This window comes from Plecotus auritus (genome assembly GCF_963455305.1).
Source record: "Plecotus auritus genome assembly, chromosome: X".
NCBI lineage: Eukaryota > Metazoa > Chordata > Mammalia > Chiroptera > Vespertilionidae > Plecotus > Plecotus auritus.
In genome coordinates this window covers 108,244,173-108,316,261 of record NC_137784.1, presented here as the reverse complement: position 1 = coordinate 108,316,261, position 72,089 = coordinate 108,244,173, and the positions used below count along the sequence as shown (strand labels likewise).

At 43.2% G+C, this 72,089-nt stretch overlaps 1 protein-coding gene across 1 annotated transcript; it reads right to left on the bottom strand.

The window, feature by feature from the left end:
• Positions 1 to 34,246: 34,246 nt before the first annotated feature.
• OCRL (OCRL inositol polyphosphate-5-phosphatase) lies at positions 34,247 to 70,799 on the bottom strand. Its single transcript, XM_080653641.1, has 19 exons — positions 70,764 to 70,799; positions 70,211 to 70,300; positions 69,480 to 69,600; positions 69,232 to 69,393; positions 67,590 to 67,691; positions 66,928 to 67,042; positions 65,722 to 65,838; positions 65,432 to 65,619; positions 63,097 to 63,208; positions 60,511 to 60,620; positions 58,930 to 59,065; positions 55,576 to 55,686; positions 54,790 to 54,955; positions 54,288 to 54,523; positions 40,040 to 40,156; positions 38,612 to 38,696; positions 37,610 to 37,737; positions 36,749 to 36,860; positions 34,247 to 36,567 (listed from the first exon to the last, which is right to left on the bottom strand). Exons 3-19 carry the CDS (start codon positions 69,566 to 69,568, stop codon positions 36,440 to 36,442), a joined length of 2,214 nt encoding a protein of 737 aa, XP_080509767.1. The 5' UTR covers positions 69,569 to 69,600; positions 70,211 to 70,300; positions 70,764 to 70,799; the 3' UTR covers positions 34,247 to 36,439.
• Positions 70,800 to 72,089: the final 1,290 nt, after the last annotated feature.

The following is a 72,089-nucleotide window of genomic DNA, read 5'->3' as shown; positions in this document are numbered from 1 at the left end:
AGTTGGGACTGTCAGGGAGGACTGGGGCAGAAAGAGGGCTCAGGCAAGTTGGCATGGGAGAAAATGGAGTTGGGGCACCATTTAGGTAAGGAGCATCTCTTGGTGTTGCTCCCAGGCTGCGGGGTTCATGCACTCAGGCTGAGGAAGCGGCCAAGGCAACATCTTTCCGTAGCAAAGCCAGGAGCATGGGCCAGAGTTTTCAAACAACTTTCAAAGTTGTGGCACTTATGAAGTCCATCAAAACATGATTTGGGGGAGGAGGGGCCCAGAGCCTCACCCATTCAGTCTTATCCCTCTTCCTACCACAAGTGTACCTCCAAAGCACCTAGGCTTCTGTGAAACATAATTTGAAAAACCTCTGGCCTAGGCCAGCCCCTCATAGTCCATATGGAGAGGCTAACTGGGAACCAGAGAGGGTAGGTATCTTGCTCAAGGTCAGCCATTAATATAGCCAGGACTAAAATCCAGGACTCTCATGCTTGTAGGGTCACTCCCAATAAACGAGGAACTTCTGGGTGACTTCTAACTTGGGCTCTTTGAACTTCCAAGGACTCACTGGGGCTTCTGTTAAAATAAGGATGTGGAGAAGAGAGGAGTTTCCATTGTGGGGGTGGGCAAAAATGTTTAGAATGAAGCTCCCAAGATTGACATTTTGAGCACCTACTATGTGCTAGACATTTTGCTAGAATATGTTTTCTGTGCTAGATGTCACCTTATTTCTTTACTAGTGACCCGGTGCACAAAATTCATGCACATTAAAAGGGGATTAATTAGAGGAAATAATTTAATATTGCTATTTGCCCTTTCTCTATAATAGAAGTGTCAGAGATGAAAGAAAATTAGTAAAATGTATATTAAAACCTTCCTCCTTGACACGGGACCCAGAGTCAAGTCTCTGCCCACCCATATGCACCTCAAAATCGCATGAGACCCAGACCTGGCCGCCACCCCCGAATTGGGCTAGATCCAGACCCGGCCAGTCCCACCCTTGTCAAGCCCTGCTGGGCAGGGGGTGTAGCCTCAAGTCCCCTGGCCCAGCGCCAGGACAGGGGGTGTGGCCTGAGGTCCCCCAGCCCAGACTGGGGTGGGGGGCGTGCCTTGAGGTCCTCCATCAAGCCCCACCAGGCGGGGGGGAGCAGCCTCAGGTTCCCCGTCAAGCCCCACTGGGTGGGGGCACAGCCTGAGTTCTCCCAACCCAGCACTAGGGGTGCACCTTGAGGTTCCCCCATCAAGCCCCTCTGGGTGGGGGGCAAGGCCTGAGGTCCCCTGTCAAGCCCAGCTAGGCAGGGGGATGCAGCCTCAGGTCCTCTGGCCTGGTGCCGGGGTGGGGGGCGCAGCCTGAAGTCCCCTGTCAAGCCCCACCTGGAGGGAGGCATGGCCCGAGGTTCCCTGGCCTGGCACTGGGGTAGGGGGAGCAGCCTGGGGTCCCCTAGCCCAGCACCAGGATGGAAAGTGTACCTTAAGGTCCCCTGTCAAGCCCTGCCGGGTGGGGGGTGCAGCCTGAAGTCCCCCGTCAAGTCCTGCTGGGTGGGGGAGGGCATAGCCTCAGGTCCCTGCTGATTGCTTGTTAAGGTTCCTTATGGGAACTTGGCCTCAGCTGTGGGTGCAGCCATCTTTATGACGGAGTGATGGTCAATTAGCATATACCCTCTTTATTAGATGGGATAACAATCTGTTTAGACAAGCTATTTAGAATGATCTTTCTTTAGCATATGAGAAACTGAAAGCTTCAGGGGCTGATTGAAACCTAGGGCTATTAAACATTGAGCATCTCTTCAACAGGGATGCCTCTGGATTGGCTCCAGAGGGGATTCTGGGATGAATGCTGACCCATGGCCTATCTCTGTTGAGCTTAGGCAGATAGATGCATTCAAAACATTGTAGACCTCTTTCACCTGCACCCCAACAACTAATAACCACTTCTAACTCTGCCCCACCTGAAATGAGTGGAGGGTACATTCAGTCTTGAAGGCTCAGTGCACGCTATTTCTTCACAGCTCCACAGAGACCACAATAGGCAGAACATCTTGTGAGTTGGGATTTGGTGGGGTGGTAGTGATAGTGATTCCTAGTTGCCATGGACTCTCAAGGGCAGGTGTCATGAACACCAAGTCTGTCAAGTGGAAGGTCTGGGGCAGCAGCAAGCAGATTTGCCTTCCTAGTTGGTAAGCCTGGTGGTAAGCCCCAGGAACTGCCAAGTGTAGGAGCTGCTGCTAGAGGCTTTCCTGGAACTTCACTGAGGCCCAAAGGGCACTGAATTCTCTCAGGTTATACTGCTCCCCCTGGACACCCGTCCCCTCCTTTGGATTCCATGTCCTGTAGGATCACTTTTCCTCCAACCCTGTCTGCCTCACACCTCTCCTCCATTGCAAAATTCCCTCCATCATTAGAGCTTGTTTCCATTTGCTCTTGCTGAAGTGGGGAGCACATTGGACCAGGAGTCTGAGCGTGGACTCTGGGTCCCCACTCTGTGACTCACTGAGTTCCTGAGAAAATCATTTGGCTTTTTGGGCTTCAGTTTCCCTCTCTGGAAACTGGACTGTGGTGAAAATCAAACAAGATTTCAGTTGAAAGTGAAAAGTTCTCAGGGAGTCTCTCCCTGGCACAGTAGACCGGGGTTGGACTAGACCTAGGTTTGGTCCCTCTTCAGTGCCCCCACAACCCTCTCACTGACCCCCTACAGACATCGTCACACTTCAGTGTGACTGCTAATTGCTCTCCCTCTCTAGATTGTGAGCTCTGGGTCTGCAGGGACAGGCTTTTCTGGCTCATTGCTGTAGCCCCAGGCCCCTGCATAGCCACATAGTAGGTGCTTAATAAGTATTAAGTGAACAGAGAGAAAGACAGACTGCCCTGTACATTCTTCCTCCTTTATTTTTCAAACATTACCACCATGGTGCAGTCTCCTTAAGTCCCTGCTGTCCTTACAGAGCTCTGAGACTTATGTCAAAACCTTCACTGTGGCCAATGGCTTACTAGGCTGTTTATTGGAGCACCTCAGGCCCCATGACATGTAGATGTTGTGTGCAAGTGTGCAGGACTTTGGCAACCCCAAATCATGTCCTGTTATGTCACCAGCAGTGTCAGCAGCTCCATTACAAGCTGCCCTTCTCAGCCAAAAGGCAGTGTAGTCTACTGGTTAGGTGCATGGGCATTAAAACCAGATGGCCACTTACTAGCTGTTTCCTGAACTGTAAATGGAGGTGTTGATAATGCCTGCCTCAGAGGGGATCGTGTGTGTGTGTGTGTGTGTGTGTGTGTGTGTGTGTGTGTGTGTGTTCTAATACTGCTTGGTACCAAGTCCACACTCAAGAAAATTGAAAGGGAAAACAAGGGGGCAGAGTTCTTCATCCCAAGTAAGAGTGGGGCTTCCCTTCCTCCAACTCACCCCCTTTACCACCACCCCACTTTCTGATCAGAGTTGGGTCACCTGGGAAGAAAGCTCCAACTGGCTATTCAAATCTCACTGATTTTGGACCAGGCAGGACCCAGAGAGGGTAGAGTTTTCTAGCTCTGTGGCCTGGTCCCTCCCCCTACTCCTGCAGTAACAATTGTTTTTAATATTTATGATGCATTTGTCAAATATCTACTGCATGCCACTTCCAAGCCTTTTCACATTGCTTTGATCAACTTCTTTACACTTTGCTCAGAACTCCTGCCTTAGCTCCACAGCAGTCTTTTCTTCCTTAGCATCGAGTCTCCTTCAAACTATGCACCCCCCCCCCCCCCGCCCCGCACCTTGGCCGTTCAGTAGCTTTGTGATCTTGGACCAACCCCCTCCATCTTCTGTACCTCAATTTTCTTATCTAAAAAAAAAAAGAGGCTCCAGAAGGTCTCCAAGCATCCTGTAGCTCAGGTGGTTCCAGGTGACCCGTCAGTTGTCATTGCCTCCTTGTCTCAATGTCAGGGTAAGTTGTGCGTGTCCTGTGGATCACAAAGGGCAGGGCTTGGGTCCCCTGCTTGTCAGGAGAGACACCACCCCTAGTCTCAAGGTGCTCTAGGTTTCATGGGGAAGGGCTAAGGTCATGGTAGGGGGTAGGCGGGGCCCAAGGCAAGGAGTCTCAGAAGGGACACCGCCATCTCTCCAGCGAGTTTACGAATGTTGCCCAAAAGGGGTCAGGCTCCCTCTGAAAGGGGAAGACAGGCTGTGGCGAGGTTGGATAAAAGCAGCTGCCCAGATCTCACTGGCGCCTTCTAGGTCTGGATGGAAACTCCTTCATTGATCTTGTCAGCTGCCTGCAGAGCCAGTGATGCTGAGTGGCTGGGAGAGGAAATCACAGGGACAACTCCTCTGTAGTGAGAGTCAGCCTCCCAGGCTGTATACTTCCCCTTCGAGGCCTTGCTTGGTGCACATGGACTTGGCAGCAACCCTGCACACATACCCTCACTGGGTCCAAATAGAGTTCCATGGACTCTGAGGCATATATCTCACCAGACCACTCTGTAGGGTCTTCCCTACACCTCCTCATACCCCAAAGCCACCTTATTTGAGTTAGCCCCTTGACCTTCAAGGAATTCTTACTCCTTTCCAGCTGTGTCCGCCCTACCTTAAACTGAAACTATAGTCCTTTATTCAGTCCCATTGAGGTGAGGAGAGGTCCTCAATTTCATAAGCACAAAGGAGCCAGGTTGGTTCTTGAGCAGCGGAATAGCATGCTGAAAATGTTGGGGCCTAGTGAGGAACCAGCACTGAACTTGAAACACCGGGAGACAGAATACCTGAATTCTAATCTTGGTTCAGATATTGGCTATCTGATTGTGGGAAAGCCACTTCCCTACTCTGCACCTGTTTCCTCATCTATAAATGGGGATGATGTTATAACCTGCGTTAACAGCCTCACCGGGTTGACATGAGAATCAAATAGGAATGTATATGTAAAAGTAATTGTAATCTAGAGTGCGCTCAGCGGTAGATGACAGGATGCCCTTCCTCCTGTCCTAGGATTCTGGCTCCACACTGGCTCCTTCCCCTTGGCCTTAAAATGTGCTCCGAGATTCCCTGTCCTTCCACTGACATGTCCCTCCACTGACATACACTTTACTTGCACCGCCAAAGTTCTGAGACAAATGCTCTCTGTCAGATGCCTTCATTTTCTCAGCCCATAGTCCATCCATCCTCCTATTCCTGCTCTCTGGCTTTTACCTCCTCACCCTCCACCCTCCTTGATGTATCTGCAGGCATTTGATTCCCTTGATATTGTCCCCACCTAAGCCCTCTGGTTTCTGTGGTAGGCAGCCTCTATGAGGATCTCCATGATCCCAGCCTCCTGGTATTCCCTTGTCTAATCCCTCTCCCAGTATGTGGACTGCACCTAGTGACTGGCTTCTCAAGAACAGAATATGGCAAAGGTGATAGGCTGTTGTTTCCAAGATTAGATTGTAGACTGTGACTCTTGTCTTTCTCACACTCTCACCATCTCTCACTTGTGCTGTGGAAGCCGGCTGCCTTGTTGCGAGCTGCTCTATGGAGAGTTCCACATGGCAAGGAACTGAGGGTGGCTAACAGCTGGCAAGAAATGAAGCTTTCAGTCCAACAGCCTGTTAGCACCTGAAGGTTCCCGCCAACAGTCTTGTGAGTGAGCTGGAAGCGATCCCAGCTCTTGAGTCTTGAGGTGCTTGCAGCCCTCGGCAATACCTTGACTACAGCCTGTGAGAGACCCCAAGACAGACAGTCCACACCCCATTTCTGATCCACACAACCATGAGATAAAAACTCATGGTTTTAAGCCATTAAGTTTTGGGGTAACTTCAAAAAGTGCAAATCATGGCTGTTACTTTCCAGCAGTCTGAGCTATGTGGCTAACCAAATAAATACCACCAGGGAGAAAAGTGGTTGGGTCCAGCTTAGTGAATAAGGCACAATGAAATCAACAGATATGGTTTATTCCCTATTGTCTGGGAATTGATAATCCCAGACACACAGGTGGAGATGAACAGAAATAATCATTTAGTACTGGTGGGCCTAGCACCAGAAAGCATTGCATCACACTCTATGGAAGAATAAAAATACCCAGAAATCCACACAACCTAAATCTATTATTAATAAGGGGAATGGCAACATAAATTAGGACATAATTATACAGTGAAATACTTATAGAGTTGAGTAGAAAGAACTATATGTTTCAACATGATAAATCTCAAAAACATAATGTTGAGCAAAAAGAGCAATTTGCAAAAAGATATGTACATGGTATTATTTATATAAAATTTAAACACTCATAAAACAATCCTAGAAATTGTTTATAGATACAATGCACCATAAAAGCATAAAAACATGCATGGGAAAGGTATAGGTCTCTCTCCTCATTTCCAGACTCATGTACCCAGCTGCCCACTCACGGCTCCATTTGGATGTCAGATAATTTTTTCAAACCTAATATGGCCATAACTGAGTGCCTGGTTCTCTACCCTAGTCCAGTAAAAACCTGATTCTATACCTCCCTGCAGTAAATGGCAACTCCAAATTGGCTCACTTGTGAACCTTTTAAATCTTCCTCAATTCTTTTATTTCTTTCACTCCCTCCCATCTAATCTATGGACAAATCCTGTCAACTCTACCTTTAAAATATATCTAGATTCTTCCTACATCTCACCACCTCCACTATTATCACTGTGGCTTAAGACACCATCACCTTTCACCTGGATTATTTCAAGAAGCGCCTAATTGGTGTCCCTGGGTCTCCCCTTATTTTCCCTATAGTCTGTTGTCAAAACAGCAGCTGGAATAATCCTTTACCATCTAAGATCATGTCAGGCCTCTTCTCAGAATCCTCCGGGAGCTCCCATCTCCCTCATTATAGTAGCAAATAAGGTCCTGCAGGATCTGGCCTGCATTACGTCTTCATTCTCACCTACTACTGCTTCTCCTTCGAGTCCTCCACTCCAAATACACTGGCCTCCTTGTTACTCCTTGCTCATTCCAGGCACATTCCTACCACAGGGCCTTTGCACTTGTTCCGAAATGTTCTTCTCCTGGATATCAGCATGGCCTACTCCCTCATATTCTTTAGTATTTGCTTAAATGTCAATTTCCCAATAAAGCTTTCCCTACCCACCATATTTAAAATTGCAAACTCTCAGCCCTGGCCCGTGTGGCTTATTTGGTTGAGCATCGTTCCATGCACCTAGAGGTCCCTGGTTTGATTCCCAGTCAGGCCACATTCCTGGGTTGTGGGCTCGATTCCCCAGTAGGGAGGAAGCAGATGGATATTTCTCTCTGTCCCTCTCCTTTCCTCTTTCTCTAAATAAAAATAAATAAATAAATAAATATCAAGAAAAACATATTTTTAAAAAATAAAGTAAAATTGCAAACCCTCTCCTTACTCAGTCTTCCCATTTTGTCCTTTATTTTTTCTCCATAGCACTCATGACAATGCGTCATAGTATTATAGATTTTACTTGTTCATTTACTTGTTCTCCTCTCTGCACACTGGAATATAAACTCCAAGAGGTCAGGGCTTTTGAGCCTGGCACTTAGTAATTGGGGAGTAAGGGTAGGGACAGCTTCCACTCAGTAAGGTTTGCCACTCCAGATGTACTCGGGTTGTGACAACTCCCACCTCATATGTGTAGTTATCACAGCCACACCTATTAGTGATCCTTAATGGCTGTTCAAAGGTTCCACATAGGGTTGCCAGGGAAGGCTTTCTGGAAGAGTCTCGGTCCATGCCCACAGCAAAAGTAGCTTCTGCCACTGCCACACCTGACAGCTTCCCTAGAAGAATGGGAGTGTGCATATGAGGGCATGTGTGGAACAGTGTGGAAATGAGTAGGATGGGGAATAGGGAGTGTGGCTGTGTGTGTAACTGTGGGGTAACTGCTTATGATCAGGAGGGAGAAGGGAAAGCTGCCCTTCTGGAGCCTTTAGGATGAGTCCGTGAAACAGAGGCCTAATTAACCTCTCAGATTTGATCTTCGGCCTCCAGCAGGTGTACCAGCCTAGCCAGATCCACCCAGGCAGTGTCCCTTGAGGGGGCAAGCATCTCTGAGAAGGTGAGGGGAAGCTTCAGACATTTCCTTTCAGGAGCCAAAGGAATGCCGGAGAAGCCCTGAGAACAATGGGGAGCTGACAGCCCCTCAGTGGACTCGTGACGTGGGACCTGAGCGGGTGCACAGCTGCCTGCCAGAACTTGGGGCAGGAGAGAGGTTGGCGTGGATACAGAGGAGCTGCGGGATCCTTGAAGGAGGAAGCCGGAAGCAGCTGGGGATGACACTGATAGGCATTTCCCGCCTCAGGATGCCCTCCCGCTTTCTTCACTGCCGCTGCAGCTGCAAAAGCAAAAGATGCAGCTTCCCTCTGGCCCCACATGGCTGTCCTAGAGGTTGGGAGCTGTAGGGCCCCAGTCAGCCCCCACTCCCAGCCTCTCTCCCTGTCCCTGAAGAAGTCAGGCAGCTCCCTCAACCCACAGTAGGGCACCCCTTGGGCCTGAAGGAAAACTGGGCTAGTCTAAGGCGATTGTCTATAGCTCTTTTGCTGCCTGACCCCAGGCTTATGCTTCCTTTGCCCAAAGAGGGACCAGTTCTGAGGTTGTTAGCGTCTGGAAGATTTTCCTGCTCTCTTGCCTTTTCACTGGGGCCCACCCAGCACAGTCCTGCTGGCCATCACTCAGTTTCCATGTCTTGCATCTGTGCCTCAGTGAATGGTACCGGGCTCCAGAGGCCCCTCACTCTGGACAGCCTATCCCACCCTAGTGCCCTGTTCCAGGACTTCTCAATCTTTTTTGCATGCAGCATACTCCAGGCGTGTTGCCACTGACATACTCGGGTTGTGACAACTCCCACCCCACTTTTGTAGTTATCACAGCCACACCTATTAGTGATCCTTAATGGCTGCTCAAGGGTTCCACGTAGGAAAGACAGGTGAGGAGTCATGTGCGATTCCCAGCACAGAAGTTATCACCTGCCCTTCCTCTCCCATCTAAGAAGGCCTCCTGGAATGAAAGCGACCTTGTTTAGGGGGAAGTCTGGCTCCATTCTTATTGATAATAGGGATAATCCTGAATCCAACATTGTTTGTAATAAAAAGTCACTTGCCTGGCCGGTGTGGCTCAGTGGTTGAGCACTGACCTATGAACCAGGAGGCCATGGTTTGATTCCTGGTCGGGGCTCATACCTGGGTTGCTGGCTCAATCCCCAGTGTGGGGCGTGCAGGAGGCAGCCGATCAATGATTCTCTCATCATTGATGTCTCTATCTCTCATTGATGTCTCTCTCTCCCTCTCCCTTCCTCTCTGAAATCAATAAAAAGTATTTTTTAAAAAGTCACTCATTTATGTACTTCCGTACTTGATTAGTAACACCTCACAACCAAGCTGCCTAATTCTGTTGTTGACAGAATGGCCCCATACAGAGCATGCTCTGGAATTCGATTGCCTAAGAGGGGTCCCAATGAGTGGCCCTCCCCTGGATGTCTCAGCTGGGGTGGGGTGATTGTGGGTCCAGATGGCAGGTTGCACAGGAGCGAGCACCAGGGCTGTGCACACAGCAGCATCAGCTTGGTTCAAGCCACCTCGAATGCAGGAAAGCAGCCTGCTCACTACCCCCTAGGTACATAATGCAAACCTGGAGACCATTCAGACAGGAGCGCTGTAGAGTCTGAAGATGAAAGATGATGACACACTTCAGAAGATGTGTGAAAGAGGTACAGATATGGGAGCCCTTCAGTGAGAGAATGTGAAGGGTGCTCAGAGATCGTGCAGATCTATGTGGTCCAAAACAGTCACCAGCAGCCACATGTCACTATGAAACACTTGAAATGTGGCTAATGTGAAACAAGACCAACCATCAGTGTAAAACACACTGAAATTTGAAAACTTAGTATAAAAATGTTGAATAACTGCCCAGCTGCTGTGGTTCAGTGTCAACCTATGAACCAGGAGGTCATGGTTCAATTCCTGGTCAGGGTACATGGCTGGGTTGCTGACTCGATCCCTAGTAGAGAGAGTGCAGGAGGTAGCCAATCAATGATTGTCTCCCATCATTGATGTTACTATCTCTCTCCCTCTCCCTTCCCCTATGAAATCAATAAAAATATTTTTTAAATGTTAAATAACTGATTAATCATTTTCAAATTGAATACATGTAGAAATGACAATAGTATTTTTATATATTGAGTTAAATAAAATATACTATTAAACATATAATTTCAAAGGGACACAAGGACAGATATGTTCACTATCTCAATTGTGAGTATGGTTTCACAGGTGTATACATGTCAAACCTTAAACTGTACACCTTAAATATGTGGAGTTCATTATGTCAATCATACCTCAATAATGTTAAAAAATTCATTAGTACCTCCCCCATTGCTACCTGAGAGGGTAAATGTGAACTAATTATACCTGTTTATTTTTTCCATGTGGCTATTAGAAAATTTAAAATTACGTATATGGCTTGCATTATATTTCTTTTTTTTATTTTAGAGGATGTTTATTAAAGTTGGGGACAGTGAAACAATAAAGGGCTGGGGAAATGAGCCTAGGCTGCTCTGCTTTGGCTCATTAAGAAGTCAGAGAAAAGGGGCTTTGGGGACAGGGTCAGGGGGTTTGTAACTGCTCCTGCCCATTGCTCCCTGGTTGCAAGCCTCGTGGGGTCCCTTAGAGTTTAGGAGATGCATGCCTGTAGCAGAAGAAGGGAGTGGTGGAGGCAAGAGCATGGTCCTTGGCAGGAGAGCACACTGGCTTGCACTATATTTCTATTGGACAGGGCTGATCTAGTGATTCTAGTCCAATATACAGATCATAAAACGGAGACCCGGAGAGGGGAAGGAACTTATGTAATGAGGTGGATAAAAATGTATTGCTAATGACAAGAATCCACAGGGCAAGAACTATGTTGGTAAAAATACTTAGCTAAGTTCTTGAGAGTAGATTTTGGGGAGGGGTGAACATTTGCAGCAACCTCAGAAACCCTGGAGGAAAATGGTAAGGAGCAGAGGGAAAGAGGCACAGAGGAGCTGAAGAGATGGAGGAAGTCTGTGAGCTGTGTGTGATGTGACCCCCTCCCTACCCAGGACTCCACCCACCACAGACCTTCAGTAGACTCTACTCTCAGGGAACCGAGGCAGGCTCTAGGTGTCATGCTGTGGTTAATGTGATGAAAGCAAAGATCATGCCTAAAGCTGCAGGAACCTGAGATCACAGGAGGTCATGAGAATATAAGTCTTCCCAATTCCTCCACCCCAAGAAATTCACAAAAACCTTGGACAGGGCTCTTGACTTACATGAGTTAGGGCACAGAGGTGGAGAGGAGCTCAAAGCAATGTCATGTAGATCTCAAGGGGCATGTAGGACCCTAGTAACTCTGGCATACACTAATATGATCAGAATTTTAAAAGTTAAGAATATGATCAGAGTTACTGTAGCTTTATTTCCCTCCTTCCATCCCTTAATTCAGCAATTGAACAAAAAAGAATTAAGGAAGCCTTTACTATGTGCAAGGTCAACCTCCACTCCCACAATACTATATGCTGTGAAGTATACAAAAAATCCCACAGAGAAATCATTTCAGCAAGAGATGGCACAGGCAAAGAACAAAAATAGGAATATAGTAGTTAAAGGTATATGGGAGAGCTTGGGGTCACCCTAGAATATAGCTCAGCACCCTGGTAAGGCTCAAATCCAGCCTCAATAGACGATGGGCCTGACTCAAAAAGGTGCTGGATGTGTCCATAATCCCTGACCAAGAGGGAAAGGAGGGAAGGAAAGTGGGCAGCATCTAGAGGCCCAGGGTCAGCAGGAACTGGTCAATTGTATGGGAAGGGGACCAGTAGGTTGCATTTCAAGGAAAAGAAATGTGTAGGGTTTGGCTCTGAGTTCCTGATTGATCTGGCCAGTAGATTGAGAATCCTAGGGTTAGAGTGGGCATAGAGCAGCCCATATGTGGTCCAGGGTGTCAACATGGTGGAGGCTACTTGGTGCATCCTTCCACACTATTCCCTGTGGACTTGTGCCATAGGCTTGCCCATGCTCACAAGGAAGGCTTGATCATAATTTGCTGGTGATGGGTCCCTCACCTTCTAGTGGGGAGGCCAGCCATGGCTGACGAGCAGCTGTGCTCTCCCCCTGGGTCCTGTTATCCCCCCTTCTCAACTCCATTCAATCATTCACCAAGGATCTATTGAGCACTTACTGGGTGTAAGGTCCTGTGGAAGTTACAGAAGTGGTCCCAGCCCTCAGGTAGCTGATGCCTGTGCATACATTGTTATGACATCAAGTAGTTAGTTTCCCAGGACAAATCCAGCTGAAAGACCATGGGAAGTTAGGGAGAAAGCACTTGGGTGGATCAGGAAGACTTCATGGAGGAGGTAGCATTTGAGCAGAAGTTTGAAAAGGGGCAGGATTTGAATATTAATTCTTAACACTTTATATAGTGTTTACTATGTACCAGATACTCTCCTAGGTGCACTACAAATAGTAATTTATTTAGGGCTAACCCTGATCCTGTGAAGTAAGAGCCTTTATCTCCCCCAAGTTAACAGATATGGAAATGGAGGCACAGAGAGGTTAACTGACTTGTCCAGATGGCAAGCAATAGAATCTAGAATCAAACATAGACAGTCTATACTCATAACCACTATACTATACTGCCTCTTGGATGGGCAAAAATGGTGGGGGGTGAGGGAGTCAGAGTGGTCCAAGGAATAGAATAAGCAGAAAGGATGCAAGAAAGCATGACCCCCTCATGAAAAACAGAGACTAGTCTGTTATGGCTGGAGTGTTTGGTGCATGAAGAGGAGTTGACCAAGATGGGGTACAGAAGAAAGGTGGTTTCAAACTAAGTTTTCAGGAACCTGGGGGCAATGCGTCTCATGGCACTTGAGGAGTGCAATAGCAGCACTCACCCCAGGCCTGACTCAAGAAGGGAAGTGTGCCCCTCAGACCCAGCTGAGACAGTGCTGCCCATTTCCAGGGAAGCTTGTCCAGCCCCACTGTCATCCACTAAGCTCTAAAGCCAGTGTTCACTCAGGGACAAGAATGGAAAATCCATCATGTTCAAGGCAGGAAATTCCACAGTGAAGGCCCCTTGAGCTGCATCATTGCAACGAGAGCCATCACCCATGTAAGGCAGGTTCTGTTCCTGTTTTGTTTGTTTGGGGACTGAATGTTGTTATTCCTTACTATGCCTGTGTTTATATTAGGGAACATTTGTCATAAAAAACAACAACAAAACAAGTCCAGGCAGCACTCCCGCCAACAAGCTACCACTGATGGAGCCATTCACTCTGGCATTTCCAACCTCGATCCCACCTGATGGATTTATCAATTGAACAACATCAAAGATCTCTTTTGGCTTCCATCTCACCTTAAACAATCTGGTTCTGAGAGGAAGCCATTTGATTCTGGAAGAAAAGCAACTCCTAGTCTTGGCATTCTCGCCCACCTCCAGCCTGGGTGAGAAGTGAAACAATCCACAACAAATAAGATCAGGACACCCAAGGCCTGGCCCCTCATGCTTCCACTCTGGAACAAACATCTGCAGTGCTGACAGGGCCATGGGGAGCAGCCCGTAGGCAGCAGTTCTTACTGAATCTGATTTCAGAACTGGAATGGAAAGCAGGAGAGGTAACACTACCAGCCTCCAGTATGAGCACCCTTAGTTTGCAGATGAAATAACTGAGACTTGAAAGAAAGGGAAGAGGACCACAATGAGACCCAAAGAAGGGAGAAGGTAGAGGGAGTGGTGCCAAAAACTGTAGATTAAAAGAGAACAAAATAAGGCTTGGAGAAAAAGGCCTACCCACATGGCTTCTGCAACTGTCTAGCCAAAGGCCCTTCTGTACCTTTCTTCTGCTGCCACCTCTGACCCCCACCTGCGTGGTTTATCTCTTGCCCTCCTTCACTCCTCATTGCTTACTGGTCCCTGATACCAGCTCTCAGACAGCTGATTGCATCCCACCTGGTGGGAATTGAATCTGCCCACCACATCCCAATCCTTCCTCTCATTCAAAGTCCAGCCCCAGTCCCACTTCCTCCACCCTGGTTCTCACTGTTGTTCTCCTTTTCTTCCACAACATAAAGTATAGGCTGCATAGTTTCACACTGGGTTTCCTTCTCTCCTGCAGGAGATGACATTCTCCATCAGCCAGGGCAGAAGCAAAATCCTCTTTTTTCTTATTCTCTTTCCCCTCTCTCCTCTTCCCAACAATACCTAACAATGGGCAGATTATGCCCTGTGAGCCGGTAAGACAACCAGTGAGCCTCCAATTGACATGAGGGATCCACTGACCACTGAGGCTAGTAGTGACTGAGACCAGGAGTTGCAGACTGTAAAATCAGGGAGTGGGCAGGTGGCAAAAAAGAAGAGGGCACGAAGATAATAGGAAGTCTCTGATGAGGAGAGCAAGCCACTTCCCAAGAAAAGGTAGATAGTGATGACAAATTGCCAGTGGCTGAGAAGCTGAGGAGGGGAAACTAAAACAGTGGCCCAGTTAAAATCTACACAGCATTGGCACCCCAACCCCTGTCTCATGTACACCTGGAAATGCATGCCCTGCTCTGCCTGTGGCCTTGCACTCACATTCAGTTGTGGCTGTAGCAGTGGTGGGAGTGGGGAGGATGAGGGCATGGGTGGTACACCAAGCCAATGACACTCTCCGCCTGGACTATGCGGGACCCACACCAGGCGCTTGCACACCCAACTGTAAGGTCTCATGGATGAGGTGGCTGGACGGGGGGCTGGGTGGGGAATGGAGCCAAGTTGGCCTTTGACTCATCTCTGAATTCTTCCTCCTAACTCTCCCACACCTAGCACAGTGCCCAGCATATAGTGCTTGCTCAGTAAGTCATTGCTAATTAATAGGAATGACAGCTGCCATTTGTGGAACCCCTGCTATGTGTCAGGCTCTGTGCTAGGCACCTTGTAAGGACTATCTCGTTTAATCTTGACAACCCTATGAGGAAAGTGTTGCATTTTGTCTCATTTTACAGAAAATGTCTACTCAGAGAGATTAATCATGACCTGTCTCAGATCATAGAACAAGTATATGGATGGACTAGTACAGTAGTCCCCCTTGTCTGCGGTTTTGCTTTCCAGTTTAAGTTACCCACGATCAACCACAGTCTGAACATATTAAAGGGAAAATTCCATAAAGAAACAATTCATAAATTCTAAATTTCATGCAGTTGTACCATGATGAAATCTTGCCCTGTCCTGCTCCACCCCACCTGGGACATGAATCATCCCTTGCCCAGCAGATCCATGTTGCAAGATACCCACCCATTAGTCACTTAGTAGTTGGCTCAGTTATTAGATGGGTTACCACACAGAGAGACCGCATTCACATAATTTTATTATAGTATATTTTTACAATTGTCCTATTTTATTGTTATTGTTGTTAATCTGTTACTGTGCCAATTTATAAATTAAACTTTATTATAGGTATGTATGTACAAGAAAAAACATAGTACACATAAGGTTCAGTACTATCTGTGGTTTCAGGCATTCACTGGGGTCTTGGAACATGTCCCCTGTAGATAAGGGGGGACGACTGTACTCAAGTTCAAGTCAACCTGATGCCAGAGTAAGACTCGTAGCCCTATCTAATAGTGTTGAATGAATAAAAGAAACTGGAACCCATAACTATGACCTCATTAATCCCGTGCTCAAAGCAAAAGACATGAATTGATGAAATGTGAAGGTCTGAGATACAGCTCCCTTTCCAATGCACAAACGTATGCTCTTGTGCACGCACACATACATCCAGGACTTTGGAAACCACTTTAGTGTAAATGTTGTAAACCCCAGCAGGAGGGTGACTCTACAGAGCACAGGCTGCTGGGGGTTGGAGGAGGAAGGAGGGTCTATGTCAGGACTGCCTTCACACTAAAAATACAGAGCCAGAAGGACAAACATCAGCTGAGGGTCTCAGCAGGGAACTGATAATGTTCTGGGGAGGGGGTTGCCTATTTGAAACTCTTGCAGTTGCCCACCTGCTCCTTTGGTTGCAGGGGCGGGGGGGGCATGGGGTGGTATCATTTCAGCAAAGCAGTTTCCCAAGCCCTGGCAGAGTGAGTGGGTATCTGGGGAGTGGGTGTCGTTGGTCAGAACTGTTTGTGCTAAGCCCCAGCCAACAGTTGCTGAACACACAAAGTCAAAGAGAGGAGATCCACTTCCTAGGCACTGGCAAGCCAGGCCAATGCCCAAGGACTTGTGTATATAAGGGCCTTCAGCCAAGCTGTAGGAACACCCTCACCTCCTTCAGATCTTTGCTCATGAGTCATTTTCTCAGTGAGGTCTACTCCGTCCACCCTACTTAAAGTTGCACCCATCCCCAGCTCTCCCTATTCTCCTTCAATGCTTTCTTTCTCTCCAGGAGCATTTTATCATCAAATGTCATTTTTTATCTATTAATTTTCTTTATTGTCTGTCTCTACCACATTGTATGGACCATGAAAGCAGGTTCTTTTGCTCACTGCAGTAGTCCCAATTCCAAAAATAGTACCTTAAACATAGTTGGCACTCAGGAAGAATTTGTTGTGTGAATGAATTCACTGATTTCAATTCTTTTGAGCACTATACAGAATGTAATATTTACATTGTTATGCCCTCAGCCATTCCTGAGGGAGAGGCTTGGCATTTGGGAACATAGCCATTAAACTGGCCAGTGTGAGAGCTTAACTTAGAACAAAGAAAAATTCTTATAACCATGACTTCCCTGCCAAGATCAGTTACTGCAAGCCCCACTCTTCAGGAAGGACCTCACTGACTCAGGTTCAAAGCTATTCAATCACATACAAAATCAATGAGAAAATTCAGCAATGCTCTGGGCAAACACAGGTCTCCTACAGCATTGTTTGTTTATCAGCACTATCAGCAGACAGGATCTAAACTGCAGTAGGAGTTGATGTAGCACTTCCTAAGCAACCCGAGGTCAACAACAGCCACAACAAAAACAGGGGAATTCCCTGGTTAGTGGCTAATATTAGCTTATTTCACACTGGCTGTGTTACCTTAAGCAGCTTACTTGGCCATTCTGAGTCTCAGTATCCTTGTTTGTAAAAATGGGAACGAAAATGGTACCTACCCATAGGGTTGCTGTGAGGCTTAAATGATTTAATAGATGTAAGGTGCTTGGAACAATGCATGGTACAGAACAAGCACTATATAAGTGTCACTTATTATTTGTATTGTTATTTCTAGATATTAAGTGTCTCCATAGGAGAGGACCCATATTCCCGGTACCCTATGCCCAGAACAAAATATGTAAGCACAACATGAATTAACTATTACTACTGCTATCAGTATAATGATGATGATGACGATGATGAGTAGGAGTATGTAATTATTTGAGTTATGTGTCTTCCACAGGAACTTCAAGCTCCATGAAGGCAAAGCAAGGACCAAGGCTGCCTAGAGCCCTAGAACATAGTGAGTGTTCAATGTATACACAGTAGGTGCTCAATTGTATGTCACCTGTGATTTCCACCCAAGGCTTTAGTAACTCTCCTGCAACTTTAGGACTCAAATATTCCTAAACACCAGTTGGCAATGTCCCTCCCTCTTGTAGGGCAGATCAAGGATATAGGAACCTTACTCCCTATTTCCTCCAGGGAAAATCACAGTCTAGTAAATACAGCCCTGAGAAATCACTTCCAAGCCATTCAGAAGTAAATGTCATAGAAACAGGTAGGTGCAGACTGTGATCATTGTTACCAAAGAAATAAATTGGGTGATGATAATGAGTATATGTGTAGGTGGATGGCTGGGAGACTTTATGACTTTATAGGGGTAATCAGGCCTGTATTAGATGGTGGCATTTGGGCTGAGATCTGAAAGATGAAGAGGAAGCAGGCTGCAAGGTTTGGAAGAAGAACATTCTAGATAGAGGAACAGCAAGTGCAGGGCATCAAAGGGCTTGGGGTCTCTTGGAACACAGTGGAAGCTAGTGTGCCTGAGTTATTAGGCAGAGAGGTGAGGTCAGAACGGTAGGCAGGGCCTGTAAGCCACAGTAAGATAGGTCATTAAAGAGCAATCTCAGATGACCAAGATCTTTCCCTAAAACAACCTGTCTAAACATATTGCTCAATTACCTACATGCTATGGAAATGGAGGGAAGATGTGGCATCCAGTCATGCATGCTCCCATCATGGTTATAGACAGTTCAGAACAGCAAAGCCTCTCTATTTTCGACCTCACCAATTCAAACTTTGAATTTTTCCACATGGAGGCTGGGCTGAGTTGGTGGTGTTTCCCTCCCAAATGAACCAGAAATCATCTGTTTAAAAGAACAGACTCTCCAACAAGTTAGAAATCAACCATGGCTGTGCAGCCCACTGGGAAGGATTATCTTGCCATTAGAGTAGGTTCCTGAAGAATCCAATTTGACAGCACTTTGTTAGCCTTGTTCATGTTGATATGTAGTGGAAAAGATTAAAAAAGAAAAAAAGAATCAGGGCTTTTTGGGGGGGAATGGGAGAAGAGAACAAGTTTCCTACCTTCCCACCCCCACTGCCACCCCCAAGAATCCTATTCAGAATAGGTTCCAGGTCTTGACTCCTTGAACCCGCCTGACAGACAGTCCCAGTCATGTGTGTTTCCTACGTATTTCTCAGAGCTGTTGTTCTGACCTTCACTTTCCTTCTTCAGCAAGACTCAGCCAAGAAGACAGTGTGTGGCAAAGATTGGCTATACAGAAATCCATTTGTTCCCCTACATTTCCCAGCCTCTCTTGCGGTTAAGTTTGGGCCATGTGATAAATTCTGAACAAAGGTGAGTTGTCAGAAGTAATGTGCACCATTATTGAGCTGAGGCAGTTAAGAGCTGGTGAATTGTATGCCCTCCCCTGTCCAGCCCTCCAAATTCATCTGTTGAGACCCTAACTTTCAGTGTGGCTACATTTGGATTAAGGAAGTAGTTAAGGTTAAACAAGGTCATGAGAGTAGGACCCTGATCTGATAGGATTGGTGACCTTATAAGAGGAGACATTAGAGAGCTCACTCTGCCATTTGAGGACTCAGTGAGAAGACGACTGTTTGAAAGCCAGGAAGAGAGCTCTCACCAGGAACTGAATTGGCTGGCACCTTGATCTTGGCCTTCCCTACCTCCAGAACTGTGAGATTAAAAAAAATGCATTTCTGTTGTTTAAGCCACCATGGCTGTGATAATTTGTCATGGCAGCTCCAGCTGATTAAGGCAAAGCTTTCCCATTTCTCTCTTCCCTGCTGTGGAGATCTTGGGGACCACACATTCCCATAGCCCAGCTCTCTGATGTCCACCTTGCATTAGACTTTGTGTGAAAGGCAGTAAGCTTTCCTGGTGTTCAACAACTGAGATTTCTGGCTTTCTGTGTTATTACAGCATAACCTAGTCAATCCTGACCAATGCACAGTAGCAGAGAAAGGACATGTATACCATGTTTGTCCAAACAAGAGCAAAAGCAGATGGGCACCACCAGCTGTTCTCCCTCTGGTCCTGCGAGATTGAGTGGGGACCCAGGGAGCTCTGTGTATTCAGACAGAAGTGCTTCCTGGGTCCTGGGATTCAGCCAACAATGAAGATATAAACTGCTCAAGTAATCCATTCAAGTTTCAAGAAAACAAGAGCTCGTGCTGCTCAAAAGTTGGGAAGCTTTGGGAGGTAAGGCATTGTCTCCACAAAGCTCCCATTGAAATGCAGACTAATTCCCTGGAATGGGTCACACTCATTTATCCACTGGACAACCAGGAAGCACATTCTTAAGGACCAATTCTCAGGGTAGGGTGGGGAGTTAGACCCAGGGCTTCTGGGGGCCACCCCGAGTCACATATTGGAGGCAGACCACACAGCTTGGTCCAGGATTAGCCCTCCCCTGCTGTGAGGAGGTTTGAATTTCATAGAGGACAGGAGGGCCATCTCAACACTTCAGTTTCCCTGTGACTTCTCACTGGTATGCCCTTCTGGGGCCAGGCAACCCACACGACCTTCTGTTTGGACCATCCATGAGGGAGGATGGAAGTGAACTTTGGGGCCTTTGTGTTTGTTTGTTTTTTTAATGCTTGGCAAGACTTACCTACAAGAATATTCTTCTATCTGACCTTCCAAATTCTTCTCCTCTTTCAAAGTCAAGATCAAGTTTAATCTCTCCCCGCCCCGAGAAACCTTCCTGACTCCCCCTTCCCTTTGTAATGCCTGCTGATCTAATAACAGTAGCCATAACCAATATTAATTGTATACCTCTACCTAGGAAGTCCTCTGCTAGCTCACATTTCTTATATTCTATCTCATCTGATCCACTCGACCCCAAAGGAGGTGTTATCATCTCTACTTAATATCTGAAGAAACTGAGGTTCAGAGACAGGATGTGGCTTATCCAAGGCCACACAGCCTACTATATAATTCAGTTGCTGAGTAACTTGGAGCAAATCTCCTAACTTTTCTGTGATTGATCTGTAACAAACCAAAGAATGTTTTTACTACCTGAAAGCAAGTATTAAATGTAAATGGAAAGAATTTTTTAACTTCCTCAAAGCAGAGGGCTGATTTGTATGGTCTCCTAAGGTCCCTTCCTGTCTTGTGTTTCCATGATTTAAAAACAAAACAAAACAAAACACCAACAAAAACTCTCCTTGGAGCTTAAGAGAGGAAACAAGTGCCAGAGAGGCATGTTTCTGTACCACTCCCTCAATGAGCCACACAAAACTAAGGTTATTCTGCCCCCTGGTGTCCTCTTCTATCACTGCAGTCACTGTTGGTGGCCTTTCTAGGTTTTTAGGAAATTTAGAATCACTTATGTTCACTCATTCATTCACTGATTCATTCATGCCTCACACATTTATTGAGTACCCTATTGTGGGCCAGGTGCTGTGCTGTACACTGTGGGTACAAATATGTATAACAGTAGGGCTCTTCCTTGAAGGGGGCTGCAGTTTAGTGGGGCACATACACACTGATAATTTTGATGCAGTTAAATGTGCTCTTTTAAAGATCATTATGTGATGCAAGGAGGGCGAGCTTGGCTTGAGGGAAATGGAGACATGTTAGGAAGAGCTTGGGAAGAAGAGCTGGTGGTTGTTTGATGACTGACTGATTTCTTTAGGGAAAAAAGCCTTCATAATAGAGGTGTGTGTGTGTGTGAAGGCATGGGTATACATGTAAGGGACCCATCTCCCACTGTTCTACCACAGTCATAGTGGCTTAAACAACCCACACTATGCTGGGGCCATAGGGTGGGTTTGGTAGGACAGTGGGAAATGAAGTTGAGAGCTGGCTGGTGGTCAGGGCATGGAGGGACTTGTGTGCTGCGTGGAGGGCTTGGACCTGATCCCTGGGTGGCAGGCAATCCTTGAAGGGCTTTGAGGAGGGTAGTGACACGGTTAAACATGAATTTCTGTTATTTCATTCTGGTTGTTTTGTAGAGAATAGTTTTGTTGTAGAAGTGTAAGACTGGAGAGACTCTTGGGAGAGTTGCCAGATTTAGAAACAAAACAAAACAGGATGCCTATGAAATAGGCATTTCAAATAGAGAAAAATCTTTTAGAATAAGTGTACCCAAAATATTGTATAGGATGTACTAAAAATATTTATTGTGTATCTAAAATTGAAATTTAACCTGGCCAGAGTGTCTCAGTGGTTGAGCATTGACCTATGAACCAGAAGGTAATGGTTTGATTCCTGGTCAGAACGCATGCCTGGATTGTGGGTTCCATCCCCAGTGGGGGACATGCATGAGGCAGCCGATCAATGATTCTCTTAACATTGATGTTTCTATCTCTCTCTTCCTTCCTCTCTGAAATCAATAAAAATATATTTTAAAATTTTTAAATTGAAATTTAATTAGGCATCCAGCATCTGGCAATAGAGTCATCAAGGAGAGAGATGATGGAGGCTTGGACTAGGGTGGAGGTAGAAGTGGGTTTGATAGAAGTGGATTAACTCAAAAGGTATGCAGGAGATAGAAATGGAAGAACTTGGGGGGTGATGTGGATGAGGGAAGGTGAGAGAGAGGTGTCAAACATAATGCCCAATCTCTAGTTTGGGCTGCTTACTCTGTGTTGGGTCCTCCAATTGCACCCAAGCCTAACCACCCCACACACTGAGGTAACAAGCCCTTCCTAAAACAGAAAACCCCTGGACCCAGGAGCAAAGATATCATCCAGATTTCCCTCTGCCTCCTGTCTGATTCCTCTCCTCACCTGCTTGGTATTGCATTTTTGGTCTCACCTCTTGTTTGGTGCAGCTAATCAGCCAGGGTCTCGTGCCTGGAATTAAACTAGGGCTCCTTCAGTCTGCTGTTCTTGCCTCTCTGCACTACTCTTTGCAACAGCTAGCATGAGGCGCCCAGCCCATGCCTCCACAACTGACTAGGACAGTTCCTTCATACCATGAGGAAAATCCCCAAAATGGAAAAGCCACAGGTTTCCCTAGCGGCTTTCTCACCACCCAGAAAGCTGGGATTGGAATGGTGGCCTGGCTTCTTGGAGTGTCTTGTGACCCAACAGTGCCCCCCTCAATGGTCACATATATACACTGCAGGCTGAGGTGAAATGGGAGATGGTTTGTAGACCATTGGGAAAGCTTTACTTTCTTGATCTCTCCTTTGGCAGGGCACAGAGATCCTCCCCATACTGGTGACCATCCATCAGGAGTGGTAATGGCACTCCTCAGCTCTTTGGGATCTGAACAACACATCTATTCAGTGGGCCTGCTGGTAGAGAGGTAGCCCAAGATGACATCAGAAGAATTGAACAACTAGGCCCTGAGATCTCCGTTCTTGGCAGGACTCAGGAAAAAGCTCCAGGTGTATATGGACTCCAAAATCCCCAGCCTTTGGTATTTGGTAGATACCACCCTACAGATAAAGGTAGTTGTGTTTGAGTAACCCCTCACTCACCTGATTGTGGACATCCCCACCCAGAAAATTGGAGGTGGGTCTCACAATTGGGTTCCCCACAGTGTGCATGTTGCCAGCCAGACACTGGGCCTGGCCACCATAGAGGATGGCTGCCATCTCTCTAGCAGGCCACCACCCTTTCTGGGATTACAGCCAGTTAGAAAGAACCTATCAAATGCCCACCCTCTTTCCCCTTAACATCAGAGCCTGTGAATGTGTGACCAGAACCAAGGTTCTATGCCCCAAGTAGGGGAGCTGGGAGACATCAGGGCCTCAGATGACCTTGTGGGCTCGAGTGCAAGGCTGGTTTGGAGTAACTGAAAAAGTATTCTAAGGATCCTGGCTCAGGAAAAACAGCCCCCTGACTGTAGGCACTTGCTGTGGGGGCTTGGGGACACCCCAGGCTGTGGTGGGAAGGCTGAATGATCACTGTGATCACTGACTCACTGCTGGCGTCTCCAGCACCATCTGGGTAGAGATGATGAGCCATTTCCTAGATATGTCATGTGCTCTGCTTTCTAGCAGGCTTTGGCCATCAGCCTTTGCCATGACCCCTGGGGGTCCTGGCCTCCATTTTCCTGGATCCAGGACTTTGAAGAAATATACAACTTATCATGTGCCTCATCTGTAAAATGGGAATAATAACAATACTCACCTCATAGGGTGGTCACTCAGGCTACCAGAGTTAATACGTGTAAAGCGCTTTGTTGTTGTTGTTATAATAAATACTTGTCAGAGTCTGAGATTGAGCCTCTGCAATGATCTAAACACCAGCTTGGGTCTTAAGTGCCTCAAACTCTCTCCCTTTCTCTCAGGGTCTCCAGTTGTCTACTTGTCATACAGTCCTGGGGACAAGTGAAGGAAGTCTGTCCATTTTCTTCCATCATCTCATTTGTCCCAGAGAGCTTTGGCTGTTGTAACTAAGTACCATAGACATTTATGGTACTTAGTTACAACAGCCAAAGCTCTCTGGGACAAATGAGATGATGGGTAGCTTAAACAACAGAAATGGATTCTCTCACAGTTCTTTTTCTAAAATTTTTTATTTATTGATTTGAGAGAGAGAAACATCAATTTGTTGTTCCACTTATTTATGCATTAGTTGGTTTATTTTTATTTTATTGATTCCAGAGAGGGAAGAAGGGGAGAGAGAGAGAGAGAAGAGAGAGAGAGACATAAATTGGTTGCCTCCTGCACTCATCCTGATTGGGGATCGAACCCGAAACCTAGGTATGTGCCCTGACCTGGAATTGAACCCACAATCTTCTGGTGCAGGGGTCAATGCTCCAGCCAACTGAGCCACACCAGTCAGGGCCATTGGTTGATTCTTGTTTGTGCCCTGACTGGAAATTGAACCCTCAACCTTGGCATATCAGGATGATGCTCTAACCAACTCAGTTACCCATCCAGGGTGGTTCTCTCACAGTTCTGAAGGTTAGAACTTCAAGATCAAAGTGATGGCAGGGCCCTGTCCGGGTGGCTCAGTTGGTTGGAGCATTGTCAGGTACACCAAAGGATTATAGGTTTGATTCCCAGTCAGGACACATATCTAGGTAGCAGGTTTGATTCCCAGTCAGGGCACATATGGGAGGCAACTGATAAATGTTTCTCTCTTACATAGATGTTTCTCTGTCTGTCTCTCTCCCTTCCTCTCTCTCTCTCTAAATCAATAAACATATCATTGGGTGAGAATTTAAAAAAAAAAAAAAAAAGATTTTGGCAGGGTTGTTTTTTTCCAAGGGCTGGGAAGCAGACTCCGTTCTAGGCCTCTCCTATTGCTTCTGGTGGTTTGCTGGACAGCTTTGGTGTTTGTTTCTTGCTTATAGATGCGTCAATCCCAACCTCTACTTTCATTGTTATTCTGTTGTTGTTAATATTCACCCAAGGATGTTTTTTCCATTTATTTTTATTTTTTGATATATTTTATTGATATTCTACAGAGAGGAAGGGAGAGGGGTAGAGAGTTAGAAACATCGATGAGAGAGAAACATTGATCAGCTGCCTCCTGCACACCCCCTACTGGGGATGTGCCTGCAACCAAGGTACATGCCCTTGACCGGAATCGAACCTGGGACCCTTCAGTCCACAGGCTGACGCTCTATCCCCTGAGCCAAACCAGCTACAGCCCATTTATTTTTAGAGAGAGTGGAAGGGAGGGGGAGAGATAGAGAGAAACATTGACGTGAGAGAGACATATCGACTAGTTGCCTCCAGCATGCGCCCCTACCGCGGCCAGGAATCCAGCCTGCAACTGAAATACTGCTCTTGACCAGAATTAAACCCAGGATCCTTCAGTCCAGGGCCGGTGCTTTATCCACTGAGCCAAACCACTTAGGGCTCTACCTTCATCTTCACATGGCCTTCTCCCTATCTGTGTGTCTATGTCCAAACTTCCCCTTTTTATAAGGACAGCAGTCATATGGGATTAGTGCCCACCCTACTCCAATATGACCTCATCTTACTTGACTACATGTGCAATGACTCTATTTCCAAATGTCACATTCATAGGTACTGAAGTTTAGGACACTAACATATGAAATTTAGGGGGGGAGAAAAACGGGGGGGGGGGGCACAATTCAATCCATAACAAGCCTTTTGGGCTCCTTTCTTTCAACCTCCTCTCCAATCCTCTGTCCAGGGATCATTCTGTTTCCTCCCATTCACATCTGAACCTCCCCCTCCTCCAGCTGTTTCATCACCTCCATCCCTCCTTTCAGTTCACCTCTCCCTAGAGAAGATCTAACTCATCAGCTTTCAGCAGAAAAATTACCTCCCCACCCTCGCTGAAAGTTTCTAAGTAACGTGGAACATTGAGGACAGTGAAGGAAGCAAGAGAGGAAAATGTTATTTAGTTCCTAATGGTTTTCAGTGGAAGATAGGGCTGAAACTTCCATGGTCTTTAGACAATTTCAATCTAGTCCTGAAAAAATGTTTTGTGGCTGTTCTTGTTGACTTTTTAGGCTACAAGTAGATTTTAAGGAGAATAGTCAGTCAAATTCCTCAAAATAGAGGGAAATCACCAAACGAGAAAAAGAAGGGCAACTTTAAATACCAGTCTCACAACTGGGAACGTTGTTCTCCTCTGCCATCTGCTGGTCACAGCTACAAACGGCAAATGATTTGTGCTTTTCAGAGTCAGGGCCACTGTTCTATGCCTTGTGAATGGAGGTGGCTCAGAATGCCAGGCCCTATGGAGTCCCGAGGCCCATGGTCAAGATGGGACCTTGACCAGCCAGGGAACCCCGAGGACCTTGACCTGCCAGAAGCTAGATGAGAGAAGCCTGTAGATGCAAAGAACAGAGCAGGCCTGAGATTCGAGGCAGTGGGGTGGAGTAGGCCCCACTCTGTGCCCTTGAGGCCTTCTCAGCTGCATACATGCCTGAGCAAGACACTGTGTCCATTCATTACAACACAGAGATGTTTCTTTCTTTTATGAAATAATATTTTCTTTAATTTTTTCTGGTATAAAAATTAATGCATGCTCATCTATAATAATAAAAGCGTAATATGCTAATTAGACTGGACGTCCTTCCGAACGACCCTCCAGACGAAGCCAGGGCTGCAAGGGAAGCCCGGGTCCCGGGTGCCAGAGGGAAGCCAGTGCCAGCAGCTGGGGGAAGGAAGGCCTACTCTTGCATGAATTTCATGCATCGGGCCTCTAGTCTATATAATAAAAGCCTAGTGACCATTATGGAGGAACGCCTGGAATGACCCGTTGCTATGATGTGCCGGCTGCCACCAGTGCTGCTGCTGAGCCCAAGGGCCCCAGGGCCAGTTGCACTGCTGCTGCCAAGGCGCCAGTAAAGAAGAATTTGAAGGTGGCCAGCGTGAGTGTGCAGCTTGAGATGAAGGCTCTGTGGGACGAATTCAATCAGCTGGGAATCGAGATGATTGTCACCAAGGCTGGCATGTCAGGGCGCCCCTCTCCCCACAGCGATTCTCCCCATGTGGTGCCAGTCTCGGGCAGTGGGCTTTGGCCTGATCCACACGAGAGAGACTGAGAAGCGGGGTGGGAGGGGGTGCAGACTGGCCACCTGCAAGTCCCTCTCAGCACAGGGCTAGCTCCTTTGCTCTCCGAGTCCCAGCTCTAATGATTGCCGCCTGGTGCGCCGGGCCGGAGGTTACTGCTCGGGAGGCCAGGAAGGCAGTGGAGAGAAATCCTGTGTACCTGCTGCCCAACCAGCAGCCCAGGACCCGGCACCATCAGAAATGGACTGGCTCAGAGCACACCAAACTTGGGGGGGAAGGCAGCCGCCTGTGAGGGGCCTTGCCACCAGCCGACTCCCAGTGGACCCCACCTCAAAGAAAACTGGGTCTTTGGTTCCTTAGTTCAGTCTATCCCAGCTAAAGAGGAGCAGCTGGGCACATTTTAGGGGAGAATTAAGACTCTAAAACAGTGTGCTCTGTTCCGTGGAGATTGCTACCCAGTTGTCTTAGGCCTAAATTCTGGGTGATTGTGGAGCCTGGCTCTGCCACTGGGGCCCACGTCTTCCAATTGGCCTGTATTTGTTCTAAGGGCCCAAAGAGAAGAAGGGGAACAGTTTTTTGATGCAATGGATTTGACCAACTGACAAAGGTGAGTGCCAGGCTGTGTCTAATGTACACACAGAGACACCAGCTCTGAGTCCGCCTGGCCAAAGGGAGCTCAGGGCCTGTTTGCAGAGCCTTCTGGTAGCATCTGTTTCCTTGCTGAGGCCGTCCTCCCTGGGAAGCCTGGGGCCCATGCTCAGCTCCAGCTCAGTAGGTCTTCTCCAGGCCCCTCCCCCTGGCTGGCCCAGCCCCCGGCCGGCCCACCCAACCCTGATTGGGGGCAGGGCTGGCCGGCCAACCTCCTGCGCCCCCTCCCCCTGGCCAGCCCAGACCCTACCCGTGTATGAAGTCATGCACCAGGTCTCTAGTTGTAAAATATTTAAAAAACCACACAAATATAAAAGTTAAAAAAATAATTTAGGTTGGCAGCAGAGGGTAGCTTGGGGGCTTTACCATAATCTCCACCAGCACCCCCAAAGTCACTCCAAATACACATGCAATTTAAGGATAAATTCTGCTTGCTATGTGAAGGCAACTTGCAATTTCAAGACAGAGCCCCTAGCCTCCCTTTGAATGACATTCTGGAGCCACCACAATGCTACTAGCTAGAGGGGACTATTCTTTACAGAATGGAGCATCAACTTCCACCATTTTTGTGCCTATGTATTATAACTTTAAAAATATTTTTAATTGAGATATAATTGATTTATAATTGACAAATTAGTTTTAGGTGTATAATATACTGATAGATGTTTGTATATAGTTTGAAATGATCACCACAAAAAGTCTCGTTAACATCCATCACCACACATACACATGATCCATAAAAATCTACAGTGTGTTTTCCCACCTTTCATTTCTGAAGGCTATACAGATTGTTTCCGGTTTTTAAAAAATATTTTTTTATTGATTTCAGAGAGGAAGGGAGAAGGAGACAGATAGAAACATCAATGATGAGAATCATTGACCGGCTGCTTCCTGCATGCCCCCCAATGGGGATCGAGTCTGCAACCTGGGCATGTGCCCCCACCTATGGGATTCAAACCATGACCTCTTGGTTCATAGGTCGATGCTCAACCACTAAACCACGATGGTTGGGCCTCCAGTTTTTTGCTCTAATGAATAATGCTGGGATTAACCTCTATGGATTTATGCCTTTGTGCTCCTCTAGGGTAATTTCTTAGAAGCAAATTACTACTTTCCAGGCTCTTGTTTGTTACATACTGCTATATTGCTTCTTGGAAGGTGACACTTGTTTACTGTTTGACAAGCAGCAGACATGCACATTTTTGCTTGCCTTCACTGACACTAGAGTTGTAGATGACACAGATTATTTTAGTCCCACACATTAGGCTATGTGCTGGGGTACCATAATAAGGAAGTGGGGGGAAAAAAAGAAAAAGGAAAGAAAGTGGTCTATGACTCCGTTGAATTCCTGACCTGGTGGGAGAGAGTGACCTTGATCAAATAATGAATGTATAATTACAAACTTTGATGCATGCTCTGGAGGAGGTGTGAGGAGAATGTAGCAAGAGGGAGAAGAGAGTGGTTAGGGACACACGTCCCTCATGGTTTAAGCCAAGAGAAAGGGGGAGGCAGGATGTGGGAAGAAGATGGAGTAGTGATACTCAGAACTGCTGGGCCTTGTGGGTCCTATAAGAATTTCGGGAAGTCCAGCTGGTGTGGCTCAGTGATTGAGCATTGACCAATGAACTAGGAGGTCACTGGTTCAATTTCCAGTCAGGGCACATGCCTGGGTTGCAGACTCAATGCCCAGTAGGGGGCACATGGAAGGCAGCCGATCAATGTCTCTCTCTCATAAATGTTTCTTTTTTTAAAAAATATATTTTTATTAATTTCAAAGAGGAAGAGAGAGGGAGAGAGAGATAGAAATATCAATGATGAGAGAATCATTGATTGGCTGCCTCCTGCATGCCCCACACTGGGGATTGAGCCCGCAACCTAGGCATATGCCCTTGACTGGAATCGAACGCAGGACCCTTCAGTCCACAAGCTGACACTCTATCTGCTGAGTCAAACTGGCTAGGGCTCTCTCATCAATATTTCTCTCTCCTCTTCCTCTCTGAAATCAATAAAAATGAATTGCAGGAAGCTACTGAATGTTTTTATTTGCCTTTTGAGAATCATTTTTTAAAAATTAAAAAATTTTAATTGTGGTCTAAAAAAATAACAAAATTTACTACTGTAACCATTTAAAAGTATATGACTCAGTAGTGTGACATATATTCACATTATTGTGCAACCTTTCCCCAAAACGTTTCATCTTGCAAAACTGAAACTACCCATTAAATGACAACTTCCCATTTCCCCCTCTTCCCAGCCCATAGCTACCACCAATCTACTTTCTACGTCTATGAATTCCACCAGTTTTTGGGTACTTCATCTAAGTGGAATCATACAGTATTAGTCTTTTGAAGACTGGTTGACTTATTTCAATTAGCATGTCCTCACGGTTCATTCATATTGCAGCATGTGGCAGAATTTCCTTCATTTTTAAGGCTGAATCTGAATAATATTCCATAGTATGCATATTGCCACATTTTGTTTCTCTATTCATCCATTGATTGACATCTGGGTTGCTTCCAGGTTTTGGCTATTGTAATATTCTTATGAATATGGGTGTTCAAATATCTGTTCAAGTCCCTGTTTTCAATTCTTTTGGGTATATTCCCAGAAGTTGGATTGCTGATCATATGGTAGTTCTATTTTTAATTTTTTGAGGAACCTTGAGAATCACTTTTAAAAAGCAAATTCAGCAAGGCTGATTTTGTTGCCTACAAGACAATAGAAAATAGTGTTGTCTGCTAAAAGCTGTTCTCTTCTTGGACTACATTAATATACCTTACTAAGTACTATGAATACAGTACTCTAAAGTTAAAGGAGCTCAGTGTGAATAATTAAATGTATACACATTTCAGGAACACCAACTGCATATGACTTGCGTCTTTAAGTGCTTTGAGGGACAATCTTTATTTTTAACCAAATATTGTTGAGCACTTGCTCTGTGCAAGGCAACACGTGGAAACCCAAAATATACTCAGCTTGGTTTCTACTTTCACAAATCCTCTAGTCCCAGAGTGGGCAGCAATACCCTTTGGTGTGTGGTGTGTTAAAATTGTGGTGCAAAGGGAAGGTTCTAGCTGTTCAGGGTAGAGAGGAGTCCTGGGGAAAGACTTCCTGGAGAAGGTAACATTTGGGTGTGATAGGGTTTGGGCAGGTAGAGTGATAGAGTTTACAGGGTTCCAGGTGGCTGGCACACACTGAGCCAAAGCAGAAAGTGTCTGTGAGTTTAGGGAAGGTGAGGGCATGAGAAGTCGAGTGGGAGATTCAGAGAGTTGAGTCGAAGAGGTCAAGGAGAGCTTTAATACCAGGATGAAGAATTCAAACTTCTGTGGTAAGTGGGGTTAAGGGGCTTGGAGGTGATTTTTTTTAGATATATTTTTATTGATTTCAGAGCGGCAGGGAGAAGGAGAGAGAGAGAGAGAGAGAGAGAGAGAGAGAGAGAGAGAGAGAGAGAGAGAGAGAGAGACATCAATGATGAGAGAGAGAATCATTGGTTGGCTGCCTCCTGCATGCCCTCTACTGGGGATCGAGCCCGCAACCCGGATATGTGCCTTTGACTGGAATCGAACCTGCAACCCTTCAGTCCACAGGCCAATGCTCTATCCACTGAGCCAAACCAGCTAGGGCCTCAGAGGCATTTTGATTAGGGGAGTGATGTCAAAGCAATGCATTGGGAAGGTTAGTCTGGCAGTGATGTGTGTGGGATAGACTAAAAGGGAGAGTTACTGGCAGCTGAGAAATTGGTGAGAAAGGGTTAAAAGGGATAACCCAGTATGATGTGAAGTAAGTTAGAGAATGACAAATGCCATATGATTTCACTTACATGTGGAATCTAAAGAACCAAGTGAACTACCAAAATAGAAACAGACTCATAGATACAGAGACCAGACTGATGGTTACCAGAGGGTAGGGGGGTTAGGAAGCTGGGTGAAACAGGTGAAGGGATTGAGAAGTACAGATTGGTAGTTACAAAATAGTCACGGGGATGTAAAGTATAGCATAGGGAGTATAGACAATAATATTGCAATAACAATGTACGGGGCCATAGTACTTGAAGTATTGGGGGATCACTTTGTAAAGTATGACTGTCTAACCCAGTGGTCGGCAAACTCATTAGTCAACAGAGCGGCAAACCGTGGCTTGCGAGCCACAGTTTGCCGACCACCGGTCTAACCACTATGTAGCACACCTGAAACTAATACAGAATAACATTAAATGTAAACTGTAGTTGAGAAATTTTTAAAGGAAGGGGACTACACTAGGCCTGAGGTAATGAGGGTTTGAATTTGGTGGTGGACTGTGGGAAGTAAGCAATGGAAAGGAAGGACCAGATAAAGGACCTGACCTTGGCCCCTTTTTTGTGGATGCCCCATCACACCTTTTCTCCCCTCACCTTCCTCTTCCTTCCTTCTTTAAGAAAATATCATATGTCTTATTTTATGACCAGTCTTATTCACTTAGGTTTCCTTCAGAACCTTGCATAGTGGCCTATACTTAGCAGGTGCTTGATAACTATTTGTTGAATTGCAATTGGTGACTGATTAGAAGTGGGGCAGGGGCCAAAAATAACCAAGGGTTCAAGCCTGGGTGATAGGAGGAAAGAGGATGCCAGGAGAAGCTGATCAGGTTCAAAGTCAGGTTGAATTTGAGCTCCTGGAAGGTTATCCAGCTGACTTGAAATCTTGGGATATAGCTAGAAGAGAGAGGACTTTTTTAAAAAAATATTTTTTAAAATTGATTTCAGAGAGGAAGAGAGAGATACAAACATCAATGATGAGAGAATCATTGATTGGCTGCTCCCTGCATACCCCACACTGGGGATGGAGCCTGCAACCCTGGCCATGTGCCCTGAGCGGGAATTGAACTGGGACCTTCTGGTTTATAGATTGATGCTCAACCACTAAGCCACACTGGCCGTCCAGGTGAGAGGAATTTTAAGGTGCATCCCCACCTTCACCTCCACTCAAGCTGGGGAGATAGTGGCTGTGTTTAAGGGTCAAATTTTGGTCTGGGGTCATATTCTGGTCTGCCACTAGCTGAGTACCAAGTTAGTTAGTCTCTCTGAGACTCACCTATGAAAGTGGGATACAGTAGTACTCTATAAGGTGGTTGTCAAGGCCAAAGGTGAGGTAAAATGTATTAATACACCACCTGGGATAAGTGATAGTTCTAGTTATTAGTTATTATTACTATTATTAAGGTTAGGGGAAGGAGCCTAAATCATGTCATTCCTGAGTAGGGCCATCTATGGCTTCCTGTTGCACGTTGAATGAAAGGCAGCCTCCTGCCCTGGGCCCCACAGGCCCGAGTTATCAAGCCCCTGCCCACCTCTCATCCAGCACCCCCTTACCCACACCGTGTTCTGCCTGGCTGTCCCCTAAAAATGGCAAGATGCTTTGCTGCCTCAGGACCTTTGCATTCGCTCTTTGCTTTGCTTGAAAGGTTCTTTGCAAGGTCTTGTATGGCTGGCTTTACTGGGGGGTGGGGGAGCGGGGAGTATGTATATACTGTGCAATCATTCACATGAAACCTAAGTGATCTTAAGTTTTTCATTGTCCCCTCTGAGCTTGACTTTGCCCATCAGAACAATGAGACTGGATTAGATCATCACTAAGGTTTTCTCTGTAACACTTTGTGAACTTAAGGAGGTAGAGTGTGGCTTTAGATTATTAGATTACACCAGTGGTTGGCAAACTGCGGCTCGCGAGCCACATGCGGCTCGCGAGCTGCGGTTTGCCGCTCTGTTGACTGAGTTTGCCGACCACTGACCTAGACTCTCGATTCCAATAATTACAGGCTGTTGTTGTTCCTTGTGATTAAGCCCCTACACCAAGAATCAGGTCTTTAATTTGCCCTGCAGTCAAAGGCCCTAATGGTTCTCCTGGAACAGCAGCCGGGGATGCAGTTTCTAAGATCTGGAAAGGCGGTCACTGAGGCTGTTCCACCACATTGCCTGCTGCTGTGTAAAAAACTGCTGGGTGTCAGTCTCCATCCACTGGGGGGAAACCCCCACCCCAAAACAAACAGAAAAACTCCTTCTTCTGCCAAGGCTTTGGGTGGAGCTAGAAACACTGTTCGTGACAACACTGAGTCAGCACATTCATCAGGGTCAAGCTCACAGTGAAAAGGAACTGGAAGAGGGTGCTGGTTGAGAAGAAACCTCCAGCAGAGGCCTCTTTAGTCTCAAAGGAAATGGAATCAGAATGTGCAAGTTCATAATGCAGATAGCAGGGGAATGAGATATAATGCTCAAGTTAGGGGTTTCCTCCTAAAATGCTAGAGCTCATATTAGAGTCTCTCCCAAGTATTGAATTTATGGACTTCGTCACCCCAAGAGATAAAGCTCAAAACTGGTTTTCAAAAGTTGCAAAATGAATCATGTGAAAACAGGCTCTTTTGGAGATATGTTGACACTACTGAGGCTATGTTGGCAAGGACAGCTGGGTTCTCACAAAATGTGTACGTTGGGATTTGTCAGATTTCTGGGCCTGGAGTTCTCATGACCTGACCTGATGTGACACTTATGTGCGTTAAGTATCAACATTCCTTCTCCTAACAGATTATTCTGTTGCCTGAATCCCCAGGATTAAAATAAGGATCCTTGGCTGGCCTCTGAAAGCACTGACTTCTTTATTAGCCTCTGAAAACATGCAGCTGCTTCTCCTGTCCAAGGGCAAATATACTGAGAACTCTTGATATTTCCCTGTAAGACAGGAAATGACAGTACAGGCATAGCTGTGGGGACTGCAACAATCAGCTGGGCCCAGGGACATAAGGCTCCCTCCTCAGTTCTTCCTCACCAAGATCACACTTAAGATTTTTCACACAACATATATTTATTCAGAAAAAAATTTGCAATAAATTATAATAAAAAAGATGACACAAAATACAGAATCCCACTAGCAGCTTTGCTTAGTGACCAAAACATGTTTGAGAAATGTAACAAACAATTACAGAATAAGAATCAGAAAACAGTGAAAGGGAGACTAATGCAACATTACCACATAAGTTTGAACTGTTTCTTCCCTAAAACCAAAGATGAGGTCCTTCCCTAACAGTTAGATCTGAACTCCTTACTTCAGAGGTGTTATGGACTAGTACATTGGAGGTACTTAGGAATCAGAGGTTGGGGTGCTAGAGGCACTGTAGGGAGGCAGATCTCTTATGTCTGCTCTATTTCTTGTCTCCCCTACCTAGAGATTGTCTAAAACTCTCAACCATGTATACATCTCAGGACCAGAGCTGGAAAAAAAAGGCTGAGGCAATGAACTAAGTGCATTTGCCTTATGAGGAAAGAGTGAGGATGCTGCACACAGTTCCCAGGACAGGCACTGCTCTATCTTTGTGTTATGACCTTGCCCATCTTCTATAATATGCCTCACCTATAATCGCTTTCTGACCTAGTAGAGATGACAGAAGTGTTCTGTTCACTATTTTCCATTGACTACATCAACACCTAGCCTTTAATCTATAAGATCCGAAGCTATTTGGCACCAGTAATTTGATTCCTAGTACCGTAAGTTCCAGACAGGAAAGGGTTTAACCAGTCTATCACAAGATATGTATGTCTTCTTTCCCCAAAAAAACTCAAGTTAGATGGTGGAACTGGAGAACCATTCAGCTGTGCTGTTTCTCTTGGTTCTCTCCTTTGATGTGCCAGAGTTAGGAGTCAACGCCTAACTCTGGACACAATGCCCGTCCATTAGGCTCCTTGGATTTAATAGTAACAGGCAAGAATAAGTTAACTCAGGGTGGTTTTAATGAAAGAAAACCAAGAGGAAGCCAATTGTATCAGGTAGTTTTGCAGTCAGTGGCTGGTTTGCCAACCGACATAGATAAAATTTTTTTAAAGGCTGCCCTACAGAGCTTGAGTAAATGAAGAGTGCAGAGGGTTGTTTTGAGTGGCAGAGAAAGGTGCTTAGCTGGCCCCACTGCACAATCTCTCTTAAACAGCACTGGACAAAGTGGCTGGGAGCCAAAGGGAGCTGGCTGTACAGTGCAGTCAGCCTTGATGAGGGATGGGGCGACACTGGCCCCTTGTACGTCAGGAGACTAGAGAGGGAGTTCCCAGAATTATCCTCAATCCTCAGTACTCTTGCTGGGGGGGGGGGAGGAGAAATATCTCTAAAAAGGCCTGTTTGCGGGTGCAGACTAGCTTTTTTAATGTGGTGTAAGGGTTTCTAAGTGGATACTATGGGGATGGGTCCCATAGTTCTCATGTAAAATTTGAAAAAAAGAAGGGATGGTAGGAAGCAGGACCTGTCAAACATGAATGTTTTCACTTGTGAATACTCTAAGTGTTTCCACTCTGATTCTCTCACATCAATGGAATGTTATTTCTAATAGTCTCTAAAGTTCTGCTACAAAATGAGGTCTGAGACAAGAGAATATGGTTCCACCCAGTGCAGATCCATGAAAAGGCCAATGTTACAGATACATATGGATACCACTGTAGTAGAAATGCACAAATGCATGTAACAAAAACATGTAGAACGTTAACTCACTGTTGGGGACACCCAAGGAGTCACTAGCCTCACTCTGACTTCCTTTGATGTGATAGCACTAGTAGAGTGCAAAGAGGCGAAGTGGGGATGGTAGGGCAAAAGTGCTTTAGAGGAAGGACTACACACAAGTCTGAGCTATACCAAGTAGTGCTTGTAGGCCTAGAACAGGAACATCACAGAATCTAGGCCTAGGGTGCTAAGGACAATCATGACAGCTGGGCAGGGGACAATAAACACATCCCCAGGTAAAGGAGTGTAAATACAGAACTCTTTGTCTTATAAAGAGAGAACACAAAAACACCAAAATATGGTAACTTTGGCTTGGCAATATAAGTCTAATAGTATGTTACTGTGTAGGATATGTCAAGGAAGGGATTAGGAAACTCTTCCTTTTTCATGCCTCAAAATTCTGCAATAGACCCTTCCTGTTACATGACTTTGCAAATCACTCTGAAATACTTGGTGTCCAAAATCTTCCACCTCTAGAATCTTGGAGAGTAGTTAAGAGAAAGGGCTTATTGGTCTTCATCGCCTCCCAACAGGAAACCCAAAAGGAACTGGATAGCACGCTGGCGGTCACTTGCAGTCTGTCTTGCCAACAAGTTAGGTGGAGGCCTTAGGAGAAGACTTGTGAAGAGAGTAGCTAGAGGGCATGAGAAAGAAAAGGGAAAAACTCCTGTCAGACACAACCTAAGCAAAGCCTCAGGGATGGGGGTGGGGGTCAGGGGATAGGGGCAGTGGGAAGGAAGTGACTGTCTTGTGCCTGGACATTAAGGACATTCTGATCAACATCCACTGTGGCCACTCTTATTAGGTAGTCTTACCGATCATGTTGGCACTGACATTGTTGTATTCAGAGAATTTTAAGAGTTCTCGAAGGAATGCCATCAAGTAACGGAAAACATTTCTATGGCATCTTGGAAGCTGGGAAATCACCTGTTTTTTAAAAAGGGGGTAGGTAGTGAGAACAGTTGGAAGAAGGTAGTAAGAAGAGCCCATGGCTGCAATAAAAGTAGTTTATAATCCAATCTTTATAGGACCCCATTCATCTGTCACAACCCTCCTTGATTTTCTCATGACCAACACAGTACCTGCCCATTAATAATTTCCAAGTCATAATGGTCATGCTATTTGGCCCCTGTCCACTCAATGACCAGGCCATGCCATCATCACACATTCACATGGATACCTCACATCACAAGCAGGTCGGTATTAATCTTGTCTTTTCTCATTTCCTCATGATGGGAAAATGGCAGGTACCCATGGCATCTGTCAAGCTGAATAGTTTTCTCAGCCATGTAATTTAGCATGGATGGGAGCTCCTCCCAATACTCACTAATCTGATTCAGAGGTATTCTCAGCTATTGCTACACCAAGCAGATAAAAAGAAGGCTCACAAGTAGTGTCAGCCAGAATCCCATGTGTGATCAGCTTCCATAAGCTTATGCCACAGTAGAGGTATCTACCCTACTCAATGGGCCAACTGGAAGAGGGTGCAAAATATAATAGGAGATAACACAACCTAAAATTTAAGGGTCCCAACTCTCAATGCTGGTGTCAAGCCATGAAAAACAGATCCAGACCTGTCCTACCATGTACCTGGCTGCCCATCTGGTTTTGTAAACTCAATGGTTTCTTTATGGGGGAGCCTGCCCCAAACACATCCTCAGAGCAATAAAACTTACCTGTCTGCAAACCCGGGGATCCTGAGCAGAGTCAAGGCATCGCTGATACAGCTCATAACAGATGACAGGCTCTGGCAGGGCTTCCAGGAAAATGAGCAGAGCTTCAGCCACAGAGTGATTACTGCCAGCTGGATAGACTTAAGTCAAGGGAAAGGAACTCCAGGAAAAAGGACACACCTGATTTGCTCCCCTCAACAACTGCTCTCTTCCTCTTATTCAGGGCATACTGATCCTAATAGGAGATTGATTATTTTATTGGTCCATGTACACTGCAGTTGAGTTGTGACAAAATTGATCAGACCCTTGAGAGGTTTGGGCCATCTTTAGAGTCAGGGGAAGATAGCCTGCAGAATGACAGTCCACACTGTATCAGTCCCAGAAACTAGCTCCATCCTCCTCCCTGTCATAGTGACAGGACATGTGGTGGCAGGAATGATAAATTGATTGAAGCAGAACAGTACCAGTGCTGTGGGTCCTATTTTCTGTACTTATTAAAAGTTATTATTGCCCAGCTGGCGTGGCTCGGTGGTTGAGTGTTAACCTATGAACCAAGAGGTCACAGGTTGATTCCTGGTGAGGACATATGCCCGGTGTGGGGCGTGCAGGAGGCAGCTGATCTGTGATTCTAGCTCATCATTGATGTTTCTATCTCTCCCTCTCTCTTCCTCTCTGAAATCAATAAAAATATATTTTTAAAAAGGTCATTGTTATTTACCCTTGATTCTTTTTAATAAGAGTATGATACAAAGAAAGGTCAAAATTTCTTAAAAGAAACTGAGAAACAATTGTATAGTCAATGATTACCTTATAATAAAAGAGACTGGAGGTCAATAGGGGAAAAAGGAGACATATGTACTACTATTTGTAATACTTTAAACAATAAAAAATAAAACAAAAGACAGGTATAAAGAAAAGATGGAAGCACAAACATCAAATGTAGGTGGGAAGAAGAGCTTGGCCAAGTACTCATCCAGCTTCCTAAGCCTTTGTCAAAAAGGATACGGATTTTCTCGGGAAGGCTGGTATCCAGGCAGTCTATGATCTGCTGTAACTCTTCCTGCATTCCAGGGGTTTGGAACAGGTCCTCCTACCAAAGAAGTCACAAGGGATGGAACAAGGCAAGATAATCCTAAGTTTCTGAAGACTACCCAGGGATCAGGAGAGCAGCAGGAAGTAAAGGGAAGGATGGTGTGCATATTCATGATTAGGAATGGAGGTGTGACAACGGTGCCTGCTCTCTTTGTCATCTCTATAATTTGTGTAAAATCTTATTTCAAACCAGAAAATTATCTTCAAAAGTTTTAGCCTGTACCAGATACGGCAGAGGACTAGATGGCTAGATCAGGAAACCAGGTGTTCCCACTTCTACCATGTTGACAAGTAGAAGACAGAGTCTAACCAGTAGAACCACATTCAAACACTGATACAGGTACCCTCATTTTCTGAAAGCTCACGTTATGCCACTTTACTTTTACAAAAGAACCATGCTAGTACTTGTTTTTGCTAACTGAAAGCAATCCAAAAACAATTTTTTGCTTTTCTGAAAACAAAAATAGCATTCAGTGTTTGTTTTGCAGCAAGCTATTATACAGGCATCCCACACCCAAGCAATGAGAGTGGCCTGGACAAGCTCCTTCCCCACGAACCACACCCAGCATCAGCATCTCAGCATTAAGCCACCATAGCTTTGAACTGTCTTTGAGCATCTGTGCTTCATCTCCATTTATTTATGCATTCCTGATTTTACTGTATGTTAGTGTTATTTTAGGTTTTATGTGTTATTTGGTATGCTTTGGTAGGTCATTTTTTAGGTCTGGGAACATTAAAAAATATTTTCATATAAATTAATGGTAATTCTTCACTTTACACCATTTTGGCTTATGAAAGTTTTCATAGGAATGCTCCAGATAGCGGGCAAGACCTGTATTATGGAATGCTGGGACAGGAGTAAATGGCATGTCAATAGCAAACCTTGCCGCTCAATTTGGTTCCAAGAGATTTCTCTTTTTGGGGGAAATAGGTTGGGGGTGACTAGCATATTAGATAGGATTTAAAAGAAAAATGAAGACCAAATTTTAAAAATGGGCTTGAAGTTTGCTTTAAACTTTAAAATCTGCAATGCCTACATGAAAGCAAAAGCAGGCATAACAGACTCAGGTACACAGTGGTCCAGGGAAAAGCATGTGCAGCCGGGAGACCCAGCTCTGCCACTATGCTTATGCTCTGATCTTAGGTAAATCACTTAACCTGCAAGCTTTAGCTCTCACATCTGTCAATAGGGATACTTCCATGTGCCCAGACGATCTGACAGTGTTGCTGTGTGGAGGTATCTTGGGACAATTAAAAGCTCTAGACTGCTGTGAGGTCTGATCATTTCCCACTGGACTCACATACTTTCCAAAGTTGTAGAGAAGGCCCACTCTCACTTACCTGGTGACAGGCATATCTGAATAAGTGATCTACCAGAAGCCAGATCTCCTTGGGGACCTGAAGGGGTCTCTCACTTGTGCCTTCATCCAAGGGAACCATCTGCAGAAGGGATTTCTCCTAAGAAATTAAAAAGGATGAGAATCAAAAGGGCCTCAATAAAAATTTTTGTCTGTTACTCTCCAAATTCTGCTTATATGGGAACAACTTGATCTTCATCTGTTAATATTTTTGTGTTTTTCCTCCGCTCACTGGAAACACCCCTGGTCAGAAGGTACTTGATACTGATTCCCACAGTTAAAGGATCTCCTTTTCTAGATGCTTCACTTAACCATTAAGCATTCCATTTGGGTTTATTAGGTTTATCACTTGGATGCACTGTGTGCTATAAATCCTTTCAAGGGTGACACTGAGAACCAGCACTCCAGCGATTCGGTCACGGTAGAGTCCACACACCACAGAGACTTGTGGACCATTAAATTGCAGTTGTCAACACAGTACTCTGAGAGAGCAGCATCTACTTAGGTTTTTGTTGACTTTTAACTTATTCTTCTTTCAGGTTTTATCACAAATATTAGAGTTTTCATTGCTGATTTAAATGAGGTTCGCTGGTCCTCAGGAATTCCATACAATTCTTCACATTAGACCTACGTGCATGAATTATTTCAGGCTTGACAAAAGGTCTAATCTTAAGGCACTAAAAGTCGTAAGCCTTAAGATCCAAACATAGTAAACTGAATACAGCATACCAAGAGCCAGAAATACAATGAAAAGTCTACGGTCTGAGTCCAGAAGTTATTTTTTATATTAATAGCTCAGCAAACATTTCTTGGGGCTTTGACTCCTTTTACCTATCTTTCTACTTACTATCTGTTAAATTCTCCTAAAAGAATCTAAAAGGAAAAACACAGAAGTGACATAAATTGGATCAATAACTAAATCTGAACTTGAAAATGGTGTGTGAATAAACTCAATTTTCTTATGTTTATATAGTCAAATATAAATTATATCAAAAGATGTCTGAAATGGGTTAAAAGGGATCTGAAGGCAGCCTTCAGAAAAATCCTAGTGGAGAAAACTGTGACCAACTTTTTTTGTATCTTTTCCCTATCCTCCTCCTCCAGCTTATGGTCATATATTATGTATATTCAACTTTAGGAAATTCTGTAAATTCCATGTACAACCCTCAAGCCATGTAGCTTTAAGGGAAAGAAAAGAAACATTTTACTACTTCAGAGACTGTGTACACCAGAGCAGAGCTAAGGGCTCTTCTTAACATTTTGTTCTTCAATAAGCACTGGTGACCTTTTAAAGCCCCCGTGTCTTTCTGGGGGGGATGAGAAAGAGAAGGGAGCATGACAGCTGGTTACCATTTAAAATCTATTTTGTTCACATTTATTTTGCTTCCTTTCTTTCTTTTTTCCCCCCAGGCTTCTATTACTTTATATTCACGTTCCCTAGAGCTGCCAGAACTTGTAACAGTGGCTCATCCTCTAACTTCTGGTTGCGAGTATTGAATCCAGGCATCCACATGGTACTTGAGCCAAAACACTGTCCATAATGCACTCTGCTCACTTTTTGGACCAAATACAACACAAGTACAGATTCTGTAGAAGATGCCACCAAACTTACCATATACAAATTATTCAGCACTGATTCATATACTCATAAAAAAAAATCTGACAGCCAATCGGCACTTTTCCCCGCACTAAGGCATCAAGGCAACACAGGCACTGTCCAAGATGAAAAGACAGAGCCTGGCCTGCTATTAACAGGAAAAGGCTGGGAGCAGAACCGTCACAATCCTTAGTGGTTTAAAAAGGTTAATAAAATGTCAGTAGGTTATATACACCATCCACTATCCATTTTAAAATTCATGTGTGATAATAAGAAATGTCACACTTGTGGTCTCTGAAGTCTAGAGAAAGTTCATGCACAAGAAATAACACTTTTTAAAAAGTCCACAAATTATCCTGAGCTCTTAACTTTCAAAGAGAAACCAGGCACATTTTGTCTTCTTTTAACGAGACACATTCAGTGTGTGATGAGCCCACACAATGTAACACTAGTGCTAATAACTAACGCACAAAAAAAACAGTACATCATCCCCACCACAAAAAGGTCTTAACTGCACCAAATGTGGAGGTCACATTAGTGACTGTGTGAAAGTGCTTTAAGAATGTTTTTCAAGCCCCTGTTTCTCTACTTGATAGCCCTATATGGAGCCAGGCACTCTCCAGCTCAAAGAGGCGGAAAGGCACAAAAGAAGCGCTTCACTAGCCATTCAGGAGACCTGATTCTAGTCTCCTTTGCCCCACACTCCTGACACACTTGATGTCAGGAACAGTATGACTCCGGTGAGTTTTTCAATTGTGCTGGGCCTTAGTTGCCTCATCAGCAGAATGGAGAAAACACCTGACCCTGTCCGAAGGCAGAGAGTGGGACCAGATGACCCCTTAGGAACTCCTTCAGCTCTATTATTTTATTCTTATGCTCTATTTCTTGACAAGATCTGGGTATTCTTTCAGTAATTAATCACTATTATCACTAATCCCAAATATCTTTTTTTCCATAGAAATCAGAAAAATAATTTATTCCGAAAGATGGCAAAAGTAATAAAGTCATCCTGAAAATATACTTTGGTGTAACTCTGTCGGGACAGATCTCCCCTTGAACATGTTCTGCTACTGGCTGCCGCACTGGAGTTTTACTGTCTTGTGACAGCTTTTAAATATGTCACTGCTTCCCATGTCATGAGCAGGCAGGAGCCATCTTCAGATCCACAGGTCCCAAGGAGAGTGCCGTGTTTCCCAGAAGAACATCTTCTGTCTCAGAGGAGTGCCTAAACATTTGATGGCGTCAGCACAGTTTAGATTAAGGAGGCATATAATTCATCAAAGTGTAAAAAATCTAACAGGAAAATACTACACTGGAGAATAAGATGGTCAACTGTGGTATGCGTGTTTAAGGCAGCTGATGGCCAGAGCAGGCGAGCCAAGGATGGTGGCCCAGGTGTGGAGGTGACTGCACATCTAGAGGAATTCACGTCCTGACCTTAATGGCTGAGCAGTGGGCAGCGGGTCTTCTTCCTCAAGGCCAGTGATACTTGAGATACCAGATGGCTTCATTTTTCAACTGTGGTCCAAAGAGAGGGTTGAGTTGGGCCAGAATTGCAATCATCCAAAAGAGATAGCAGCAAATTGAACAGGTCACCACATGGTGATAACTCCCCGGTTGGGACCCTTAGGGATGAACCAGGGTACCAGGAGGCCGACAATGCTCCAGAACATGCTCATCATGATCAGAGGCACCGAGAAACCACTGTACAACATGGTTGCCACTGGAGCTGCTAGCCCCTGCCCCACCACCGCACTTGGGTCCCACCTGGAAGACCCAAGTCACTCTTAATGCAAGAGTAACCCACTTTTGGTTTTATTATCATTGGAAATGGAGGACAGCTAAGTGGTACCTTCCTCTATCTCATGAGTTTTCAGATGTATAAACAGCTCTTTAGTTATTTCTCATTTCAAAAATACAGGTATGGAACCTTGAGTCCTATTACTTTTATGTCCTGGGTCTCAATGACTTGACTGGTAGAGTAAGTATCTTTCCTGTATTTCAGACACACTAAAAGCCAGCTCTAGGGGATTTTTACAGAGCCAGAGGTCTCTGAAATGGGAAAACCTAGGGACAAATTCCAAGGACCACAGTTAAATGTTAATCAAGCACAGGGAAACGCATAGATTGCATTACCTTTTCTAGGAAGCTGTCTTCTTCCTGAGAGCAGAGCAGGAAAAGAAAGTCATTGACAGATAGAAAATTATTAGAATTAATTTACAGAATTAGAAACAGATCAGTATTATTAGAACTCAACTAGCTTTAAACAGTTTTAAATTCTTCAAATAAATCATGATTGAAAGTGAAACAATTCTCATATGCAAAGTTCTCTATTATGCATATTAAATTTTTGTGCAGTTTACTGAGACTATCACTCAAGAAACATTCATGTGCAGTTCTAGACTTCTGTGTCCTTTGGCAGCTGCCAGCTGACCTGGTCGAATGCCCCTGATGTTTCCTTTTCCCATGCTGCCTGGAGGCAGGCCCTGCTGCTGCACTGTGCAGCTTCTTGCTTCACCCTAATGCAGAGGTGGGGAACGTCTGGCCTGCGGGCTATATAAGCCCCTTGAAATCATTTGGTCTGGTCCTGCCAAGGCATTAGGGGTGAGTTAATTAAATGTTTGACCAAATATAGCAGCCTAATTTTTAAGCTGGTAATTTTGTATGGCCTGTGAATGATGTTATAAATATCTAAATGGCCCTTGGCAGAAAAAAGGTTCCCCCGTCCCTGCCCTAATGCCACTTCGATGGAAAAATCTGGTTGTAAGCCTGATGGTGGTCATTCAGAAGGAGGTGGTAAGTTTCTCTCCTCTCAACTGCCATTCCTCTCACCCTGGCTAGCCACACTCCTTTCCATCTCCTCATATCCACTCCCCTCCTCAAAGGACTTTAGAGTCCCCAGATATGGAGGTCCCTCTGAAATGTAAATTAATTTTATTTCAGATATTTGCGGGCCAGAACATCCATCTTAATCCCTGTTGTGTTTATCCTATAGGACATAAGAGGAAAAAAGAAAAGCAGGGGAAAGGGAAGAAGTGCTGAATTAAAAAGTTTTCTAAGCATCTGTCTTTTGGGTTATTATTACAATCCAGTAACAGCAATAATAACTACAGAACCACCACTTAGGGAGCTTCTGCCATATAGTGGGAACTGTGCAAAGTGCTCATACACAATGTCATTTATTCTGCACATGTGTGCAAAGTAGGTATTATCCCCACTTTACAGATGAGGAAACTGAGGCTCTGAGAGGATTAGAACTCAGGTCTGACTCCAGTCATTAACACTATGCTCCCTTAGACAACTCAAAAAGGACAATCTGACTGCTTCCTGGACAGAGACGCAAGGAAAAGCAGTGAGAACGTATGCTACTCCATAGCAGGCTAAAGACAGTGAGAAACCCTAGTTACAAGGCGGCATAGTTAGCAGAAAGAATACAGGCATTGGTGTTAGTCCTGGGCACAAATCTCTGTTCTCTTATTAATTTTGTACAGACCTTAAGCAAGTTACTAAACTTTGTAAATCCTTAGTTTCTTCATCTCTAAAACAGGGATAATAAAATTTATCTCATAGGAACAGAGAAGCAGCCTAAACCCAGCGGTGGTGGGACGGTAGGCCAGCAGAAGGCCTGGGTCCCTCAAAGCTCTTCCTACCTGCCCAGCAACTCCCAACAGGAATCCTTCCAATCCTGCCATGGGCCACCAAGAACTCGAGTATAGCCCTAGCCGGTTTGGCTCAGTGGATAGAGCGTCAGCCTGCGGACTGAAGGGTACTGGGTTCGATTCTGGTCAATGGCACGTACCTCGGTTGCAGGCTCCAGGGCGAGTGCAGGAGGCAACCAATCGATGTTTCTCTCACATTGATATTTCTCTCTGTCTTTCCCTCTCTCTTCCACTCTCTAAAAATCAATGGAAAAATAAACCCAGTTGAGGATTTAAAAAAAAAAAGATGTTAAAAAACAAACAGATAAATAATAATTTTTAAAAAAAGAACTTAAGTATAAATCACACATCTAAGGTCTAATAGTAAAAGGAGAAATCTTGTCTCATGTTGGTATCAGAGATGTGCTGGGGCTGAGGGATCGATGGAGTATGTTCTCTGGCATTTTGAGTGGTAACGCTGAGTGCATTCCCCCCAAAGGACTATGATATATGGTGGGTAGGTTGTTAGTATTAATAGATATATTATGAATTAAACATTCTTTTGTGGGTTTACCTGGGCTTTTACTTTATTTTATTTTTAAATATTTTTTATTGTTTAAAGTGTTACATATATTAGTACATATATCTCCTTTTTTCCCCCCATTGACCTTCCCCCAGCCTCCCTTACCCCCTGTCGCATGCCCTCATCCCACGCCCCCAGTGTCTTGTGTCCATTGGTGTGCTTATATGCATGCATACAAGTCCTTTGGTTGATCTATTTCCCTCCCTCCCCAACACTCCCCAGCATTCCCGCTGTAATTTGACAGTCTGTTCGGTGCTTTACTGCCTCTGTATCTATATTTTTATTCATCAGGTTATAATCTTTATTTTCCACAAATGAGTGAGATCATGTGGTATTTTTCTTTCATTGCCTGGCTTATTTCACTTAACATAATGCTCTCCAGGGTTTACCTGGGCTTTTAAATACCACATATAAAATGAAATAAAAATAATCAGAGTAATAGTGCTTCATAAAGTATATAGTATTTATAGTATTACTAGAGGCCCGATGCACAAAATTTGTGTGGGGCTAGGCCCTTGCAGCCAAAGTGGCTGCCTCAGTGGCTGCCTCAGCCCTCGCAGCCGCTGGGGCTGCCTTGGCCCTTATAGTCCCGGCTTCGTCCTGAAGGTCGTTCAGCAGTCTGGTCTAATTAGCATATTACACTTTTATTATTATAGACTAGAGGCCCGGTGCACAAAATTTGTGCACGGAGGGGTGTTCCTCAGCCTGGCCTGCACCCTCTCCAACCTGGGACCCCTCAGGGGATGTCTGACAAGCGGCAGTCAGATATCCCTCTTGCAATCCAGGATGACTGGCTCCTAACCATTCGCCTGCCTGCCTGCCTGATCGCCCCTAACCCCTCTGCCTGCCGGCCTGATTGTCCCTAACCCCTCTGCCTGCTGGCCTAATCACCCCTACCTTACCCCCATGCCGGCCTGATCGCCTCTACCTTGCCCCCCTGCCAGCCTGATCACCCCTACCTTGCCCCTTGCCTGCCTGATTGCCCCTAAACTCTCTGCCTGCCTGATCACCCCTAACTACCGTCCCCTGCTGGCCTGAACTAGCCCCTAACTGCTCTCCCCTGCTGGCCTGATCACCCCTAACTTCCTCTGCCTGCCTGATCACCCCTAAGTGCCCTCCCCTACCGGCCTGATCTCGCCCCCAACTGCCCTCCTCTACCAGCCTGATCTCGCCCCCAACTGCCCTCCCCTGCCGGGCTGATCTCGCCCCCAACTGCCCTCCCCTGCCGGGCTGATCTCACCCCCAAGTGCCCTTCCCTGCTGGCCTGATCACCCCTAACTGCCTCTGCCTCGGCCCCCACCACCATGGCTTTGTCCGGAAAGAAGTCAGATGTTTGGAAGATGGCTGGTTGACCCGGTCTAATTAGCATATTACCCTTTTATTAGTATAGATAGATTATATAGAATAGGATTGCTTAAATTGCAGGGAAGAAGCCTTTTTCAGCAGGAGGAGATGCTCTTGGCAGACAAAAACACATAATCCCTATATCTGGACTGATAGCCAGCCATATGCACTATACTGCCAAACTGGTCATTAAAAAATTGAATCACTTTCTTACACCTTACACCAAACAGCTATTGCCCTTAAAATTCCACCTCAGCCCCCACCTTAGGATCTGCCTTCGCAGTTTACCCAGATTTGGTTCTGATTGGTCGGTTTCTATGCCAGTCAGCATCTCCGGGCCTATCTCCAGGCCTGCTCATAGAGGTGGGGCTGATGAGCAGCTGCCCCAGGCTGCTGGCGAGCAGGTTGAACTGCTGACCTCTGGGAGAGAGAGAGAGGCTTGGTTGCTGGTGAGGCCTGGAGAGAGAAGCAGGGTCTGATCACCCTGCTTCTCTCTGGGCCTTGCCAGCAGCTGCTGCCGCTGCTGATCAGCCCCACCTCTCTCTCTCTCCGAGAGGTCAGCAGTTCAGCCCACATGCAGCCTGGTGTTTGGTTGAGCCTCTGGTCATTGTGGATGTTACGACCCTGGCTCTTTAAATACATAGATAATTGTAATACCTTTTAATTTCAAAGTTAATTCTGAGTGCCAAACATCTAATTTAACACAATTTTGGAGCAGAAGCTTTTAAAAAATGTAGACTACTTATAAGCAAAATAGAGACAGACTCATTCAGGCTGACAGCTGTGTGTGTGTAGGGGGCGGTGTGGGATGGAGGTGTGGAGGGATTGAGCAAAAAAAAAAAAAAAAAAAGAAAAAATTCACAGACTTGGACAACAGTGTGATGATTACCAGGGGGGAGGGTTGGTAGAGGGAGGTGGAGGAGAGTAAAGGGAGGGGGATAAATGGTGACGGATGGAGACTTGACTTGTGGTGGTGAACACACAATACAGATGATGTGTTGTAAAACTGTGCCCCTAAACCTATATAATTTTGTTAACCAGTGTCACCCCAATAAATTCAATAAAAATGAAAACAAGTGTAGACTACTTAGTAATAAATAGAGAATTAGCCTGTCTGACACACTCAATTTTCTCTCCCACGAATACATGCCACATGATATGATGAGCAAAACTAGGCAGAGTTTTTATATACTAACCTGTCAAACTAGGCCCTCAAAGCAGTTTTCTTTGAGCAGCAACCACTAGCAGTACCAGGCACTATGCTAATGCCTCTGGAGGGTGGGGAGGAGGAAAATGAGGCCATAGAGAAGAAAGACACAGTCCCTCTCTTGGTTTTGCAACTGAGTTGGGGTGACAAGTCCCAGAATTTATGGCCTGATACTGTTATAATTTACAAATATGAGTTCTCAGTAAATGGTTAAAACCAACAAACAAATAAAACAGTGTTCAAAGGAAGGAGAAACAGCTTTCACATGGGAATGCTGGGGGACATTTCACAACAGAGATGGGACCTAACTAGCCCTTAAAAGATTCACAGAGTGTTAAAGGGTATCAATGGAGTGAGGAAATTACAAGTGTAAGGGGCAGAAGTAAACAATGGTGCAGAGAAGGTAAATAATGAGGTGAGATTAGGGAAAATTTAGTCAGCAGGTTTGTGGAGAGCGTGGGAAGATGTTGACAAAAACAGTGGGAAATAAATATGAAAAGGTGTGTTGAAGTCAGACTTTGGGGGACCTTGAGTGCCAGGTAAAGCAATTTGTATTGCATTCAGCAGGCATGGGGGAGCCACTGACTACCTTTAAACAAGGAGGTGACAGGCCCCAAAGTTGTATTACAGAAAGACCAAGCTGATAGCCCTGAAGAGGAAGAAATGAAAGGATAAGGATACAGAGGCAAAGGGAATGTCAAAAAGCTATCAAGGTGTGTCAAGGAGAGAGTAAACACCTTACCTACAAATCGAAAAATAGTATTTTTTTTAAAAAAAGAATGTATGCACAAGAGCAATCTCTGAAAGAACAATCAAAAGGATTTTGATTAGATGGGCAGTAGATTTACATTGTGAGTTTACTGCCCTGGCTACAGGCATAAAGTGGATGTAAATTAGTTATTTCAACACTAGGCTCAAGTCTGAAAATAGAAGCACCACTTAGCCCCCACTAACAAACAGCATACTCGTAAGGCAGTCCTATGGTTATTGCTAATTCCTTAGTTCAACTGACCTGCCCACTCTCTGCAAAAGGCTACACCATTGACCACATTAAAAAAGGGAACCTTGTTCAGGATTTCCTCAGTGGGGCAACATTGGCACACTACAAATGTATAGCAAATCATTCTTTACCCCAGCATTTACCCTGAGAAGAATTTTCCCAGTAGTAAATGCAGCTAAAATAATGTAAAAGAGTCATTTAGAGGCAGATTCAAATTTAGAAATTAAAATCAGAAAACTGAATGATATTGAAGTTCTAGAAAGGATTGCTTCCTGTGAAATTAAAGAGAAGAAACACAAATCATACACCTAACAGGATAAGAAATGGGTGGTTAGATTAGTAATACAAAGGAAACACCTAGTAGAGAAATCACTGGAGATGAATTAACCACCAAGTTGTTATTCTTGTTATTTTAAATTTTTGATATTATTTTCCTAATAGACATGTCCCCAAGCAAGTACAGTTTGTCTACCCACCACTCAACTTGTCCCATCTCTGTATTTACAAGTCAAACCTTAAAACATACCTGGTGCATTCAAATCTGGTCTCCTCTACATAAGGGGCATAGTGAATTAAGGTTAACAGTAAAAGTGAAAAATCACAAGATTTCTATTGTTAACACAAATTACAAACTTGTAGTCTAGTCTACAAGCAACACTGGAATGTTCCTCCTAATATGTCCATTTACAAGCTCACACCACTCATCAAAGCCTCCTGCTGGCTCTAGATGCTCTCTGGCTCTTCTATAAACTCATCTGTTGACTTTGAGACTCTCTATCCCCTGTCCCCACCCTACCTAACCAGCTCCACACACTCTTATCTTTAATATACACTCTTCCCAGGGAAATCTTATAACTTTCATCTTTTAACCTTAATGTACTATGTCCCTTATGCCTGGAAGAGCCTGCTTACCTAATATATTAGTACACGTTTCTTAAATACTTGGGGACTTGACTCAAAACTCTTCTATGACACACCCCAAAACACTTTCCGAGTCCACTTTATTCTTAGGTGCTGAACTAATTTCTAGTTATGTTAATGCTACAAGCATGAAATATTCCTTAAAGCCAAAATAGGCTGATTTTGAGATTGATTTTTACAAAGATTAGCTGGTTAATCAATAAGCTTTTATAGCATATAAGGGCTTGAATAAACAGCTCAGGAAAGGAATCTATTATTAACACAAATTACAAGCTCCATAACTCTCATTCTAAATGACATTCCAAAATATTGACTTCCCAAACACACTGGACATTAGCCAGTAAAGGTGGTTAATGTTTACATTATCTCTAACCGAACTCTCTATTAACCTTGATTTAGAATTTAGCCATATTGTACATACAAGAAAACTTTCATTACCACATAAACTCCATAGTATTTTGTATCCAATGTGTAATAAGTAAATACTGGTGATTATATGCTAATCTTAATAAACCATAAAAGTCTTATCTTAATTCTGAAAAAGAATAAAAATAATTACAAACAGATTCTCCTGCTTGCCACTTGGGCTAATCCCAACTATTCTAGAGGGGCAAAGTCACTGTCATTGAGATGGGAATGAAGAATGAAAGTACTCATGCCAAGAGCGTTTGGCATAAGAATCTTTCTGAAATTGTACGTGGAGAGTCAACACAGGCACTGAACTCATGTCTGATTTCACTCAAAATTTAGATTAAATAATACAAAGATGACAACAGGTACCATTATTAATAGCATCATCTCATGGGATATGAAATATATCATCTTGAGACTTGGAACAACGCATTTCAGAAGGGCAAAATCAAGAGTGAGAAAGGTAATACAATTGGGGTACAGATAATGTTAGATTTCTTGTTTACTGCCAACACTAATATGGATAATTTTCCCATCAATGAAATACAGGAATTTAATAATGCAAAAATGCAACAGGCTGTGAAAAGAATCAACCCCTAAATTCTACAAAATAAAAGCTTTAAAAGAATAAATGACGACCACACACATACAATTTAATAAGAAATCAGCAATTTTGTAATGAAAAAATTGATCAGGGTTCTACTTTTTTAAACCTTGAATCATTTGTGCACAAAAAGATGGAAAGGATTTCCTACAGAGCCATTAATTCCACTAAAGATTTTGGCTACTTCCTATTCATGGTCAAACATGGTTAAATTACCTGATAATATTTTAAATAAAAATTTTAATTTGTATGCTTGTTGAGCTTCTTCCAGTCACTTTAATATGGGACAATTACAGTGGGTATTGTAATGCTTTTGCCAACTCTGACCAAAAGTAAAGCTAGATTCCAGTTTACAGGAAATAGGTGGGAGGAGGGAGTTTAAAGGGGTAAGTTTAGCCCAGCTGGCATGGTTCAGTGGTTGAGCATCAACCCATGAACTAAGAGGTCACTGGTTCGATTCCCAGTCAGGGCACATGCCCGGGTTGTGGGCTCGATCCCCAGTGTGGGGCATGCAGGAAACAGCCAATCAATGATTTTCTCTCATCATTGATGTTTCTATCTTTCCCTCTCCCTTCCTCTCTCTGAAATCAATAAAAACATATTTTTTAAAAAAGGGATACGTTTAAAAAATTATCAAGAGGGAATAATCAAATTTTGGAAATGGTGGATTCTTGACTAGACAGCTGTTCTGGTCTCTTAAAAATTCAATTCCATTAAAGAAAAAAGAGGGAGAACTGTTCTGCTCTAAAAGAGACTGAAGATCTCACCAAATGTACTGTATGAAACCAGATTGGATTTTGGCTTTAAGAAAGCTACAAAAAAAAACCTCTTGGAACAATTGGAGAAATCTAGATATGAACTGCCTAGTTTCCTTAGGCATAATAATGGTACTACTGTGCTTATACACAAGTTGTCCTATTCCTTAAGAGAAGCAGGCTGAAATATTCACTGGTGAAAGTGACATATCACCACTCAATTTCAAATGGAAAAGCCAAAAAACAAACAAACAAAAAAACACAAAAAAACCCTCTCTATATATACAAGGGTGGGCAAAAGTAGGTTTATAGTTGTGAGTACACAACAGTTTATTCTTGTATTAGTATTTAAAATTATTGTATGATTTATTTGTATTACATCTGTAAATCTACTTTTGCCCACCCCACTCCTGTATGTATGTAAAGCATGTGAGTGTTTATTGTACTGTTCTTTCTTTCTTTTTTTTTTTTAATGCTCAGCTGAGGATATGTTTTTATTGATTTCAGAGACAGAGGAAGGGTGCAGAGAGAAAGAAACATCGACATGAAAGAGAAACATCTACTGGTTGCCTCACATACATGCCCTGACCGGGGGTCGAACCCACAACCTAGGTATGTGCCCTGATGGGGAATTGAATTCACAACCTTTTGGTGTACGGGATGAAGCTCCAACCATCTGAGCCACCTGGCCAGGGATGTACTGTTCTTTCAATTTTTCTGCACATTTGCCATTTTCATAATAAAAAGTTGAAACAAAGAAAGCTGGAAATAGTGTTTGGAATAGAGATAAGAGGGTATGAGAAAAAGAAAAACAACTTCATTTAGAATATATTCTAAAAGGTTAAATGTTAAATTTGAAAGACAGAACTATGTTGGTAGGAGAAAAGACAAGTCTGAAAAATAACAGAATGTCAGGATATGAGTTTCTGAAGAAAATGGTTTTCTCTTGGACGGGGGTAATACCCTCAGTCATAAGGGCTCTAGGGAAACACGTGTAATTCCAAGAAAGAATGCTGGGACTGGACTCAAGTACTTTAATCTGCCATCTGAGTCATAGCTAAAACAATTCCATGGCAACAGAACAGATCACAGGCAGACAAGCCAGCAGTCTGCCTGCTGGCCCAGCCCTCTAGCTAAATGATACAATCATGCTCTGGCCAGGCAAAAGGATCAAGTGAATTCTAATGGTAGTGATAATGCAGGGCTGTCACGTCATCTACTTTTCTTTGGCAAAAGATCAAGGATATACTTTTATAGCCTAAAGAGGTCTGCACACAAATCCAACAATACATTCATTTAGAAGAAAACTTAATAGGATGAACTTGTTATTAAATCAATGTATGTTCCTAAAGATAATATAAGCATTTCCTCCATAAGGACACTAATATTATAGCTTAGTGACAGGGAAGGGGAAATCCTCCACCTTTCCTTTCTTAAGAGAGTCACATTAAACATGTATCAAACTTCTGTGAACATTATAATCTTCTGGAATGCTGATATGTGCAGATTCCTGGGCCTCACACCCTGAGATTCTGATTCTGTTGCCAGAGGTCGGGGGAGGTACCTGCACTTGCGTAACGACCCCAGGGCTTCTGAGGCAGGCATTCTGAGGTTCACATACAGGCCCGGGCTGCAATAAGCAGCCAAGTTTGACTTAGATTAGATAAGATATAGCGAGGAGCAGTGGACTGGGAGTCAGAAAATCTGGATGATAGATTTGTCTTAACTTATTCCACTTTGGAAAAGTTACTGTCTCTGTGCCTCAGTTTTCTCATATGTTTAATGAGCATAATACTGCTTCTCCCACCTACTGTACCTCGTATACATGCCAATTTATACAAAAGTGACTTGGAAGTATGAAGAGGGTAACAAACAAGCATCATATCTTTGAGAAGGGAACCTTTAATCTAATTCAGTGATTTTAATATTACCTATTATATTCTTGACAAGAGTCTATTACAGATTACCCTTTCCTCTTTCCTTTTAGGCTTAATCTAATGAAAGTAGTGCTAGAGTAAGTGACAGTCTCATTTTTATTTATCACATGACAGCCCGCCACAGTCCCACCCCACCCCCCGACAAAATAAGAAAGTAAAGAGACAATGAGGACATCACTTAAGTATTGTGAAAAGTATATCTAAAGGAGGTTCATATCTTAGGATGTTTCTTACCAAGTCTATGAGTTTGGTAACAGGAACTTCTCGGATTGGTCTTTTCATTCGGCACAAAGCCTCTAAGGATGTACCAAAACAACTGGGGAGGTAATTTCCACTGATGGTCAAAAAGTAATCTTTGCCTCCATTCAGGTGAAGGACAAGAATATCTTCAATTTTATCTTCCCCTGAGTTCAGGATGGTCACAGAGTCTTTGCTGACATACACATCAAGGGAAATGTCTACTGTCTCATCTAAAATGTAAGAGATGACACATGGTAAAAGAAACTTCCAATGGGAAAACAAAATGGGGATAAGAAATAACAGAAGAAATATCCTCTAAAAAATCATCAAGTGACAAAGCAGAGACTGGACACACAAAAGAGGTATCCCAATATACTGACGGTGAAGGTAAGAGACATGTGGTTAGAGAACAAGAAGTTAAACAAAGGGAGGGGATATCGGAGTCATGAGGAGATGATACATCACAAGCAGAGACAATGGTAAAGGAAAAACTCACTTGGCTCCAAGTAGCCCTGATAAGGTTCAGCCCGAAGCCATGGCTTGCAGTATTGGCTGTCATTAAGCTTTCGGATGAAAGAAAAATGACAGGGAACCTGTCCATTGTTGGTGATACGAAACTTCTCCTTTTGTAGTTGCCGAAACTTCACATTGGTAAACACAAACTGAGGAAGGACAGACACAAACATGCATCACTAGTAGGGGAAGTAAGTCAGTTGGATTATTCCATAGAAAATATAAATAAAGAATGAGGTAATTATTAACCAGGTATGCAACTGCCGTATACACTCACCAACTGAGCCAGATGTACACTATCCCCTCTCATATATTACTAAGCTCACACCAGCAGAGGAGTTAGGCAGTCCTTGCTACTTCTCTAGGCTACTCTGATTGTTCCTGGGATCCTAACAGGATAACCTAACCTTGGGTCAGGGTTCCTGAGATATGAATTAGTCAGCAACTCTAAAATATTAAATAAGAGTAGCTAAAACCTGAGGGCTTATTTTGTACCAGGCACTGTTTTAAGAGCTTCACATGTATTAACTTGTGTAATCCTCACAACTACCCCTTTATCCAGAAAAGGAAACTGTAGTTCTAAAAGGGTTAGATACTAGCCGTGGTCATAAATCTACTAAATGGCAGTGCTGGGACTGGAATGTAGGCAGTCTGACTTCAGCAGATACTGTCTCCACCATTTTGCTCTGTTGCCTTCTCTAAGTCACATGGTTTTTCCTGTGCTAACCACCATGGGCAGCAGAAGAGGCTGGCTTGTGTTTTTGCTCACCTCCCTCCTGCTGATTTCTAAGGAAGGAAGGAAATCATTTTCCATTCTGTCCATAATGCGTACACTATCTTCAAACACTTTCCGATACCTCCGTTCATCAACAACCTTCACCTGAAAGAAAACAAACCTCTTTTCAGTCTTACATGCTCCTAGTTCATCTTTTGAGACTACCTAACAATTACAACTGGTCATTACAGCAATCATTTAAAATAAACTGTGGTTCAAACAACATCCTCAACACTCTCTGTTATCCTACTCCATACAAAACTTTTGCCTGAGACCCTTATTTTAGTCTTATGGGCTCTCAAATATCTCTAAAAATCTAACAATTTTTAAAAGATCACTAAAGCAGCCCTGACCAGTGTGGCTCAGTTGGTTTGAGCGTCATCTCATGCACCGAAAGGTCGCTGGTTGGATTCCCGGTCAGGGCACATACCCAGGTTGTGGGAGCAATCCCAGTTCGGGGTGCATGCAGGAGGCAACCAATCAATGTTTCTCTCTCTCTCCCTTCTACTCTCTCTAAAATCAATAAAAACATTTTTTAAAGTCACTAAAGCAAACATAAATGAAAACATTAGAGAATCACACACTTTAAGATGAAAGTAAGGTTAATTGATTAACTTCCTGTTAAAGTGAAACCTCTGTGCTAAGAAGCTTGGCAATAATAATAACATATTTGAAAAGAATAGTTACTTTTTCCATGGTTATTTGGGGGTGGAGAAAATGTGATTTTTGTAAGTGATTTTCTGAACTGTACAAAATGACAGTGTCAAAACACACCTATTATTGTTTCTAACAATGACCATAAAGTGTTGAAATAGCAGAAAACATTATTAAAGCGTTTAACTCTCTTAGCTGCTATGCACAATGCCAAGAATCATGATATCAACACTCAGATTATTCATAATGATAAAGGTATGTTAGTAAATGGAGCCTATGGCCATTTTGGAAAACAGCTGACCCAAAATGTCCTAGATTAGACTAAAAGCATGATAACAGACAAATGAGTCATCCTGACCAAAAGATCAAAAATCCTATCTGACACAGCACTTTCAGCTTCCTGACATAGCTGTTTTTTTCACTATTAAGAGTTCATACAAATCAATGCCAAAAATGAACATAATTAACACAGCATTTTAACTTACTGAGATCCAAATTTCTTTTTAGAATAGAAAACTTCACAAATTCAGTATGAAGGCAGTTAGAGGTTATAAAGCAAATATGGAAAATAAAAACATCAAAGCTGAGCAAACATCTGTGGGTAAACAGAAAAGCATAAGTAAAGGTCTAGAACTGTGCTGTCCAATATAATAGTCACATAGGGACCTTTAAGTTATTTCAAAGTGAACAGAATTGAAAATTCAGTTCCCTAAGTCACACTAGCCACACTTCAAGTGATCAACAGCTGCCTGCAGCTGGTAGCTACTGTACTGGACAGGATAGATCTAGAACATTTCCATCATCACAGAAAGACCTATTGGGTAGTACTGGTCTAGAAAGATATAAATTCGTAAGGGTAGTTGGCTTAGCTGGGGAGTGGGGGTTTGGTCAAAGTGGGGAAAAGGGATAGAAAAGGAATTGAAGATCTTCAGCCTTATCTGTAAATTTTGCTTAGATATTTTTAATTTTAAAGAGAAAGAACTTTTGAATTCCTGTGTAATTAAAAAAGTAGTAAAAACTAGAAAGATAGACCTTAATTAAAGATACACAAAAATATACAGGAAGCATGAAAAATATCCTGCTGGAAGCTATGGAGTAAAATGTATGGAGTATTGCAAATAGTCCAAGGTTCTGAAAAGAAATACAAACAAAAAAGCCAAGCATAATTGATTCAATCAGAAAGATAGTGTTTCAGGAAAGACATCCTTTAAAAAATGGATTAAGAGAACTCAAATAATAAAACAGGGTAGCCCACAAGTACAAACTAGAAATTGAGTGGGCTAAAAGTAGTATCTGAAGGCATAGCTAGTCAGTAAGTTCTTTAGACCTATAAAAGCATTGTGGGGTAGTGGAAAGAACATCTATACAAGTAGGCTTGGGAGTTAAACAGAGTTAACAGATTTGAATTTCAGCAATCCTTCTAGCTGAATGCTCTTAAAGAAGTTATTTAAATGCATTGGTTCTCCATTTGCTCATCTGTTAAATGAGAAATATTTAACTCAAAGCATTATTGGAAGGAGTAAATGAGATGTGTGTAAATTGCCTTACACAGTCCCAGGCACACACTAGCTACTATTTGAGGAACATTTATTATTATTTTAAAATTTCAAATGCACAAAAGTGAAGTCATGATTGACTCAATAAAATTTAGAATCTGTTTTAAGATTAAAAAACTAATTTTGTACAAAAAAGAAATGCCTCAAATTCATTCCCCTTTAATACAGGAGTAGGATAAGACATGTTAGTGATAACCTATCTCAGAAACCCCCCCAAATCAACATATACTCAGAGGAAAGTAATTATCCTCCTATACTGTTTGGCATGTCTTACCTCATTAATCCTCATAAGTAGGTACTATTTTAACCCCATTTTGTAGGGGATAAAACTAAGGCATAGAGATGTTACATAAATTTTCCATGGTTACACAGAAAGTGGTTGGGCTGGGAATTGAATCTAAGCAGTTCTAGCTATAAAATCCATTCTATCAAGCACTGCACTATACAGATTCTTACAGATTACATGATTGCAGGTCTGTAAAATCTACAAGAAATCATCTAAATGTACTAGCTGTAATAAATCAACACGATCCCAAGATATAACCTGCATACTAATAACACACAGCTAGAATATACAATGTGAAAACAAAAGCTTTACTCACAACAGAGACAAAAAGTTAAATAATCGCCATTTACCTAGCCCAGGGTACAATGGAGTTAAAAAGAAATGTGAAACCTGTGTTCCTGGATGGGAAGACTTCATTATAGGGCTGACAATATGCTTCTTAAGGTACAGTATATATATACAAATTTGGTTGTCTTCTGACCAGTCTGTGCTTTTGCTCCTGCTATAAGCACCCCTCCACCAGAACATCTCTCCTGGTGCTTCAACCTCTTACTATTTCTGAAGAAAAGTCACTCATCCTTTATGTATAAGGACTTTAGGAGGCTAAGGATACTCCCTCGCCATTATGCATCCTGAGAAACATCTGTGTCACTAAAAGGCCTGCAGAATAAGAGCCATAGAGACAGCATTTAGGAGGGTCAAGGGTACTAACTTCTCAATGCTGCAAATGACTGTTTGGTTATGGAAACATTTATGGCTCACTGAAATATTGACCTGTTCTGAGTCTAAAAAATGCTTTAATAATATAGATACTTAACACACAAACAAATGAATACACAAACAAGCCTTTACCCCAATAAGGAAGAGGGCGCTAACAGGCTTGTGGTCACTGGTTTTTAGTTCCATGTGACTCCGGTAATGAAGCTGATTAACATTTGTTCCCCTCCAAAGAATTCGATCACACCAGGCTGGAACCCGACATTTCCCACTGCAAATAAAGAAAGGAATTATAATGAGAACATACCACACAAGAATGTAATACCTACCACACGCTCTTGTTATATACTTCTCCTTCATTAACAACCCCTACTATTATCGTCTCTACCATATTGCAAGCTCTGTGAAGGGACTGTGTCTGCTTGTTTGCCACTGAATTCCCAGTCCCTAGTACAGTATCTGTTGCAAAGTAGGTGTTCAATGAACACTTATCTAATGAATGAGTAAACAGTGCTCCTAAAAATTAGGATTACATCTTCAACAACACTGTCCTGGGGGAAAGTATAATGGTACCTTCTTAAAATATCCTCAGAAGGTCAGGATTATATACAGAACATGTCCTCTTCCTTTGCTCTATAAACTACAATGATACTTCACAACAGATAGACAACTAATAAAAATCTAAAAATCCAATACTATATTCCTAGACTGGGCTTACTCCCTGGAGATGAGTAATTGGATTTCTCCTTTAAACCTGGATTTTTATGGACAAGTCTAGCTTCTAATAGAAATGAACTAACATCTAAGCATGCCAGTCTGAATACTTAAGAGCCCACAGAATACCAAAGGTGGGGAAAAATTCCATTCATCGTTCTATTAAAATAAGCAACACCTGATCCAGAAGGTGACACAAATAAGTTCTTATCAGCAGCTCTTCAGTTGAATTTCAAGTCAGGTGAGTGGAAGAAACAAGGCCAAGAGTACAGATCTTCTGCCAGTGTCACCTTTCACTTTCTGACCAGCTTCTGTGAAGCACAGACTCCTCCCTCCCCACCCTAGGGCTCCCTGAGTCTAAAGAAGCTGAATATGTCCAGGGGCTCAGCCAGGTAGGAAACAAAGAAATAGATAATAGGTAGAAGACAAATAGTTACCAGAAATGTACTGACAATGGCACTTTACTAGGGGTAATTAGGAAACAAAGGGCCCCCAGACAGCGAGTCTCAGCTTTCTCTGGCAGCTGCAGATGTTGGGCCCAGACATCAGTATTTTTTAAAGTCCCCCAAGAGATTCTAAAGTGTACTCAGGACTGAGAACCACTGTGCTGGAAGAACTTCCATGGCTCTTTGTTTTTATCTTCTGGTGTCTTGAGTTAAATAGTTAAGAAACAGTTTGAAAAAGGGCAATAGGTAAGGAAACAGGGGTGAGATCAGGAAGGTCAAAATCTAAGCAAGTCTGCCAGGGTGAGAGAAATAAGGTACTGCAGATAGTTCATAAGACTGCAACAGCCCTGATATAGAAGTTATACTTTTTAAAAATATGCTCATCTTTGAGTTCACGTGAATTAAAAACTCTTCTATAATAGCACTGGACCATTAGGTGTTTTATATCTGCTTCTGGCATTACCTAAAAATTTCCTAGCCCTTCACCACCGTGGGGGGGGGGCAGAAATAAAATCAGGCCTTAACCTATTCCACGAGGAGGCTTTTGCTACTTTACCTGGAATCCCATCGGTCTGTTTTGGAGTCATACTTATAAGTGGGGATAAACCTGATTTCCCCTTCAGTGAAGTCAGCAAAAGCCTTTTTCTGTGTGCGCTGAATATTTAGCTACAAATAGAAAGAAGCATCACATAAGCAGGGTCACACCATCCTATCCTATATAATAAAAGCCTAATATGCAAATTGTCCCCTCAACCAGGAGTTCGACCACTCGCTATGACGTGTGGTGACCACCAGAGGGTGACACAGAACATGGTGGGCATTGGCGGCGATGCGCTATGACCTCTCGTGGGCTACCTGGGGGCAGGGTGACGGGGACAGAGGTGCACTGAGAATGCGGGGTGTCTGCCGAGCTCTCTCTTACTTCCCCTGCTACCCTCCCCCGGGATGCCAGGGCTCACACGCCAGGGAAGCCCCCACACTCAGGTGCCAGGCGCCTGCGAGGAGCCTGCCCCACACCCATGCGGCGTCTTCCAGGTGAGCGGGGCTGCAGCTGCCAGGACCACAGGGGCCAGTCAGGCTCCCCATGGGTTTGCGCAGGAGCTGGTCTGCGAGGCCGGCCGGGAGAGAGTGCGCTGCCTGCCCAGCTTCCGTGCTGCACCGTTGGATGGCCCAGAGGCCCACATTGCGCCCCAGCCTGTGGCATCCGGCCACGCTCACCGCATCTCCATGGGGACTCGGGTGCCGTGACTCAGGTGGAGGGGTCACACGGGGGCCTAGGGGCCCAGGTGCTGCGCAGGACCCAGAGGTCAGCTGGGACCTGCCCTTCCACGCCAGACACTCATGCTTTGATCGCTGGCCAGACCTAGGGACTGCACCTGTGCACGAATTTCATGCACCAGGCCTCTAGTCTTAGTATTAGTGACAATCTGGTTGATTGGCCATTTCTAAGTAGCTAGTTCCACAGCCTTTGCAACTGTCAAAATATATAAATAAAATTTCTGTACCTTATAACTTGAATCATGTAAATCTCATAGCATCCAAAATCATCAACATATAGGATGCTCATTATGAGCACACTGCTGATTATTTATTGGTAATAATGGTCAGGTAAAATGGAAAAATTAAATCTGAATAGTCTTAAATTCCCTGAGGTTGGACAAGAACCATCTAGCACAATTTTACTTTTAAAAAAGGCAAACATGCCCAGCTGGTATGGCTCAGTGGTTGAACATCGACCTATGAACCAGGAAGCCATGGTTCGATTCCTGGTCAGGGCACATGCCCAGGTTTCAGGCTCGATCCCCAGTGTGGGGTGTGCAGGAGGCAGCCTATCAATTACTCTCTCCCATCATTGTTATTGCTATCTCTCTCCCTCTCCCTCTCCCTCTCCCTCTCTCTCTCTAAAAAAAAAAAAAAAAAAAAAAAAGCACATGGTTCTAGCCCATTGCTCAGTGGTTAGAGCATCAGCCCACAAACTGAAGGGTCACCAGGTTCTATTCTGGTCAAGGGTACGTACCTTAGTTACAGGCTCGATCCCGGCCCTAGTTGGGGCGCTTGTGGGAGGCAATCAATGTGTCTCTCTTACATCGATGTTTCTCTCTCTGTCTCTCCCCCTTCCTCCCACTCTCTCTAAAAATCAATGAAAAAATATCGTCAGGTGAGGATTAAAAAAAAACACCACACAAATGTTGAATGGATAATTCCAAAAGTCAAATTCAGTGAAGAGCTACAGATTGTTTTGAAAGTTATCCTCACTCAAATATTTTACCAGAAGTACATAAGACTAAGAATTTAATCCAACTATAATCCCCTTGGAGGCAGAGTAGATAAAGCCATGCAAAGAAATTAGCCAACCAACCTCAATGTGAAGGAAGACAGTTAAGAAAGGCTCTCTATAAAAACCATTCTACTGCAAAACACCTGAAATTTGACTATGTCAGATCAAAAGGCTCATGGAAGGATTTAAAGACATTCAAATAAGAAGCATTCACTTTTAGCATCCAGTACTCATAAGCTGAAACAAAAATTCAAGTCATGTGCTAGGTTCCGAGGCAAATTTACAGAAAACTAGGTTCCAGAATATCAAGTTTTATATAAATATTACCAAAGCCATACTTTCCCCACAGGTTTTAACAAACCCCAACCTCTCAATCAGTTCACATTAAACCACAGTCTGTGTTATTTGTCCCAAACTTCTCTTCTGTGCTTCCCAATTCCCTTATAGGACTTCCCTCTTTTACCTCCAAACTATTGCTGAGCCTGCCAAATAATCATAGAGCAGCTTTCCCTATTCCATCTGCCAAACCACATAAACATGGCTGAAGGCCCACTTCCTCCAGGAAGTGTTCTCGAATTCATCCCACCCATCCTCCAACTCATTGACACAAATCTTTTCTTAAAAAAAAGTTAATGAATAACCTTATATTTACTCTTTATCACTATCTCACCTCTTGCCATCTAAGCGCTTCATAAAAGCACCACAAACCTTGTGTGCATTCACTGCATCACTAATCACACTGTTTCCCAAGACAATGAGACCCTTCCATCTATTCCTAGAGTAAGACACACCTCCCACACGTCTGTCTCATAACAATTTTATCTGCTATCTAGGAAAGTACCTATAAAATGAAAATTTACTTACCTGGTCAAATTTCAGGAGTCTCGGAAGATCATTCCTGCTAATAAGACTCTTCACTTCATTGGCATCAGGCATGCAAAGTCTATAGTTCAAATCTCCCAACCAGATGACCACACTGAGGATAAAGAAATATATGAACATGCTAAGTGAAATATAAAACTAAAATTCATGAACACAAACAATGTGGTGATTGCCAGAGGGAAGGGGGGGAGGAGGGTCCTAATATATGGTGACAGGAGAAGATTTGACTTTCGGTGGTAGGCACACGGTGCAATATACAGATTGTGTAACACCGAAACCCACACCTGAAACCTATATGTTCATGCTGACCAATGTCACCCCAATCAATTTAATAAACATTTAAAAAAGAGAAATATATGAACAGAAGTAGCCATAATTAGCATCAATCAGAGAAGAGAAGAAAAATGGGCAGATTATTGATAAGGATTTGTTTGTCACCATCTGACAAGGGGCTGAAGCTGTAATTGCCCTTTAGGGGCAAGCACTATCAATACCTGAGAGGGACTAGGGATTATAAAATAGGCAGGAGGGTAGGTACTCCAAACATGAAGAACAATGACGGGGAAATAACACAGTATATGTATGGGATTCAGAAGCCAAGGAGTTAACTGCCTGAGAGAAGCATGTAGTTTATTTGCTGGACTAGCTTCAAAATTTTGCCTGGCTGCTTGCCAGGTCTCTAAGGGAAGAGAATCTGAATGTTTTCTGCCTCTTTAAGCCCTGGATTCTGCAGGCTCTCCACTAAGGTCTGAATGACACCTCTCCCAGGCAGGGCTCACTCGGAAAAGTGGATCCAGGGCTCTCTGCTGCAGCCAATCTGTCTACCCTTGCCCCAGATCTGTGCTCCAAATCCCAAGCAGAAAGGAGATTGAAATATGTTGGGAATCTATAGGCTCCCATGGGATCCTCAGGCTCCCAATCACACCAACAGGCCCTACATGTGCTGAGAACCCCACAGGTGAGACCTTGAAATTACCATACCAAAATGGATTCTCCTGTGAGATACTCAAGCACTGAATGAGTCTCTTTGCCATTCTTAAGTGCAACAGGGAATTTCTGGAATCCTGGGGAAATAAATTTATGGAACTTCAGGGAAACTTTATGACCATTAATGCTAAGGCCTTGACTTTACCACTGTGAAACAGAATTCCATCTGATCCTAATTATTGAGACAATATGAAAGCAGGCCAACATCACTATCCTTCCCTACTCTTTCCTCAGTTACCCGACTCTCTATTGATTCTAATACCCTGAGATTATCTTTTGTTTTCCTACAATTCCCATCTCAAACCACTTATTCTAAACCACATCATCCTCTCAGTACCAGTATTAATTTCATTACAACTGATCATTTTCTACCACCCAACCCATTCCTCAATTGATTTCTGCTTCTATCCTTATTAAGTCCCATTCTTCACTAAACTTTCTCTCATATTGATCCACTGGGGTCTTTAAATCTCCACCACTCCTATTCTTAATGATTCACGGGTATTAAAAGAACAATCTGGATCTATATATACTGGCTTAAAAAGAGATCCACAATAAATAGGACAATATAGTCCCATATAATAAGTGTGTGCTTGTATGTGCATAAAGAAAAGTCTAGAACAGCACTATTCAAAAGAAATACAATGCACATCACAAATGTAATTGTAAATTTTTTAGTCGTTCCATTTAAAAAGTAAAAGAAACAAGTGAAAATAACTTTAACAATAAATTTCATTTAACTCAATATATCCAAGTTATTATCATTTCATCATGTAATCAATACTAAAAATTTTAGATATTTGACATGTTTTCCCAAGTCTCTGAAATCCACTGTAAAGTTTATGCTTATTAGCATATCTCAGCTCAGCTTAGCTGCTTTTCAGAACCCCAGCCATGCCTGGCTCCTGGCTGTCATATTGGACAGCATGGACTTAGAAAGATACACATCAAACTGTTAGTAGTGGTTTCCTCTGGAGAGAGGGATTGGCTGGGGAGAGTAGAGGATAAGAAATCAGGGATTTTTACTTTTAATCTTATCCTTATTACATTTACAACAAACATTTCTATTTTATAACTAGAAAACAATAAAAATTGACTCCAATGGACAGACCCTTCCTGCATTACTTGAGATGCCCTAACAGAATTAACCTTTCCTCTGATAGCATCTACTTTCTCTGCCTCAATGAATCTATTCCTCCAAACCCCCTCTTTTTTGTGACCCTATCCCTAAACGGTAATCCCTTACTCTTCACAGTTCTACAGTTTCTCACCATGCTTATTCTTTCCTTAGCTCTACTATTCCAAGGCTAAAGGAGACTTAACCACTCACTCATGTTTCATGATGTTCAGCTGTGGGAGGGCCTGATTTGGGACCACAAAACTCATTCGTGCACAGATGTCCTTATAATCTTGATTCCTTCTCTCGAAGTCCTCCACATGGGCAGCCAGGTGGGAATTGACAATGCAAAATGTAGTGTTGTGAAACACAAACCTCACTGCTACCCCACCTTTGTTTCCCTGTTGGCAAGAGTAATTGTTCAGTTAGTTCAAAGATACAAATAGCAATTGAACTTCACATGGACGTAAGTAATAATCAAGCTCATTTCCAAAGGAACTCACCATTTTCCCCATGACTCCGGTTCCAACTGTTTCTGTAGCAACATCACAGATATATTGCCACTGATCCTTTCTGGCAAATATCATGAGCATCATTCCAACAAGGCGAACTAGTTGAACCTATGAGATTCAAGGTGTTAGAAAAGGTTCATGTTAATACCACTCTTTTTAGATACCACATATCTAACTTCACACAACTAAATTTCCATCATGAAGACGTAACAAATACCAATCTGTATCCAAATCATCTAATTTCTCGGTGGACCTCCATGAAGAGGAAACAAAATTTCTCTTGAGAAGCTCTTCTGACCAGTAAGTTAAAAGACTTTGGGGGACAATGAGTGCACTCAGCTCTAGAGCTATTATTTTAATCACTTTTTTTTAGCCTATCAGGAGTAGGGCGTATTAAAAATTCAAATAGTCAAGAGAAAACCTCTATCCCAATTTGTTCCTTTTCCCTCCTTCCTAGTTTCTAATTTCCAATTTCCCTTTTATTTTGATTATCTTAAATCTGTGAACTAGAGCTAGACATATGTCTGAAATATGTATTAGGCAGGGGATGATTTGAGAGGAATAACATCATCAGGACATTATTACCTACATCAACTGTTAGAAGATACAGATAAAAATTACTCAGGCAGATAACTCCTTTTAAAGGTCTTAGTGTGGTAGCCCTGCAATTTAAACAACTCTTATGGTAGCCTCTACCTTGTGCCTTCTAAAGACCAACAAATTGGCCCACCTTGCTAAAGTCTTAACTTATGACCAAATTTAGAATTCATTTAAATACCACAACACTCTATATTCTTGCTCTGATTCCAAAACATACCCTATGCATCCGCATGCTTCAAACTGCTTTTCTGTAAAGCATTCATTTCTGACAATGTCAGTGAACAATTTCAACCTTAAACTCTTACTCCACAAATCAGTGGCCTTATAGGTAATTGTTTTGAATTAATTATTGTTATAAGAACAAAATTCTTTTTTTTTCTCCTAAAAGTTACCTGAGCAATGAAAATAAAGGATCAGAAAGCTCAGGGAATTTTTTTTTCTAAGATAGGTATAAAAAGGATTAGTCTGCCCTATTCCAGTATTACACCCGAGGGAAAAAAAAATTAAATCATTCTTTTGGAACAAGTTATACATAACAATAAATTCTAGACAGTTCTATTTAGTCACATACTAAAAAGATAATTAAATGTGACTTACTTTCTTATATTTGGCTTGAGAATGCAAAGCCCTTTCCACAGCCATAGACCATTCTTGTTCTTTGATGGATTCAAAGTAGAAAAAGGCTTCTGTGCTCAAGTCCAGCTCTTGGAATCTGAGAAGAAAGAGGATGTAAAAGCTATACATACCCCATAATTACAGCTGACTACCACCTATCCCATTTTAAGACATTAGGTGAAAAAAAGAAATGGGAGAGAAATTTTATAGAACTGCTCTGTTGACCCAGGTGATCTGTAAGGATAAGTAGCTTTCTTTTCAAAAGACTCCCCACAAGTATATGCACAGACGATGCAAGATGTATACACACAACCTTCCACAAGGGATACAGTAGAGTTTTGCTTATACATCCTAGAAATAGTAACTGTTAGAACTGACTCCATGTCTCAGTTTCTGTGAAGAATATAGTTTTCTGTAAAGAATATAGTTTATAGTGTATTTCGAGAGGACTAGATGCTTCCTTATACCATTTTAGGCATCTGTTCATTTTTGATCTCACAAATTTGACCCACAAGTAACTCTCACTTAGAGTCTACAGCAGGATTTTACCAAATAGGTTGTTTTTTTTAAAAAATGAAGGCAAAATTTCACATAAACTAACACCAAACATACAGCCAAAAGGAAAGGCCAAACGTGTTCTTTACCCAATGCAGTAGATATCAGGAGGATCCGGATCACAGTTCAGCCAAGGTTCTAACCCACTATCAGGAGACTGGCCATTCACATTCCAAGTTCCAACAAAAAACCTAATACATAATACAAAAAAAAAAGTAAAAACAAATGTCAAGAATGAAACACTGGAAGTTCTCTCATCACTTCTATACAATGGTATGTTCACAATAAGCCAACATAATTTCTCAAATGTTTTGCCATAATAAGAAAAACCGCCTGCATGTAGAACACAAAGGCAGTGAGCTTATTAGCTTTACATTAGGTGAATCTACAGAAAGGAGCCAAATTCTATTTAAAAAACACAAAGTTAATTGATCTGCCATATTTCTTTTCAATTCAACTCCATCCAAACTCATATTGAAAAGAGAGCTTGTTGATGGGGAAGAGGTATCTTCATGCTGTGTGTCTAATATGGATAACTATTCAGTAAGGAGCTATACTTGAATTAAAAAACTTACTTCCAGAATTACAGGTGTCTGTAATTCTGGAAGTAAGATATAGTTTTAAGGGGGAAAGCAGAGGAAAAACTCCTGATTGTTTTAACTGTTTACACACAAATATAAGCATCATGGGGACTATAAGGAACTAAAGGTTTTAGCATAGGGATATAGCTATGATTGAATTAGAATAAATGAGGCATAATGGGATAGCAGATGGGACTGGAATCTTGGAACAGAAGGGTACATGCTGTTCACAAATAAAGAAAAGTGTTATTGCTTTGTACATTGGAACACACACCAGGCCATGCCACATCACATACCACACACTGGGTCCAGAAAAGAAGATATCAACAAGTAAGGGTGACATGGAAAATATAATACAGAGGAAAGAATCTAAGACATACCTCCCCACCAAGAGGATTAGGTGAAATGTTCTTTAGTTAACTACCAAAGTAAGTAAGTTAAGATCTAGCGGTTATGGTGGACTTTAATTTTCTAATATTTGTGGGGAAAAATTCAGCAGGCCAGATAAACACACTTGGTTATGGACTGTGCTATGGGACAATTCTCTAGTACAGTGACTTTCAACCTTTTTCATCTCGTGGCATATAAACTAATTAATAAAATTCTGTGGCACAATCAAAAATATACTTTTGCCTATCTGACAAAAAATAGGTATAATTTTGATTCATTCACACTAGACGGCTTTGTTGTGTTGGCTGTTGTCATTTTCTTATTTGATGATCTAATGGAAAAGAGGTCAGTGTCCCTGACTAAATAATCGGGTATTGCATGTTTTAAAAATTCTTGAAGTACACCAGTTAAAAATTGCTGCTCTAGTACATGTGAGCTTGATCTGGTTCCCTAAGAGTAGATAGAAACATTAGTAGACATAGTATCATTAGTAGTTAGAAAATCCAAGGGAAATTGTGGCATTTGTATTATTTTGGATAGACATAGGGCAGTGGTCGGCAAACTCATTAGTCAACAGAGCAGCAAACCGTGGCTCATGCGGCTCGCGAGCCACGGTTTGCCGACCACTGACATAGGGGCTTGAATCAGCTGACCATTCCTTTTCATTATGCCTTGATTCTTAATTAAGCTAATTAAACTAATACTTTAAATATCAAAAGGCCATTTTCTGCTATACTTCAGTAGTGCAAGACAGACCTACCTGAAAGTCTGAATGTTGACATACTCTTTTTCTCGCTTTGCCAGGATATGTTTGATGAGACCTTCCCGCTGCCCAGACTGGTTATTTGGTACAAAGAGCTTCCGCATGGTATCAGTCACTTTGGGCTGTTCCTTGTTAGAAGCTTCTTTGTCACGTGGAAGCCTAGCAAATAAATGAGAAATCCAAAAGTTAAACTGCCTAAAATAGAAGTCTTCTACATGGGAAATATGTTTTGACATAGGACTTACATTCTGCTCACTGAAGGGGGTGGGGGTGGAGGTTCCCGGTGAATCCCAATAGGCTGACTTTGTGAATTTATTTTCTTCTCCAAATTCATAGATGAAAAATTATCCTCAAATCCAAGAATCCCTGAAGAACACAGAATCCAGCATCAAACCAAGGGGGGCGGGGGGTGGGGGGGATAATATGCAACTTATCCAGGACAAATAAGGCTTTGCTTTGATCAATGGGTTTGATTTGAGCACTGACACATTAACTAGAACAGTTAATTTGAACCTTAAATAATAAGTGCTAACATTTATTGAAGATTGAGCACAATGCCTGATTGATAGTAAGGGATTATATCTTATCTTGCTTAATCATCACAAAGACCTTGTGAGGTCAGTGCTATTAAAAATCCTCCCATGTTACAGAAAAAGAAATGGAAGCTCTGAGTTGTTGAGCAACTTGACCAAGGTCATATAATTAGTAAGTTGTAGAATTTGGGATTCAAACCAAGGAAGTGTGGCCTTGGAGCTTGCAATTTTTAAAACTACACTGCTAAGCTGGCTCCTGAAGAGCTAACATGCCACAGAAAGGATCAGGAGTGCACCCTGGTCAGTAGGCATGGACTCCATAAAACCACTCCATAGGAGATGCCTGACACTGATATTAATCCACATTATATTCGCTATCTAGATAAAATCTATTGATTCTGCAATGATCAAAGCAATCAGGAAAAAAAGAATCTTTTCAGTACCTGAAAAACCAGAAGGTTGGTCTTTAGTGTCTAATTTCTGGTACCAGCTGGATGAGTCCTTTTGTTCTGGAACAAGAAGTTGTGAGTGTGCTGGAGAGATAAGGGTCATGGTCAGAAACTGGGAAGCCCGTCATTGGGTGGAATTTACGACAACCAAAAGCCATTCACTCAGCATTCCTCAAATGCAGGGCCAGCAGCATTCTTGAATGTAAAGGAAGAAACTAAGAAAATGAGGGCAACTTGGGGATCATTTGGGGACAGAAGGCAGATTACACTCTGTTGTAAGCTGTCATGTCATGATAATGAAGATTCTGGAAACTGGCTCAGTGTCCTTAAAGGTGACTAGACTTGTTCCCTAACCCATTATTGGGTTTATTCTTGAATTTATTTTTTTTATTTCTTTATTGATTAAGGAATTTAAAAAAAAAAAGCAGCTATCAAGACTCAGGGGGTGAGTTACTTTGTTCATGGCCACTTGCCTCTGTATCAGCATGTCAGAACTTCACTCCTATTCAAATAGGAGTAGAAAGAAAACTGCTGAGTCTTGAGTTACCTTCTTGGGCAGCAAGGACCTCTGACAGGAACTTCAAACGGCGTTCCTCATTAGGGATTTCAAAGCGGCGCTCTCTGGTCCAGTCCCCCTGAACCCGAATTCTGGAGCCACCTAAAAAAAATTGAAATCCATACACATATAGCTATGAAATACACTGCTTTCTTGGGATCATATTCTCAACTTACCAAATTAATAGGAGAAAGTCCAGATCACAAATATTTCAGAGCTCTAATGTAGGAAACATGTCTACCAAATCAAGAGGTTCAGTGTGATAGTGGTAGTGGAGGGTAATGCAGGGTTGGAGGGTGGTACAGAGAGGGAAATCTAAGGGGCTGGTGAACTGTGTCAATGAGCAGCCCAATATAGTGATATAATATATACTAAAATCATAGTTTCCTATGTTCTGATATATTTCTCAGATGTCAATGCAGGGACTTCTAAATTCTAGTAAAAGATTAATTCTGCAACCACCCTCCTCCTATCTCCTAGCTGGAAATTCTTACCATTTCAAATCCAGATCACATAGTAAGAGTATCTGAAGTGTGAAGAAAGTAAAAGAAATAGGATGATTATTCCTAGGTACAGATGTACCTAGGAAATCAAATTTACAAACTAATTAAAATGAAAAGAATATGGGATTGGTTTAAATTATTCTGAAAAGAAGCATCTATACTTCATTACTAGTAGAAAAACATGTCTTGGATAAACTTATAAAAGCAATATAATGACCTATGTTCAGGAGTGGTCTGGTTCAAGTACAACCAATTGGAAAACAGTATAATTACAAGCAAAGTTATCTAGGACTTTACAACATACAATCTCCCTTTTTTCTGATGCCCTATAGTTATCATCTATATCAATCATCTGGATATGGTGATCTAGGAAACCTATGTACTTGTTTATATTTTTATTTTAACTGATTTATTTACATCTATTGCTTTCTCATGGCCCTGGAAACTATAAGCTCCTTGACAGCAAGAGGCAGCCTGCAAGCACATACTTTTGATGGTCTCCCAGGGTTGTCTACAACAGATGGGCTTCTCAGGACTCAGAACTTGCAAAGCTAAGACTAGGAATGTCCCAGGCAAACAGAGATAGTTGGTCACTTTACTGGCAACAATGACATGACAGACTTCGCAGACAGAAGGCATTTAATAAATGACTTTAACTGGACTCTTTCATACTTGTAAATAACAAAGAAATGAGAAAATGAAATGAAAATCCTAGTTTCTCATGGTAGAAATCTACTGCTGAACCTTTGACTCTTTTTTTCCTTCTGTATTTCCTTAAGTTTCTATCTCCATAGATTTAGTGATCAGAAAAGAG

What these genes read in the sequence shown, in the direction of transcription:
- OCRL (XM_080653641.1), bottom strand. Translation starts at nt 69,568, where the DNA reads ATGAATTTGGAGAAGAAAATAAATTCACAAAGTCAGCCTATTGGGATT. An exon ending in CTCAAGCCAAATATAAGAAA is followed by an intron (nt 65,839 to 66,927) that starts GTAAGTCACATT and finishes TGAATCTCATAG; the next exon opens with GTTCAACTAGTTCGCCTTGT. An exon ending in TTACCAAACTCATAGACTTG is followed by an intron (nt 40,157 to 54,287) that starts GTAAGAAACATC and finishes TTAATTTCTTAG; the next exon opens with GAGAAATCCCTTCTGCAGAT.